Source organism: Acipenser ruthenus, chromosome 6, assembly GCF_902713425.1.
Source record: "Acipenser ruthenus chromosome 6, fAciRut3.2 maternal haplotype, whole genome shotgun sequence".
Lineage (NCBI taxonomy): Eukaryota > Metazoa > Chordata > Actinopteri > Acipenseriformes > Acipenseridae > Acipenser > Acipenser ruthenus.
The window spans coordinates 60,150,254-60,213,599 of record NC_081194.1 but is presented as its reverse complement, the minus strand read 5'-3'; the positions used below and the strand labels follow the sequence as shown (position 1 = coordinate 60,213,599).

General features: G+C 36.2%; 3 protein-coding genes across 13 annotated transcripts; 1 reads left to right on the top strand and 2 right to left on the bottom strand.

Annotated features, from left to right (window-relative positions):
• The first annotated feature begins 3,850 nt into the window (after positions 1–3,850).
• Positions 3,851–45,801, top strand: LOC117411034 (importin subunit alpha-6). Of its 11 annotated transcripts, none has more exons than XR_004545762.3 (16): positions 4,025–4,242; positions 4,538–4,680; positions 9,928–10,029; positions 10,151–10,250; positions 10,558–10,652; positions 11,005–11,136; positions 13,064–13,152; positions 15,796–15,895; positions 16,748–16,911; positions 17,499–17,577; positions 22,262–22,387; positions 22,666–22,793; positions 24,219–24,397; positions 27,664–27,883; positions 38,830–38,880; positions 45,141–45,159. XR_004545762.3 is itself a non-coding variant. In XM_059025609.1 (15 exons), exons 1-14 carry the CDS (start codon positions 4,131–4,133, stop codon positions 38,838–38,840), a joined length of 1,560 nt encoding a protein of 519 aa, XP_058881592.1. In that variant the 5' UTR covers positions 4,023–4,130; the 3' UTR covers positions 38,841–38,880; positions 45,141–45,801. The 11 variants fall into 11 exon arrangements, 9 of the variants coding, with proteins under 9 accessions (XP_033873944.1, XP_033873943.1, XP_033873945.1 ...); XR_004545761.3 differs by lacking the exon at positions 45,141–45,159 and adding an exon at positions 39,443–39,844; XM_059025609.1 differs by lacking the exon at positions 27,664–27,883 and having other exon boundaries at positions 4,023–4,242; positions 45,141–45,801.
• Positions 32,317–41,063, bottom strand: LOC117411035 (protein FAM162B-like). Its single transcript, XM_034018057.3, has 4 exons — positions 40,482–41,063; positions 38,868–38,976; positions 34,126–34,234; positions 32,317–33,882 (listed from the first exon to the last, which is right to left on the bottom strand). Exons 1-4 carry the CDS (start codon positions 40,630–40,632, stop codon positions 33,766–33,768), a joined length of 486 nt encoding a protein of 161 aa, XP_033873948.1. The 5' UTR covers positions 40,633–41,063; the 3' UTR covers positions 32,317–33,765.
• A 3,675-nt stretch (positions 45,802–49,476) lies between the features above and the next one.
• Positions 49,477–54,351, bottom strand: gprc6a (G protein-coupled receptor, class C, group 6, member A). The gene is made up of 2 exons (XM_059025611.1): positions 53,763–54,351; positions 49,477–53,255 (listed from the first exon to the last, which is right to left on the bottom strand). Exons 1-2 carry the CDS (start codon positions 53,764–53,766, stop codon positions 52,144–52,146), a joined length of 1,116 nt encoding a protein of 371 aa, XP_058881594.1. The 5' UTR covers positions 53,767–54,351; the 3' UTR covers positions 49,477–52,143.
• Positions 54,352–63,346: the final 8,995 nt, after the last annotated feature.

The following is a 63,346-nucleotide window of genomic DNA, read 5'->3' as shown; positions in this document are numbered from 1 at the left end:
AGGCATTAATACCAATAATCATTTTTAATGAAGTACAACTACCATGAAAGGTTCTATATCTGTGATTACTACGGTAGTAATGTAGCGTTTTTCCTAAAAGTAAGGTTATATTACATTACAATAATAATATTAATTTATTTATTTGACTGACGCTTGTATCGAAACAGACGTAGAGTTACAGACTTAGAATTAATTATTTTTACATTCAAATTCTGGTACCTATTTATATAGTTGTTTTTTTTTTACTGGAGCAATCTGTGTAAAGTATCTTTCTCAAGGGTATAGCAGCAGTATCCCACGTGGGATATAACAGTCTCAACATTTGTGTAACTTTACAATGGAAATGATGGGGCTAAATATTCTAAGAGCTGTGTCTTAAAAAAAAAAAAAAAACTAGGATTTTTATAAGAAAATTTAAGCTACAGAAAAGTATGGTATGAAAATAGTGTTATTTTGCATAAACTAACAATTCAACATTAAGGATTTTTTTCTGTAACTTTTCCTTGACGTTTAAGCCCCCTTACTTTTTTTTCTGTTGAAAGAACATACCATTAAAATCTACAAGTCGAGTGTGTTTGTCCTGATGTAAAATTGCACAAGTTAATAGGGAGTAACTTTACATAAGATATATGACAAACCTTTACAGATTAGTACATATACATTATAATTTTAATAAGATTTGGAAAGATGGGAACAATTTAGTGTCTTAACTCTATAGGGAGGAAATACACTAGTCATCCCATTGGTCATCTTTAAAATCCTCCTCCTCCTCATCATCATCTTACGCTGTGTTTGACCTACACTTCACCCTGGGGGACCTTGTCTGCACAGCTTGAAAATAAGTAACATAACTTTGAAATGTTCCCATCTGTTACAAATAGAGATTTATGTCAGGGAATTGAGAAATTTTAAATTATAGTAGATTTAAATAGAAATGTACTAGTAAGATACATAGGAAATGGAACATATATTTATTTATTTGGCAGATGCCTTTATCCAAGGTGACTTAGTGTTTTTCAAACACAAAAATACAATATACTATATATACACACACAACATTACACAGTGTAACAACAAATTCAGTCACATTATGAAGTCTACTTTTCTGCATGTGGAGTCGATTCCCTTCACCTGTGTAGTCATGTTCACCAGGTGGCTGAAGTAGTTCATGTACAAGGGGACACAGAACATATATGGTCCTTATTCAAAATAAACGTATAGCTGTAATTTCGAAATGTAAACATACACTACGTACACCACAACCACCACTTTAGGTAGAAAACAAATTTAGTTTTTACTTTTAAAATCCAACTTCTATCTCAATCTCTATCTCTAGCTTACTGGTATATCTCAATTTCGACAAAGACTTTTCTTTTTATTTGTCAATTACCACATTATAATCAGTGTTTTTGCCTATAAACATAAAATATTCCAAATAATGTCTCAAAATCATACACATGGAAAGTCAGAGTGGCCAACAACTACACTGAGTGAACTGTAGGCAAATTATAGAATATTATAGATGACCTTTTTGAGTTCCGTTTGCAAGCTTTGCCAAATTGACAGCTGAGAATAATGCGATTGTTGACAGTGGCACATTGTTAGAGAAATCTTCAACTTGCCAAAGGAGTCGCTGCTTTTCAGACGTCTTCTTGTCATCAGACCTAACATGAAGCAAGTTAATCGATGTAACGTGTATGAGAGGGTATACCACAAGTCCTTTATAAAATTAAATAACGGTCATTAAGGGCTGGTGTTTGGGCCCAGGGTAGAAGAATATTCCTTCAGTCATGGACATGCGTGATTGGTTATTTTACAACAAGACCTGAGGCTTGATTTCTCACAATTACGTTTGTTACATTTTGATTGTCCCAGTGTATTTCACTTGATTAGAATATAGTCTAAATTGCTGACTTGGTAAAGGGGTGAAAACATACAGACAATGTAAACTTTCTTGAAAAAAAAAAAAACTTTCATACAAATGTTTACTTTCTAAAGGTTAGTCAAGCTTTGTTACATGTATCGTTTTAGAAAAAAAAAATACTTTCCAAGGCATTTTTACATGTTATGAAAATACAATTGCCAAAAAAAAAAAAAAAAAAAAAAAAAAAAAAAGTAGTCTGTACACATTCCTGGGATAATTTATGTGCTATATGAAATGAATAATGAATCCACATGGGAGTAATGGTATACTTGCTGCTTGATATGATATGTACTTCTTAAATAACACGTGTTATTTAATCTGTAGTATTTTGTATTTAATTATATCCTGATGTAACTATCTGACACTGTTATCTGCTCCGTTATTGAATCATATTTTGTCATATACTTGTACTTTCTAGAACCGAAGTGATTGTATTTTATCTTGCTCTTAATTACTTGTACTGTGATTCTTGAAATGTATTTTTGTTTACGACTGTAAGTCGCCGGATAAGGGCATCTGCTAAGAAATAAATACATAAATAAATACATAAATAAATAAATAAATAAATAAATAAATAAATAAATAAATAATAATAATAATAATAATAATAATAATAATAATAATAATAATAATAATAATAATAATAACTTATTTTACCAAACAGTGAGACATTCAAGCACATTGTTTAGTTCTTTTGAAAAAACAAATCTAGAAACATGTGTACTGCTACATTAATAAGATTAAAACAGCTTGGCAAACAGTCCTTAGAGGTGAATCGGAAAAAAAATGGGCGTGCTCTATATTGAGGCACAGGAAGGCACAGGAAATAGAACAAATGAAAATCATTACAGAGTATGATTTTAAATTCATCCGTCAGGATCCAGGTCTGCCCAAAGAACCTTTCAAAGACATTATAGTCTGACACAAATATATTTGATAAAGCAGGAATAAATAGTCAAACATATGACTGGGCTATATAGGAATGCTTAATAATAACCTCAAATAATTCACCTGTAGTCATATGCTTTGACTGCATACTGAGGGGATGGAATCAGTCACAGTGATGAATTAAAAAAAAAAAAAAAAAAAAGGATTACTTATACATAAGCTTGAGAAAACCGAGTGCACAAATGTTTCTACCTGGGTACAGGTGTACAGCCTATCCTTTATGACATGAAATACCGGGCATTTAGAACTCGTGTTTGGGTCCAGGGTAGAGGAATACAGACTAAGTCACCTGTAGACATATGTTTTGACTGCATACTTGTAACAGTGTAAACATTTTTTGCAAACAAGTTTAATATCTAGTTTTATACATTAGTAACAGTACTGCTGTAACCGAACAATTGTTGTTTATGAATTTCATAGAAAAAAACGCAAACAAATCGCAGATACACCTCAAACTTGATTAACTGCTTTGTTACATAAAATATGTTTTAAAAATATCTGCCTGACATCAAATCCCTTCTGTTCTGTTCAGAGCGCAGATCCAGTGAGGTTTTTTTTTTTTTTTTTTTTTTTTTTTTTTCCGGGACATCTCCAAAAATTGTGTTCATCACAACTTGCAAATAAAAAAAAAAGACGACTTCAGATTCGAAACAGGGGGCAATTAGCCGTTTGGGCTCGAGTCCTCGATAAACCCGTAATGACATGATGCGGACCAACTTTTCTATTCAATTCAGTCCCGAGCAGTAATTATGGTCATGCATCTTCACCCTTGTTTTTATTACATTTACAGTTAATCGGACTTTTTTGTAGGTCTCACCATGCATAGTCTGTAATTTTCACTGAGGCAACATGAGTCTTGATATTTACTAGTTTGCATCCCATATGGAAATATAGGCTGTAATGTAATGTAATCGTCCATCGGCTTGTGCAGACGCAGCCGTGACGAAATAAGAATCCTGACGACAGGCACAAACGGGCTTCTGGGAATGTTAGTTAACAGCGATTGACAGAGGGGCGCCATATTGCGGTCAGCTGTGTTGTTGGGAGGTGCAGGCAGGGTTTGTGGTCAGAAATAAAAGCTGCGCAGTCACCTAACACAACTACTACAGTGAATGGGTAAACCTTGACGGTATATAATCGGACGTTTTCTTTCTTTTTTTGTTAATTATGTATTTGTCTCACAGCGTGTGTCAGTCGTCTAGCGAATCGAAGGAGAGTGTTTGTTGTTCTTTAATGACAGGCATTAAAAACACAGCTAATGTGTAGCAATGCTTATAGACTAGCCGGCCTGCACGCTGGAGTGAATTTATTTCAACTAAGAGAACGGGTTTGGCATTATTTCAGATCAAAGGCATGTTGTACGGGGCTATGTAAGTAATAATAATTAAATTATATTGTACCCCTAACATGCCAAAGCGCCATATCAAACGTAATGTATTGGTGTAACTTCTGTTTTTGCTTGGTTGCTTAGATTTTTTCCATTTTTTTTTATTAAATACATTAGCTAAATATTTACAGTACAATAGTGACAGCAATCCAGTTTACCTTTACTGACAATGGTGATGTAAAAAAAAAAAATACAACGTTAACAAGTAGTTTTAGTTTAGTTAAGAATGCTGGTGACAGACCACAGACTTCTGTTTTCTAAAAACATATTTGTTGCAGTTGCAGGCGCAACCATGGCAAGCCCAATAAAAGATAACTATAGAATGAAGAGCTACAAAAACAACGCGCTGAATCCTCAGGAAATGCGCAGACGAAGAGAAGAAGAAGGGATTCAGCTTCGGAAACAAAAGCGAGAAGAGCAGGTAAGTGATCTTGGTTTAGTGTGCTGCGGCTTCCTTACTGCTCGAGTCACTGATGTGACTTATTGCTACCAACTACTGGTCATAAAACCAAACACAGATATTTTTTTATTTCTAAATTGAGTTGTATGTCCCTGTTTTTGTGATATTTGCTTTGTGGTAATATGTTTTAAAAAGTCTAAATAAACAAGACTTGTCAAGCCTTCCTGCCTCAATTTCCCCATCATTCCTGGAATATATTTTGTACAATTACAAAAATAATGTTCAATGGATTCTGTTGTTTTGCTCTGGTCACAATCTCCACTGTTTTGTTTGCCTATTATATAAATGGCACAATGTCCTATTCTAATTCTACTCAAAATTATTTCCTCACTTCCTATTTTTACACCTACTGTGTACCTTCTTGTCAACCACTGGACAAATGCTAAAACAATGTCTGCCTTTTTCATCACTATTCCACTGTTCTTGCCAATTTATTAACCTTCCTCTTAGCAATACTGTGTACCTCTGTCCTACCCAATGACATGTTCATGTTTATTGTATCCTGTTGTGTTGAATTTTTTGCCATAAAATCTGCTCTTTCATTTCCCCTTATTCCAATATGTGCAGGAATCCAAATAAAACTCACACCAATTCCTTTATAAAATAACTCGTACAGATTTCTGATTTCCCATACTAAATCCTGTCTAGCTTTAGATACCCCTGATTCAAGTGTCATAATAGAAGTCAGGAGTCTGTCTGGTCTGACATCATTCTCAGACTCTCGGGGTCTGAGAATATTATTACTCTGTCTGGTCTGACATCATTTATCCATTCCATAGCTAATAGTATGGCAGTAATTTCTGCAGTAAACACCGATAACACTATGTAACACAATTTTTGTTCCTGGGTAGTAAGTGTTATTTCCTAATTGCTTATGCCTCAAAAGTATAGAAAATGGCTGTTATTCCCCACAAACTTTGCTTTTGTGACCAGGACTGTGATATTTTGAAATTTACCTATTTCCAATGAGAAAACGGGCAAATTTGTGTCTTTTCGTTCACGTAAAGTCAGAAAAAAACAACATATGAATCCAAATTAACATGTATTTATACTAAAGTAATACAAAAATGACTACAAAAGATTTAGAAGTGAGTAGTTTTTCGAGATTTACAATTATACTGTAAATCACTTTCACGAATCAGCCCCCAAATGTAGTCTCCCATCATGTTCTCGTTATACTGTCCTTGGTAGCGGCGTTCAAAGTCCAGTATATCCTGGTGGAAGCACTCGCCTTGCTCCTCCGAGTACGCTCCCATGTTCTCCTTGAATTTAGCAAGGTGAGCATCAAGGATATGGACTTTGAGGGACATCCTACAGCCCATTGTGCCGTAGTTCTTCACCAGAGTCTCAACCAGTTCCACATAGTTTTCGGCCTTGTGAATGCCCAGGAAGCCCTGAACCACTGCGACAAAGCTGTTCCAAGCCGCTTTCTCCTTACGAGTGAGCTTCTTGGGGAATTCATTGCACTCCAGGATCTTCTTTATCTGTGGTCCGACGAAGACACCGGCTTTGACCTTTGCCTCAGACAGCTTAGGGAAGAAGTCTTGAAGGTACTTGAAGGCTGCCGACTCCTTATCTAGAGCTCTGACAAATTGTTTCATAAGGCCCAATTTGATGTGCAGTGGTGGCATCAGCACCTTCCGGGGGTCCACCAGTGGCTCCCACTTGACGTTGTTCCTCCCCACAGAGAACTCGGTCCGCTGTGGCCAGTCCCGCCTGTGGTAGTGCGCCTTGGTGTCCCTGCTGTCCCAAAGGCAAAGATAGCAGGGAAACTTGGTAAAACCGCCTTGGAGACCCATCAGGAATGCCACCATTTTGAAGTCTCCTATGACCTTGATGCCATCTCAGAAAAATGCAGATATGTATCCACTTAGGCAGCTGGAACTAAACTGAACTGGTGGGCTTAAGGCCCCTGTATTTATACTACTATTTATATTACTGGAAAGTTCTAGAAAGTTCTAGAAGTTACTCCAAGTTTACACAGCACTGAATCTATCTGGAATGTACTGGAAAATAGGTAAATTTCAAAATATCACTGTCCTGGTCACAAAAGCAAAGTTTGTGGGGAATAATAGCCATTTTCTATACTTTTGAGCCATAAGCAATTAGGAAATAACACTTACTACCCAGGAACCAAAAAAAAAAAAAAAATTGTTACACGGTGTAATTGATCAGACAACCTTCCTGATTTTCCCACATCAAATGTTGTCCCATGAAAAGCTGATGACACCCTTCCACTATCAATATTCTTTGATATATATATATATATATATATATATATATATATATATCCCTTGTTTTTTTGATATACCCTTCTACTATCCTCTTCGCTGTTTTATCTTCCACCCCTTGTAATGTTTCTCTTAAAATTAATTCTATCTTCAGCTCTAACTGCCTTGGTGGTATAATTGACATACATTTATCATTCATTATTTTAATTTAATTTATTTTAAACTGCTGTACTATTTCTGTAATCCTTCTACCATATGTATTGAATTGCTTATCCCGAGTATAACATTCCCAACACTCATTCAGTACTTGCTTAGTTGGCTTGTTAACCTGCATTCTTAGATATATCCAATAATTTATTTCCAATCTCAGTCTCCTCTGATTTAATGGCCACTCACCAGTTTCCACTTGTAATGCATTAATTGGAGATGTTTTAAAAGCACCTGTACATATCCTCAATGCCTGATATTGAATCCAATCAATTTTCTTTACCAAGGATTGTTTCGCCTTTCCATATGCTTGACACCCATAAACAATTACTGACCGTATTAATGTTATATAAAAATGTACCTTCATCTGCCCCCCAATGTTGTCCAGAAATACATGTCATTAAATTCAGCCGTACTTTACACTTCTTTTATCATATTATCTATATGCTGTTTCCATGTCAGCCTACTATCAAACCATATTCCTAAAAGTTTAAACTCGGATACCCTTTTGATAGGTTCGTTATATAAACATTTTTTTCCTCATCTGAAATATTTTTTAAAGACAAAAAAAGGTTTCTGTTTTGGATACTGAAATTTTAAAACCCTCTCTCTTTGCCCACATCTCTGCCTCATCCATTGCCATTTGCATCTTTCCTATGATATATTTTATGTTCCTACCAGATTTCCATAATGCCCCATCATCAGCAAATAATGACACGTTAACATTACATTTTTTTGGCAAATCATTTATTATTATATTAAATAAAACTGGACTAACAACACTCCCCTGTGGAGTACCATTTACCACCTTATACACCCTTGAATATTCAGTACCCACTCTGACTTGCATAGTCCTTAACGATAAAAAATCTCATACCCACCAAAACATCTTTCCTTGTATCCCCCTATTATGCATTTTAAATAACAAAACTTTCCACAACATAGCATACGCTTTTTCCAAATCAATAAAGACCGCTATTAAAGTCTCTTTATTACTAAAAGCTTTCTTAATATCTGACTCCAATCTTATTACTTGATCTATAGTACTTCTGTTTTTCCTAAAACCACTCTGTACTTCAGATAATATATTTTTTTCTAAAAAGAAGTTTAACCTTCTGTTTATCACTCTCCATTATTTTACACATGTTGGATGTCAAAGCAGTCGGTCTATATGGTAGTGGTGAAGAAAGGGTGCTGCAGCTTTAGGAAGAATTGACGTTTGTGTCCCAAGTGTGCTCCATGCGGCACACCCGTTTTCAAAGATGCTCATTGTGGAGTAGGTAGCAGTTGGCTGGTTTCACAGAACCCTGTTAGCACTAATCTTGGACTACCATACCTAAAGTAAAATTAGGTCAGCAGTGCACAACTGTGGCCCTTAATATTCTCTGCAGTCCAGGTATTTTTTTTTATTCCAAGCAGGTCCTAAATTAGTTTATTGACCCAGCTAAGGATCAGTTAACTCAAGTAGAACCCGATTGGTAGATTGATATAGTCGTGCACCGCTGTATTAGGTTGTCCAAGATTTGTATTAACTGTTAATGCAGACGTTTAATTCCTTAAATGAAGGGGGTCCCGAGTGGCACATCCAGTTAAGGCGCTCCACGTGGAGTGCAGGATGGGCCCTGTAGTCCAGGGTGTCCTCGGCTCACCGCGCACCAGTGACCCCTGTAGTCTGGCTGTGTTGTCCTCCAACGCTTTAGCTCTGGGTGGCTGCATGGTGAGTCTGCAGTATGTAAAAAAGCGGTCGGCTGACAGCACACACTTCGGAGGACAGCGTGTGCTCGTCTTTGCCGCTCCCGAGTCAGCGCAGGGGTGGTAGCGGTGGGCTGAGCCTAAAAAGTGCAAGTGCAGTTTAAGGTATTGAATCGTATTTTGTCATATACTTGTACTTGCTAGAACCGAAGTGATTGTATTTTATCTTGCTCTTAATTGTATTAATACTTGTACTGTGATTCTTGAAATGTATTTTTGTTTACGACTGTAAGTCGCCCTGGATAAGGGCGACTGCTAAGAAATAAATAATAATAATAATAATGATGTTGCCAGAATGCTGCAACAGTCTCTTTTTTTTTTAAAGCAAGGGTTCCATTAGGGCAATACAGTTGTTCCAAGGTCAGCATTGGTGGCTGTCGGATGGATTAACAGCTTTTATACCAATCTGACCATGTGTGTGTTGGTGGTGCCATCTATGGAATGTCACCTTGCATGTTGCCCTTCTACGTAGTTCAGCAAGTTATGCATTCATGTGATCAGTACACTGATTTATATTGAGTGTGTCATGCTACAGTGGCTTGCATTACCTTTTTTTCTTTTCTTCCAATTGTCTTGGGACATTGATTTGTAAACTCTGTTCAGCTAAGAAGATTTTGAATGAGACTCTTGTACTATGTCTCGTACTATTTCAAAATATCAAATTCTACCCTGTACCTGCTGCATTCATTTTGCTTGTTGTACATATTTTTCTTAAAGGTAGATTGGGTACAGTACCTTTTTGTGTCATCTTCATCTAAAATGATTTTCTGCTGCCCATGTTTTTTTTTTTTTTTTGGTCTTTCCGAACCAAGGACTTGGATAAAAAATCAGAATCCAAGAAGCATAAATGAAGGATATCAAAAGTCAATTGTTAAATAGCTGTATTTTCAGTGCTGTAATTAAATGTAAAATGCTTTAGTTGATTTAACTAAACAGTAATAAAGAATGAAATGGCAATATACCAAAGTTGTTAGATTTGCCTGCCTTTCTAAGTACTTTTCTTCCCTCTTGTTTTCAGTTGTTTAAGAGGAGAAATGTCTCGCTGCCTACTAATGAAGAATCCATGTTAGAATGCCCAATACAGGATCCTGACATAAGCTCCACAGTGCCACATGCAGCAGTAAGCTTTTAATATATAAATGTTTGTAAAATGTATAGGGCACTACACTACCATGCATTTTAATTGTATCAGTGTTTACATATTTTAAATCTTCAAGTAATGGTGATTTAACACATTTCAGGAAGGAGTAATAACTCCCGATATGGTTCAGATGATTTTCTCTGATGATCCTGATCAGCAGCTTGTGGCAACACAAAAGTTTAGAAAATTACTCTCCAAAGGTAAGGCATATTTGATCACTAATATTGAACTTCTGTGTTGCTGTTGGCTTTCCTCTGCTGTATTATAATCAAGCACTGTGTCTGACTGGGTTAGCATATGAAAACAAAACTACATTTTCGCTGGAAAATAAAAAATATTTTCAAGTATAAATCCATGTGACTATTTGCTCGATTTTATGTGGTGCAGATAAAATTGTTGAATCAATGTTGCAGGCCTTTCATCTTCATCTTGCAGTCATCTGTAAACATACAGTACGTCAAATGTATTGGGTGTGGCTAAATATTATTTTGCATTTTATTTACACAGAACCTTATCCACCTATAGATGAAGTAATACTTACACAAGGAGTTGTAAACAGATTTGTAGAGTTTCTCAAAAGAAGTGAGAATTGCACACTGCAGGTATGGTGTCTTGGTAGTACTACTATTGTTTGGATGTAATAGATATTATTTGGCCTAGCGCTGTTAAAGCCAAAAATGGGTTTGTCAGGTGTAATTTCAGTTGTAACAAAAATACTAAGATCTGACAATATTTTAAGAATATTTGCAGGCTATAACTAAACAACTAAAGCTAATAATGTAGCTATTGTATAGCTAGTCATTATTGAAAAAAAAAAAAAAAACTACATTAGATGTGCTTTAGATGCATTCAAAGCATGGTGAAACAGTATTTGACAGGGACAGCCTCATTAGTAAAATAACAAATACAGTTCTGTTGATAATGTGTTGTCTCTGTCTCATTTTACATCCGCAGTTTGAAGCAGCATGGGCTTTAACGAATATAGCGTCTGGAACTTTCCTACATACTAAAGTTGTTATCGAAACTGGTGCAGTACCAATATTTATAGAGTTGCTCAATTCAGAATATGAAGATGTACAGGAACAGGTAATTCTAAAAAAAATGTAAAAAGCCTGAAACAGATTTTCTTCCCTGGCTTAAAGACCTCAACAAACTGGTGAAGGACTTTGCAGATTGCCACCCACCACTTAAGGAACCCTTTTCACTGTTTATTACTGTAGATCACTTTCATCATGGCTGCCCATTGTGGTCCCAGTTTACAGTGTCTAGCAGAGCATTCCATTGTCCGTACCTGTTGTAGTTGTAGTCAGAAGTTTACATGCCCCAATGGAAATTTATAATTTCTAGAAATTACTCAAAAACAAATAATTTATAGGAAAAATCTTTTGTAGCAAAAGTTTTTGCTTTTGTGGATGAGGAAAAAAAGTTACAAGAAATATATGTCTACAATTATTTCAGTATTTTTTTTGCAAAACTAATACCCTGCCAAGGAAAATTAAATTAATAGCTAGTTGAGGCACCTTTAGCAATAATAACCTCTTTTAAATGATTAGGATATTTGTCAATGAGCGTTTGGCATGATTCTTTAGTGATTTTTTTGACCATTCTTCAATGCAAAATTGTTCCATCATTCAAATTCCGAGGACTTCTCTTGTGCACAGCCTTCTTCAACTCATACCAAAGATTCTCAATCAGATTTAGATCGGGACTTTGACTACTTTGACTACATTCCAAAACCTTGATTTTATTCTTTTTAACCATTCTGAAGAAGATTTTAATATGTGCATTGGATCGTTGTCGTGTTGGAACGTCCAGTTGCGCTTTAAGCCAAGTTTTCTAGACAGTAGTTCCCAGTTTCAGATGATTTGCCAAAGTCTTTTGGTATGCTATGGAATCCATTTTGCCATGCATTGGAACTACATTTCCTGTGCCAGACAAAAAACAGCCCCATAGAAAGATATTACCATCTCCATGCTTGACAGTAGGTATGGTGTTCTTTTCTTGGTACGCCTCACCAGACATGTTTCATCACTCCACAAAACCTTTTACCAAAACTCCTATCCATCATTCAGTTGCTGTTTTGCAAACTTTAAGCGATTGTCCTTGTGACGTTTTCCTAAGAGTTTTTTTCCATGGCCTGCGGCCATTGAGATCTTCACCATGCAATACTCGACCTATGACTGAAATGGAAACCTCAGTCCCATTTGCAGCCAATTCACTTTCAATATCTTTGGCAGTCAATCTCGGATTGTTATTAACCGTCCTCACAATTCTACTTGTTCTTGGTGAAATAATCTTCTTTCTTCCAGACCGAGGGAGCGTTGTAACAGTACTATGAGTCTTGTACTTCTTGATAATAGAAACAATAGTTGAAATTGGGATACTCCAAATGCTTGGAAATCTTGTATCCTTCTTTAACTTTGATAATAAGTAATTTTCGGATCGCTCTTTACTTTTTCCCATGTTGACTTATTGCTAATGACAGCAATCATTCTAATGTCTAAACCTTTTATACTCTCCAAGAATGTTCACCTACAATCCAGCATTTTCTAGATTTTCTGCATTATCATATTGAAATTTCTAGCACCTTGTAGACAATACTATCATAGCATTAAAAGGTATGAATACTTTTGAATTAGCATTTTTGGAGTTTTGCAAAGAAATTGCTGAAATAAATCATTGTAGACATCTATTTCTTGTAACCTTTTTTCATCATCCACAGAAGCAAAACTTTTGCTACGAAAGATTTTTCCTAAAATACTTTGTTTTCGAGAAATTTCTAGAAATTATAAATTTCCATTGGGGTATGTAAACTTTTGACTACAACTGTATTTTTTGTTTTTTGTGGTGGACCCTTAAATGTATATGTCGTGGTGTACCTGTCCCCCTAAAATGTTGAATTAATTTTGACCCCTGTAAGGCATTCTTTTCTGTAAATTGTGTTGCCTCATACTATTTCAAATTACTCCTGTGTTTTGATTTTGTAAATACATGGTCATTTATGTTTTTATAGGCAGTCTGGGCACTGGGAAATATAGCTGGAGACAATGCAGAGTGCAGAGACTATGTGTTAAACTGTGTAATACTTCCTTCACTCTTACAGTAAGTAATATTTATTCATAAACTTAGTTTATTTTAGCCAGTGACAGTTTGTGTTTCTATATATATGACAATATTTCTTCTAGTATATACAATGGGAGATACAGAATAAATAACTTACTGTTTTTTCTTAAGGTGAATAGTTACTGTAAAAATCGTTTTATAGGTCGCACTTTCATAAAAGATGTTCAATTTTAGGAAAACACCTTTTTTGTGTTTTTAAAATTACTTTTTTTGCAATTGATTTTTTTCCTACATGCTTAACACTGATAAATAGATACACAGGTTTAGGTTCCAAATAACCCTGGTTTGCAACATTTTATTCCATCAATAATTTTACAGTGTTTTTAATTTTAAGCTGTCAGCTAGAAACTGTTCTTTTTTTCAAAAATTCTAAAATGTAAAAAGTAATAATTAACAGTGTAAAATCAAGTTATACATCCCACATCACATCTGTATTAATCTATTTTTATTTTAAAAACATATCATCTTTGCTTTACTGAACATTTCTTTCCAAAACCAAACTTGGACAATAGTTCAGCTGCGTTGGCTTTTATAAATTAGTTGTATTAATTCAAATTTAAAAGATTTGTTTTAAACAGTGCTGCTTGCATCAATTGAAGAAAAAATAAAAATAAATAAACTAAACATTTTAGTGTTACATATGATTCAGTACAATTGCATTCAATTTCCAGCTGTACAAATACATAAATTTCATTTTGTTAATCAGAACCATAACCATAACCATACACATACTTAACAAGTGTACCACTGCGTTGCACTGACATTTGGAACAAAAATGTTTTCTACATCGGGCCATAAACACTTTCCTCCTCTCAGCTTTTTTTTCTTTCACCATTTTAAGTTTGCCTTTATTTTGTCTCCAGTCACAGACTGTTTTTCAGCGTTGCAATTAACATGTATTTCGGCAAATTAAACTACACGCAATTTCAAACCTGTTGTGCAGCATTTTGTTGTTTTGTCTGACTGTCCTACTTTATCCAGACTCAGTCACCTGCATTAATATAGCATTGCAGTTGTAACGAAGGGAAGACTTTCTGTGTGCTACAGATCCCAGGGGTGGGGTTCAGTCTGAATGTTGACAAATCAATGGCTGGACAGGGTGGGGATAAGGAAATTCATAGAGACTGACAGCTATTGTGTTAACAGTGAAGCAGAATAACTGACGTTTGAGAGGTGGTCAGTCAAGTGTCTGCATTTAACATTCAAAATGATTAAGGGTATTGAGAGTAACAAATTCAAACTTTTAATTAGAACAGTGGTATTGTGTTTCTACTTGGCAACATGACCTGAATGCCGTAGATCCTGAAAAAATAAGTCGGTTGTTGACAGTTAAGTTTGTGTGAGGCATAACCATGGCTGTAGTAATCCCATTGTGGCACTGGTACCAGGGATTCAAACCAGATTTTTTTCCGCTGGTTTGGCACTGGAATTTTCAACTCCTGTTCCAAAAGTTCCAAATTTCTGATTTCGTTCCAGTTTGAACGAAATGAAATACCGGTTCAAATTTTTTTTTCTAGCCAAGTAGGCTATTGTATTGGTGTTCATAGGTCTTTATTTTCTCAAATTAAACAAAAAAGCATGAAATACAGTTAACTCAAAGGAAAAACGGTGTGACAAGTTAGCCGTCTGTATCAATAAATGCACTTACTTCCTGTCTGTAGAAAAAACAATGCCTATGTTGCAGCCTTAAAAGAAAATGACAGTCCGCTGATTTTTTGCTGCAACTTTCTTTTGCCTCCAGTTTGAGTTTACAATTTTAATTATTTTTTTTTTTTTTAATAAACAATTCAAATCAGCGACATTTCCCAACAATCTCAGTGGGTTAGCGCTCTTACATTCAACGTGTAAGGGATAACACACGACAGGGCGTGGGTTGTGTTGCATTAACATACGGCTGTGGCTGGGTTGGAGGCACGAACTGAAGCCCATTTTTTTATTGTATATTCCGCTTTGGAGAAAAAAGTCCATTAGACACGGTTAAACTGGAGGTTTTCAACATTTCCAACAATAAATACAATTGTAGAATACTATTGTATCCCAAAATGTATTCGTTGTAGCCCTGTCCAGCTACTTCCCTCAAATGCCGGAAGCTTGTTACACGTGGGAAGGGCGAAATTTAGTTGCAGGCTTTGCAATGCGCTAGGCCGTGACGGAGGATAAATAGCCAAAACAGCTAAAATAACATTAAAACACAGCTAAAAACTTAGCTACTGTGTATGTGTATGTGTGTGTGTGTATGTATGTGTGTATGTATGTGTGTGTGTGTATATATATATATATATATATATATATATAATTAGCTTTCAACTTTTGTGGTGTTTTTAACTTAATAAAAAAATAAATTCAGGTCTCTACACATCTGCTGTATATTTGAAAGGTAATACCAAAAAATATTTTTGTGACAAACATCTTTTCAAAGCATTATATATTTACCATACCCTACATATTTCTTCTTGCATACCTGCTCTGTGAGGTGTAAGACCATGGGAAGAGCACTTTTTTCACATTATTGTGTGTTTGAAAACAATAGAAAGAGAACAGGCTGAAAGGGAACGAAAAGAAAAAACATTATTAAACGATAAACAAAATCTTGAATATCGTTTTCGATATTTTATTTTTCAGATTACTAACAAAATCAAGTCGACTTACAACAACAAGAAATGCAGTATGGGCTCTGTCTAACTTATGCAGAGGGAAGAATCCTCCACCAGATTTTAGTAAGGTATGTTCAGATGTGAAAATTGCCAGTGTATTTCTGTGACTCCTATATACTGTACTGATTGAGATATGTCAAATAAGTTAAGTTTTGCAGCAATTTAAGTATGTTTGCAAGGATTTTGAGTAATCCTGTGCTTTTTTTGTGATTTGGATCCTCTTGTTATCATAGGTCACTTTTTTTTTTTTTAAAGAAAATAGTAATAGCAATCCTCCTGAATAGGCTGTGAATTTGAAGGTAATATGGCCTAATTTTTACAAAAGCAGTTTTGTTCTAGACAAAATTGTATAAAAGCCCAGCAGAACACTTGTTATATCAAGGCATTTTTATTTATTTTTTTAAAATAAGTTTAGTAGTCGCCAATTTGTTTTTGTTTTTTATCATTTTCTCCCAGTTTAGAATAGCCGATTATTTTTAGGCTCAGCTGACTGTTACCACCCCCGCGCTGACTTAGGAGGGTGAAGACGAACACACGCTGTTCTCCGAAGCATGTGCCATCAGTCGACCACTTTTTATTTTCACACTGCAGACCCACCATGCAGCCACCTCTGAGCTACAGTGTCGGAGGACAACGCAGCTCTGGGCAGCTTACAGGCAAGCCCCCAGGCGCCTGGCCAGACTACAGGGGTCGCTGGTGCACGGTGATCTGAGGACACCCTGGCTGACCTAAGCCCGACGCTCGGCCAATTGTGCGCTGCCCCCTAGGAGCTCCCGTCCACGTAGGGCGCATTCTGCACTCCACGCGGAGCACCTTTACCCGATGCGCCACTCGGAAGCTCCCATATTAAGGCATTTTTAAGAGCAATTGATTATTAAACTGTCGCTGACCTCCTGATTTTGTCTCCATTCATTATTTAGGTATCTCCGTGTTTGAATGTATTGTCAAGGCTTCTCTTCAGCAGTGATCCAGATGTGTTGGCAGATGCTTGCTGGGCCCTTTCATATCTCTCAGATGGACCCAATGACAAAATTCAAGCAGTAATTGACTCTGGCGTTTGTAGAAGACTAGTGGAGCTTTTGATGTAAGCAAAGTATCAAAATCATTTTTGTTAATTCTAAATGTTGTTAAACCAAAGATAACCAAAAGCATCCACATTCAAGTCACTGGCCACAGAGCTGCAGTTTGTTGTTGGTAGCATGAGGCATTTTAATAATAATAATAATAATAATAATAATAATAATAATTACATAAAAGGTCCTGGTCTTACTCTGGCAATTACTATATTCCATTTACAGACCACCCATTGCTGCTTTCCCATACTTCCCATTTGTGTTTAATTATGCATTATTTTAACACTATTAGTAATTAGGTGGTAACTACAGGGAGTATCGAGAGTATGAGGAGATAAGCATTCAGCAGGATAACAAGATTTGAAATTACAATGAAAATGAATTGCAGAGAGATTCCAAATAGTAATTTTATGACAAGTAGAATGTCGGACATTCAGTTTATTTGACACATTATAGTTTTAATAAGTTTTGCAAAGGCTCACATTTAATTCACAGTACAGTACAGCATGGCACAGCCTGTTGCTGAAAGACTGATTCATTTGGTTTCAGAAGCAGTGCATAAATATATATATATATATATTTTATTTTATTTAAATAGGAACGGTGACTACAAGGTTGTTTCCCCTGCGTTGAGAGCAGTTGGAAACATAGTAACAGGTGATGACGTTCAAACTCAGGTAAGTTACTTTCATTTTTCCGTGATGTGGAATTCTTTTTTTTTTTCTGTATTTTCTTTCACAACATTCGTTGTGTTGATAGAAAAACACTCGGGGTAGATTTCTAGAGCCAGGTAAGTCTACCTAAGAAGACTAGCACATACACACAAATATCAAAAAATATGTACCTCTTAACCTCAAACCAAAACTATATACTCACATATAAATCTCCCCTTAATTCCCAAACCCTCAGTCACACACACAAATTGCTTTTCTCTACAGTAGGAGCCCAGTTTGACAGCCAGCTCTCTAACCCATATAACATAATACAAATTACAAAAAGCTTTTAAGCTGTTTTATTTTATATATAAAATATATAATCATCATTAATGCTCACTTCTGATTTATCCATTTTGCACTGTTAAAAAAAATAATAAAATAAAAAATAATAATCTTAAAGCTGGCAACAGACAAATATAAGCAAAAAAGTTTAGGTGGTTTTATCAGTCAGATACTTTGTTGAAATAAGTTACATATTTACTAATTGTCATTTTACTAAATTAAACACTCTGCGACCGAGTAATTAGCGTACCTTTGTGCAAAATAACGCATTTACCGTAGACATGAGAAACATAGATTTAAAATGTATCGAAATTATGCAAAGAATTGTCGTCGGTGCCCAATTGATACAAGATGTGCCCTGCTCCAGCAAAGCATTTTATTTATTTTATTTTATTTAATTAGTCATTTAGCAGAAGCTTTTATCCAAAGCTACTTGCAGAGACTAGGGGGTGGACTATGCATCAACAACTGCTACTGCAGAGTCACTTACAAACAGAACCTCGGTTTTATGTCTCATCTGAAGGATGGAGCACAAACTTGCTCAGTGTCACACACAGTGGCTGGGTTTACATGCACGTGAAAATAGACGCTACAGTCATGACTGTGTGACGTTGTCACGTGAATACATCGTGAAACAGCAAAAGGACGTCCTTTTGGCAGCGTGATTTTAAGGGCAGGGTCACTCGCTTTCTCACGATAAAAATAGCTGTAAAAACCCATGTAAACCGGAGCAGGAATCGTGCTTGTGGCTCACGAGATTTCAGCAGTCAAGATCCAGTTCTTCTGACTTAATCTCACGTAATCTCCATCAGAAAGGCCGTACAAAACAAAAACATACGCACACACACAAAATGTACATTTATGGACTACTTTTAACACTAAACCTGCCACGGTTATATGCATGCCTACAAATGCCGACGGCAGTCATTATCACTGTACATTTTAAACATCATCAATATTAAAATGAAAGACAGACTATCGGCTACAACTCAAAAGTTTTATTCAGGCACATCATATCGAACATCTGCACAGCCGAAATGCTGTATTTAAATGAACAATTAAACATAAGGGGTTGTTTTCTAACTTACCACATATAAAGCACTACTCCAGAAAATGAAAAACGAATAAAATAAACATTTCAAAAGAAACTAGTGTGTAAACAGGTTTATGTACATTCAAAACTGTAAAAACAAAAGTAGCTTTTAATCTAAAATGAAAGTAACACATGATTTCTCGTGTGTGTCACTTGCAGCACAGAATCCAGGTTGAGCTGCTGCAGCTATCCTATTGATATTTTCCCCGGTGCAATTCTTGTACAAAATGAAGGATTTGATGACTGCTAGGTCCAGTAGAGATAACAACAGGCATTATATATATATACATACACAGTGTCTTGCAAAAGTATTCAGACCCCTGACCAATTCTCTCATATTACTGAATTACAAATGGTACATTGAAATTTCGTTCGGTTTGATATTTTATTTTAAAACACTGAAACTCAAAATCAATTATTGTAAGGTGACATTGGTTTTATGTTGGGAAATATTTTTAAGAAAAATAAAAAACTGAAATATCTTGCTTGCATAAGTATTCACCCCCTGTGCTGTGGAAGCTCCCAGTTTACACCGATGAAAGAAATTGCCCCAACGAGGACACAATTACCTTAACATTGGCCTCCACCTATGAACCATTAAAGTTGCTGTCACATTTTCTTGATAAAAACCACACTGTTGAAGGATCATTTGTCAGGCTGTGAATCTGAAGGAAAATGAAGACCAAAGAGCATTCTACAGAAGTTAGAGAGAAAGTAATACAAATGCGTAGATTAGGGAAAGGGTACAAAATAATATCAAAGTGTTTGGATATCCCAGTGAGCACTGTTGGATCAATAATCAGGAAGTGGAAGCTGCATCACACCACCCAGGCACTGCCAAGAAAAGGCTGTCCCTCAAAACTCAGCGCTCAAACAAGAAGGAGACTTGTGAGAGAAGTCACAGAGAGGCCAACAATCACTTTGAAGGAGCTACAGAGTTCAGTGGCTGGGAGTGGAGTAATGGTGGACCAGTCAACCATATCAAGAGCTCTGCATAACACTGGCCTGTATGGGAGGGGGCAAGAAAGAAGCCGTTTCTCAAAAAGTACCATCTGAAAGCAGGTCTGGAGTTTGCCAGAAAGCATGAGAGTGACCCAGCTGTGATGTGGGAAAAGGTTTTGTGGTCAGATGAGACCAAGATAGAGCTTTTTGGCCAAAACTCAAAGCGCTATGTGTAGCGCAAACCTAACACTACCCATGCCTCAAGAAACACCATCCCTACAGTGAAGTATGGTGGTGGCAGCATCATGCTGTCGGGATGCTTCTCATCAGCAGGGACTGGGCATCTTGTTAAAATTGAAGGAAGAATGGATGGAGCAAAATACAGGGAAATACTGCAAGAGAACCTGCTTCAGTCCGCTAAAAAACTGAAGCTTGGCAGGAAATTCACCTTTCAGCAGGACAATGATCCCAAGCACAAGGCCAAAGCAACATTGGACTGGCTCAAGAACAAAAAGGTGAATGTCCAATAGTGGCCCAGTCAAAGTCCTGATCTCAATCCCATTGAGACTCTGTGGCACTATTTGAAAATTGCGGTCCACAAGCGTTGTCCAACCAACCTGAACAACCTGGAGCAAATCTGCCAAGAAGAATGGGCCAAAATCACTCCGACACTGTGTGCAAAGCTGGTACATACTTACCCCAAAAGACTTAAAGCTGTTATTGCAGCGAAAGGTGGCTCTACCAAATATTAATGTGTGGGGGTTGAATACTTATGCAAGCAAGATATTTCAGTTTTTTATTTTTCTTAAAAATATTTCCCAACATAAAACCAATGTCACCTTACAATAATTGATTTTGAGTGTAGGTGTTTTAAAATAAAATATCAAACGGAACGAAATTTCAATGTACCATTTGTAATTCAGTAATATGAGAGAATTGGTCAGGGGTCTGAATACTTTTGCAAGGCACTAATATATATATATATATATAAAACAAAAATTGAATATTGTAGGTTATATTCAAAATAAAAACATATTTTGTAAAATGCGGTTCTAGTGTTAATGAAATTTAACTTTTAGATGTACCACAAACACACCACACAAATATAAATTCTAAGTAGCAAAACTTGTACTTAGTAGAAATTATATTTGATATAATTGTGTGTGTGTGTGTTGGAAAGGTAACCAGACAAACAAATAGCTAATGTGTGACGTAATTCAGAATGTGCGCGTCAACACGTGCATTTGTTTCTCTTGTTAAATGTTTTTATCTTCATGGCAACGCATGAAGCTCTCCTCAAGATATTCGGAGTCGTTCTTTTCCTACTAAGTAAGCAGATGCAGACATTTAAATATCCCCTCCCCTAAATGACTGTGAATTGAGTAATCTGCGTTGGTACGGCCGACTTTTTTTTTTCCTAAATCAGAACTGCATAGCAAAGCATTTCCTGAAAAGTACAGCAAACACATTGTGAGGAAAACTGTCATGACTTGTGCATGTAAACATTGCTAGTGAATCAGTGGCTTATCATGGATTTGAATTGGGAACATCCTGGTAGCAAGCCCTTTTCTTTAACCACTGGACCATCAAGCCTACCTACTTTAACCCTGTAAAAACTCAGACTGCCAGTAATGTGAATGGTTCATATTCCCATGTGTCTTTATAAGGCTGTGTGGAAAAGGCAACTGCGTTATTTTTTTTTTCTGTGCAAGGTAAAAGTTTGCTGTATAATAACAGATCACATTTAAATAAATCATTAGGAAATAACTGGTCTTTTCAACTTTGGGTTCAGGAAAAAAAGCCAATGAAAAAGAGCAGTGTAAACCTAGTGCCAGTGATACTGCTGCCATTGACACTTTCTATCTTAAATTTCATGAAGTAAAATCGGTTATTAATCACAAATTGATTTAATTGCGTTCGTTGTTAAGTAACAGCAAAATCCTACAAGTTATAATATTCTTTTCAGTGTGTGTTTTGTGCGATGTAGAGGGGGCAAGTGGATTTTTCTAGCATTTTGTCCGTTGGACAAGAAGTTTTTTGTCAAATTCCACACCCTTTAGTTCTATGTTATATCCCTACCAAAAATTATGAGTTCAGACTTTTGTTGGCTGAACTGTTGATTTAGTAGGAATGTTTGGTATTTTTGTGACCCATATTAAAAAACAAAACTTGGATGCGTTAAGTCCCAGACCGAAATTGAAATGTGAAATAAAAATATACAAGCTACTGTCCAATTTTGATTTTGATAATACATGGCAGTATATTATTAGCTTTTTGTAACTAGCATCTTTCACTGCTTCCGTTATTACTTGATTTGTTTTCTCTTAGGTAATACTTAACTGTTCAGCATTGCCCTGTCTTCTGCATCTACTGAGTAGTCCTAAAGAATCTATAAGAAAGGAAACCTGCTGGACTGTTTCTAATATCACTGCAGGAAACAGAACTCAGATCCAGGTAATGCATTTGATTAAGATCTGACTAGATACAAAATATAATTTCAGTTCAGAGTTTAGTTGATAATTTGTTTTTATTTCAGCAGTAGAAAATTTGCACTTATTTAATTTTTTTATATGAAGAAATGAAAGACCGCAACACTAGTGTGTGTGTGTGTGTGTGTGTGTGTGTGTGTCTCTATATAAATAGATAGATATAGATATATATAAATAAAAAATAAATAAATAAACAAATAAACATTTTTTTTAATGATGTACAACATTTCATTTTATTTGCAGGCCGTAATAGAAGCAAACATATTCCCTGTGCTAATTGAGATTCTTCAGAAGGCTGAGTTTCGCACAAGAAAGGAAGCCGCATGGGCTATTACTAATGCAACATCAGGAGGAACACCTGAACAGATCAGGTACTAAACAAGCTACGTTACAAAATGATGATGAGTTTTATGTTGTATTCATTTAGACTAGGGATGCAGCGGTTATAATTTTCCCAAAACCAAAACCGGCAATTGCATAACATTTTAAACCAAGCAATACCTACAAGAGAGAAAACCGAACCCAAAGTTTGTGTGCAATGAAAAAGCATTGTCGGTTTCAGCACTACACCGGCGTGCATTTTTGGGAGCTCATTGCACACTGCTGCATCTAAACCAGGGGTGGGCAATTCTGGTCCTGGAGGGCCGGTGTCCATCCTGACTTTTGTTCCAGCTGTGCTCTAAATTACTTTAATTAGACCAATAATTGGTAATTGGTTTATATATATATATATATATATATATATATATATATATATATATATATATATATATAAATAATGTGTATGTATGTGTATATATATATATTACACAGTGCCTTGCATAAGTATTCACTCCCTTTGGACTTTTCCACATTTTGTATATATATATAATTACACACACAAATAATAATAATAATGATGATGCTAAACTGACTACAGCAGCCAAATGCAAAAGTATAGAAAGAAAATGCATGTATTGAAATTCGTTGTCTCATTACATTCTATCGGCATATTGATTGAAATCAAGTGTAAGGGCCTTCCTTGCCCATAGTCACATGTATATATCGCATGAGCTGCCACTCTACTCAGATGTGATTTGTCACTTGCAACTGATCGTGGCAACAATGGAGGTACCAGGAAAATGTGTCTAATTGGTTTGATAGCCAAAGTAACACTGAATTTCTTCTTTAAACAAACCTACTTGTTAGATAGCACTTCATTGCTAGCTGTAGCAAAAGTACACATGCAGTTATTATACATGTCGTTTTTTCAACTGTGACAAATAAGCTCAATACAGTGTTATTGAATCACTAATAACAATATAATGTTTGTTTAAATTTTGAAAATAAATTTTTGTATTAAACAGTCCAGTCTGTGTCAAGTCGTCTTGCACTCTGGTTTCTTGGCTGCACAATGGCAGTTTGGTTTTAAACTTTCATTTTGGTTTTACTGAAAATCGATAAGATTTCAAAAACAGCAGAAAGAGTTGATAAAAACTGAACAGATCATAACCGACTTGCATCCCTCATTTTAGACATCCCATCATTGCCTGTGTGACTGAACAGCACTTCCTATTTACTTCTGAATTCCTAAAAATGCTGTTTAAACATAAAAAAAAAAGTTTTTTTTTTTTTTTCTGGAAGAGAACTAAGTTATCTCCCTTGCTGCCTCAATTGGCTATAGCCGGCTGCGCTGAAGTCCCGGCAATTGTATTCTTGTACTGAAACTGCTCATTTATATGCGGGCAGGTAATCTCCCCAAGTTGTTAGTGATGACTATCCCATTGACAAATGAAACATTTTATTTTATTTTTTAGGTACTTGGTGTCCTTGAATTCCATCAAGCCTCTTTGTGACTTGCTGACAGTGATGGACTCTAAAATAGTTCAAGTTGCTTTGAACGGGCTGGAAAATATTTTAAGATTGGGAGAGCAAGAAGCAAAACAGAATGGCACAGGCATCAACCCTTACTGTTCCTTTATAGAAGAAGCATATGGTAGGATTTCCATGTATTATACTATTGTACTGTTGTAACAATCATGGGGTTTCCATGCAGGGTAATTTCCACGTGAAATGGCGATGTGCGTTTGGGAGAATTACTTGTGTAAGTCAGGTTTGTGGCCGAAAGAAATGGCCAAAGAGAGGGATAAGGTAAATCTCGTTTACTCGTGTAAATGACGAAACACATGGGAAAATCCATGGCCAGTTTCACATGTAAATGTTAATGAGCGTGTTTATCCTTAACTATAAATATTGCAAGGGAGCAGGTCAGTTGTTAGTTTGGAATCCAAAACGGCAGAAAGTAGTGGCTGATGGGTGATTTTATGGTTAGCAGTGTTGTAGTTGACCTTAATGATAATGCGTGCTGCCTTTTTTTTTCTTGTTTTTTGCCATCTTGTGGGTTTACAGTTCTGTATTGCGTTATGCCCTTGTTATAGTATTAAAGCAGCTGTTTGAGAATACCCTTGCTGTAAAAACTACGCTAAAGTTAAACACGATGAGCAAGTAAGCTGCTTAAATGTCTAACTGAATTAATTCCCGTCCTTTTTTTGATCCCAGCTATCTCCGAAGACAAAGCGTGTCCGCCCTCCACGTTAACATTAGAAGCCCCACGGCAGTCATTTTGGAGGTTTTTGGTTTTAAATGTAATTCTCCAGTCGTGTAACATATATGGGGCTGTGCGTTTGTGTACCTTTCTGTCCATATGTATTAAATATTCTCACCGAGCATGAAATGTGGGAGTGCAGAAAAAAAGGAGATAGATATATTACATTATACCTAAAGGCCCCGGAAGCAGTCACAGTGACGGCTACACAGAAAACAATTGTATTTTTGATTATACAGAACATTATTCTCCTCGTTATTATTTTTATTTACCAGTCCGCAATGTGTTTAGCTGTAATCAGATTAGTCTCTACTCTCTGTCTGTCTGACTGAATGACTGACAGTCTATTGTTTTCAATCAGCCTTTTGAAGGCTGGCGCCTGCTGCCAGCTGCGCTGCTTTGGTCAGTCAGTTAGCATCGGGACTAGTGAGAATAAACACCAGAGACCATGGAGTTTTACAACGCAAGAAAATACGGAGTTGATGTTTTGGATCAGATGGCACGGAAGTATTCCGTGAAAGCTGGCTCCTGACAGTGGTCTGTTCAGGTGTTTTACAATGTATTGGACCTAGCAGCCAACAACTCCTGGGTACTTTACAAAGAATGCACGGAGAAGAATTTACCAAGGATAGAATATATTTTACAGTTAGCACAGCAACTTCACAAGAAGCATTTGGAACAGAGGGAGACTGCCAAGCGTGTACCCACAGGTGATGCTGGCAACCCCACTGAGAGCCGCAAGAGACGCCAATGCCAGGTTGGCAAGTGCAATAAAAATAAAACTTCAGACAGCTGTGCCCTGTGCAGAAAGTCGGCGTGGAGAAGCGCATTATCTGTGTTGATTGTGAACAGCCTTAGACTCAAGGTAAAGGAATACCCTTTTGTCAAAAAAGAAAAATAAATTACTTTTTTTTTTGTGCTGTGCGCTTTTGTAAAATTGTTTTTTTCTAACTTTATTATCTACGTTGTTCAGTTGCTTTTGCTCATCTGATAATAAACCGATTGCTGTTGAAAAGTTAATGTATTGCTATCGTTTCAATTTTATAAATAAATGTTGTAAACCGAAAAATGTAAATAAACGTCTGTTCAGATGTTTATTTACATTTTCTTGTTTTGATTTGTAAAATAAATGTTCAGACACACATATATATGCATGCATGCTTCGGTTGGTCAGATGTTTGACATACTCAATTAAAAAAAAAAAAAAAAAAAAAACTACATCCAACTATTTCTCCTTTCGTTATACTATTTACAGTGTTTTGAATACAGCCATCAGAAAGACGGCTGCGGAGCTTCTAGGTATGAGTATATCTCTGGTCCTTTTAGTGTTAACCCTTTCCATTTATTCAGCGTGTCTCAGGCGCGTCAGGTCCAATTTATTTTACACACGCAGTTTATTTTAGACGTGCTGTTTTAAAAGTATTTTTTTCACAGTAAAACAGGTTTAAAAGGCACTGCATATCAACAGGACACTCAGTACTGCATCTCCAGCCCTGCCCCACCCCTTGTTCGCTATATTTTTCACATACGTCTTAATAATAGTACATACCGATAAATCCTTTCCTGATCACTCCTCAATAATGCGATCCAAGTCATTATTTTATTACTTTAACATCTAAAAAAAGCTCTGCAAATGTCTGATATTCTCTGAGCGCTGGATGCAGAAGCAGCTATCTTGTTTGTTTGTCTGTGTTATCTATGTGGTGTCGGGGCTATCTGTATTCATGAGAAGCCTATTGTTTTTTTTTTGTTTTTTTTTCCCCTGTCTTCTCTTGGCTATTGAATGGTTTTCTCTGGTTTTTCTGGAGAAAAAAAAAAAGACTATATACCTGTTTTTTACATCTTTTTGATGATGTCGGACAGGGTCCGACATTGGACCGGAAAGGGAAAATTGTAATATCAGATCAGGTCCGACATAGGACCGCAAAGGGTTAATAAATATAGTTGGTGAACTGGATGTCATGAGCCAGCTTGATCGCCCAAAACAGCGCAACAAAATCCAACAAGTTGTTGATGTCCTCTCGGAACTGACCAAATAAAATTGCAAATTAACGTATTGATTGTGTTTTATTTGTTTGCATCATTAATATTTAACAGCAGTAAATCCAACACAACTTAAAAGAAAGGAGAGAATCTCCGATAGCTCGAGCCTCCTCAGATTGCTGCTGTCCAATTGAAACTGGCGGCTGAGGTAACCTTCACAGTTGCCAAGTCCACTTATTATAAGTGCGATTGGGCTTGTTTTTTGAGTCGCGGGTTGGAATTTGGATAATCACCCATACTCTAACATGGGTTGTGCTTGTTTTGAAAGGCAGTGCTGCTTTTTTTTTTTTTTTTTTTTTCTCTCGAGACTTGGCAACACTGATAACCTTCCCTGTCTGTCTCGCAGACATCCACTGATTACTGAACACCTCATTTTGTTGACAAGAGTTTGTGCAGGATACAGCAGGCAGTGGCCATTTTGGTTTTCAGCCATGGTGATCTGCAATACCTGTTGGTCAGTTTCATTTTATACCTCAGAGTTCATTTTTAATTAATGAGTTGTAAGATAAATTAGTTGAAACAGTATTCACTACTAACGACATGACACCCCACTAATGATATTTGAAAAAAAAAAAAATGTTATTCACGTTCTTATAACCTTGTTCCTTTTATAGGTCTGGATAAAATTGAATTTCTCCAAAGTCATGAGAACCAAGAGATCTATCAGAAGGCATTTGATTTAATAGAACGCTATTTTGGTGTGGAAGAAGAAGATTCCAGCATTGCCCCGCAGGTTGATGAGACCCAGCAACAGTTCATCTTTCAGCAACAAGAGGCACCAATGGAGGGGTTTCAGCTGTAACTACAAACCCAAATAACCTGAACAGCCTCCAGGCAAGAGTGCTCCAAGTTTGTTTTGTTATCCTTAACAATATTATTTAAATGTTCTTCTTCACATAGCCAAAGCCTGAAACTGTCCTAATTAGAGGGTTAATGTGAGGCTTTTTTTTTTTTTTTTTTAGGGTCCTTTTAAATGTTTGTGTAAACTTTTTTCTCCCTCAGTGTAATTTGTGAATCTTGCTTCAGCAGCTTGGAAACAAAGAAACAAATTAAGAAAGTTAGAAAGTAAAGGAATGCTTAACACAGGTCAAATGGGCTACATTAATTGCGACACTCCAAAATTGAGTTAAGCTACCTCTTAGAACAACATTTAAAAATAAATAAATATTAAAAATAAGGATGTAGAAATGTACATTATAAATGCTTTTAAGATGGCTATAAATGTTTGCTTAAAAGCAAGTTAAAACTTGTCAAGACCACAGCGCATAAAAGAGAATACATACTATTTTTTTTTATTTATACAATTGTATGGTTGACTTGTCTTCATGCTATGGTTGCAATTAGGTGTGTTCAGACAACTGTCTAAAAAATAATTATTCTAATCAAGCTCTGTTAACCTAACAAGGTTATCTGCTAAGCCTAAATACACAGGCACAGGTTTCAGTCTTTAAACCTGAAGAAAGCTGCACTTGATTTGTATATTTAATTTAAATGGAAATAACTAACTAAATATGTGCATGGTTTGTATAGTATTTTAGACCATGTACTACTTTAATGTCTATTTACCTTATTTATTCTGTTTAAAGAATCTATTAGAAAAAAAAATTGTTATATATGGGTTACTTTATACTGTTACACAACAGTTCATGTGAAAGCATTTTGTTGGCTGCAAAGCATTTGTCAGTGAATTTGATTGCAGCACTGCTGGTCGTTACTTTATATTAAGGTAAAGGGCAGAACAGAAGAGTACTGTTCTCCCAAGTAATTTTCTGATTTTAAAGATGTAAATTATCAGATTATTACATTACTGTTATGAAGCTCATACATATATTTTTTTGTCAAATCAGTGAAGCTGCATCACATTTAATAGATTTCAGTCTTCTTTTTTTATTATCTTTATAAATTAGATAAGTGATTAAACATGGCTTCTTTGGGTACTTTACTACTTTATCAAGTAAATTAGGGCCAAATGTAGATCATATGACTGTTACAAAACTTCTCTGCTGTGAATGAATTAATTCTTTGTATATTATATATACATCAAACCTTTGTAAAAGCTTGGTAAATCTAAAATGATATTGCAATTGTCATTCACAAGATTTTGATTACTTTTAATATATTTTGTCTTTTTAATTTTGGTTATGTTAAAGCAATGATCAGATTACTAAAGCATATTATATGCAGTCATTTTTTGTATACCATACTGTGAATGTTTGTTTGTTTGTTTGTTTGTTTGTTTTAAGAATTGTTTATTTTGTTTCACAATTGTTGTCAATTGCAATCAAATCAACTGGAATATAATGTGAGATCTTTTGTAATGGGAAGGATGGGGCAGTTTTTGTTCACTGCTTTATGTTTACTAAACTTTAGTATCTACTGTGCTGGCATACCTCACTTTTTTAAGCAATTAATTTTCTCTACATAATGTCTTAACTTTACCACAAAGCAATGAAGTGTTACATTACACTTTTACATTGTTCTAGAATTCCCTCATCAGTGATTCATTAAACCTGTATGAACATGATACAATTACGTGTATGGAATATGTAATCCACTGTTTGAGGATTTTTACTCAATACTATCTAAAAAAGAAAAAAAATGATCAATGTGGCCTAATAAACAGTATCAGAAAAGCACCTGAAATCGCCATAATGTGTTTGTAATATTTAAATTGTGGCAACTGACCATTCTCTTCTAATTTTAATGTGTTTAGCCAACTGAAGTAAAAACTAATTTAAAAAAAAATGCTGATTTATTAATGGCTATACACCACCTTTTTAGAATTGTTACTTTTCTAATTATTAACCCCCAATTGTATTGACCTAGTGGGTACAGTTAAGTGAGTTTCCATGAATTTAATAGTTAAAAATAAAAACATCCTCGCAAGTTAGTTTTATGAATGGGGTCCTAAGTTTTTCATATCTGTTTTTCATAAAACCACAAACTACTGAAATTGTTTTGTACAAAATACATGTACAGTATGTCACAGGCCAGAGAAAGTTAAATGTTATGTGATAGATTAATTGTTGTTTAATTCCTTCAAATGGTGCTGTTGGACACATTTTAATCATGTCTGGATTTTCTAATATTTTTCATGTTTCTACTTTTTTTTTTTCATTGAAAATTGTGTGCTGTGTGTAAATTTTGTATTTTTCCTTTGAGCACTGCTGCTGGTAGCAGCCACAAAATGACAGATCTGCAAGAACTTTGATTGCTTTACCTACAAATTTGTATTGGTTCAGAACATTTAGATTAAGAGGGCTGCCTCATACTGGACTGTAAAGAGGCTGTTAATTTCTGCTACCTTGTATTTGTAATAAAGCAATCAAAACCCCATAATCGGTACATATTACTAAGGAATTTGAAAGTACTATAGAACAATTAATAATAAAATGCTCTTTCACAAACCTGTTGCTAGTTTTGGAGACATTGTTTCATAATCCTGTGTAATAAATGATGCATCTCATATGCTTCCCATACCTCAGAGTACATCGTCTGAGATTCCAGGCCAAATTATGATCATGGCACAAGGCAAATGGCAAATGATATACAGTTGCACGCAAAAATATTGGTACCCTATGCTTATTATACCATAATTCAAGGTAACAGATTAGTGACAAGCATTTAGTAAACTTTAACCACTTTTTAAAAAGAAAAGTAAAATACAGTTTTAAACTAAAACTCGAGAGAAACGATAACAATCCGATAGAGCACAAATGCCTGGCAGTCCAGAGGTGCTATGTTAACACCAGCAGAATATGGTAACCGTAGTTTCATGCAGCAGTTGTGAAAAATAAATAAATAAATAAATAAATAAATGCTTAATGAAACGTTGCATTCAAGAAATTTAGAAACCAAAAATAAAAATACACATGGTTTGTGTGTTACACACATTCCATTAATATAATATAAAATAAAGTAATTATAATGAGGGGCTGAAACGCATCAAAAGGTCAATAATTTCAATCAAAAAAAAAAAAAAAAAGTATAAAGGTTAGCGTTGTGTTAATGTTGTATACCATGTACTGCGCTTGCCCAGGCATGCACAAATTATTTTGTCTCAGAAAACAAGGAAACGACCATCTGAAAGGGATATGATGTACTGAGTTTGGCCCTTAGTTATTTTTAAGAGAGAGAGAGAGAGATTCACAATTAAGCAAATGTATGTGACTTTAACTGATGAGACAAATTGGTTTATTGAAAACTGTAAACGGTGATTTGTGCTGTAGTGAACCACAGCAATGACAACGTACCATTTTCTGGCATTAAACAGGTACGAGTCCCACATTCTGGCCCTACACCGCATCAAGCTGAAAAAAATGTTTCTTTGTGAACTCCAATAAACCAATGTTGTCTTTCACCTCTCAAATCATAGTGTGCCTAAACTTTTCAGTTAACAAGAACATATTTCTATATATTGTTTGTTGCATCTTCTTTAGCAACCATATATATCCCAGATATATTCGGTTTACCTTCAGGAGTGTGAGGATGGTTTAATTTTGCAGTAACTTAACTAGTTGCATAACAAGTTCATAGTATCTCTTTACTTTAGCCAAAGAAGCAGGCATGGTAATTTAGACATTACAATAACGAAGAACAGTAAATGTAGCTTGGGTTTTTGTACTAAAGCAGGGTTGGTTGCTGCAGGGAAAACATTTATTTTATTTCTCAAACTGACTATTTTAAGAACGGTGACAACAGAACGCATATAAATACTTGCGACTGTAATTAGGAAGTGTACTGAGAAAAAAAAAAAATGAAACATTAAGTGAATTAAAAATGAAATGTACAGCAGCTTACTTTGATTGCAGTAGAAAAAATGCTATTCACTATAACTTGGCTTTTAGATTGTGGTAATGAAAAAGAATAGTTTGGAAATATATAAAATATATGATTTTGTTTACTGTATTTTATATCATAAATAACAGAATGATCTCACTGAAACTTAAACCTGTTTGTTTTTTCCCTGAAACAATAAATGGTTACATGCACAGTAAAAAATAAAAAAATAAACAACTTAAGAGCTGGCTGTGTTACATGCTCAGACCAGGACTCCACTAACAAACATTGAGCAAAGGAAGCTGCAGCATGCTATTTCTCATACTACAACTGTACACAATTAGAGGTGCCATCACCAATTCCATACACAACACTCGCAAAATGTCACAAATATAAAATGCTGAGTTCATTGCAATGATCAGCTGCATAGTTTACCTATTCAACAGAATGAAGCAACAAACAAGTGAGCACTAAAATAAGTTTATGTTTTAGTATCATTTTAGTGTCTTTAAGTTGCAGTTTAATCAGTTTCTCATAAAGTGGCACCCAACAATTTAATTTGGCCACATTTTTTTTTAGCCTAGGAGCCACAGACTCCAAAGGCAAACATTTTGTCTGGAGTCCTGTTTAGGCTGCTGGTTGATTTAAAAAAAAAAAAACAACCAAAAAACATAATTTTTTGAATGAATAAATAGCTATTAAGTTAATCGTTTTCTTTCTGTGGCCAATAATTGGCTTTATATATGAATTACACAAAATTCTACACTTTGGCCTTGACTTCAGTTTAGTGGTCTTGGTGCCCTTTACAAATGTATTGAACTAAAGGCTGTTTTGGCCTTGCCCTTTTTGTTGCTAATTTAGAACCCTGCTAATGTGCCAGATGCTTCTACATTTTTTTTAAATTCTTCAGCTGTTGATCTTGGATTTTTTTTTTTTTTTTTTAAGCTGCTCGGACGATTCTCTAAACTGCTGTACCCATAATTTTCTTTGGAAGTCCACTTTTTTTCAAGCTTTTCAGTTGAATTTGTTCAATCATACTTTTTGATTATTGTTCTGGATGTGGATTTTGGTATTCCATATTTCTTTGATGGTGCTCTGTAGCCATTTCCTTTGTTGTAGTTTGCTATGAGTGCTGTTCTCAAACGTGAATCCAACTCCTTTGTCTTGACCATTAAAAAGTTATTCAACAAATGCTGAAAATAATTACCGCTTTTACTGGCTATTGACTTTATAATGCAGCTTAGTTACTGTGTAGTGGTTTTCATTCAATTAGTATAATTTTAAATTAGTTCTGTAACATTTTTACAGACTTTTAATGTAAACGTGCCAATACCTTTGTCAAATATTTGAAATTGCTTAAGTTTATTTATTTATTTATTTATTTTTTATAAAGATTGTTTGTTAAATTACCAGAGATTGTGTATTTTGGTGTATGTCATATTACTTTGTGGCTAATGTTCTAAATTCTTGTATTTACCATGTTTTCTTGAATTATATCACTTTGTGTTTGTGTATCTAAAACAGCATCTGGTTGACAGTGCTTGGATACTTTGAGTGACTTTGCTATGGCTACAGTACATTAGACCATTTTTCAACTTAACAACTTGACGATTTGGTCAATCACAAGCAGCCATGTCCTTCATGGTTCTGATGTATAGGGTAATTGTGTTTGCACTTCACCTTGTACTGTGATCAAAATGTGACCATTATTTCTTGTGGTAACTCAACATCAACGTCATATCCTTGAATTCTAATACAAAAATTGAGGTATCAAAAAGGTTTTGCAGCAGCCTTTTAGCATGTATTTCTACCTTATCTTTTATTTATCCATAGTAATTATAGCCTAGGATATCCCCCAATACAATAACATACACTGTAAATGTGAACAATTTAAGGAAATGGTTCTCCTTGACATTCAGTGACAAACACACACTGTTTTAAGGTCTCTTGGAAGCAGCTGCCAATGCGATCTGCTGCTCGCGCAGAGCTTCTTCTCTCCATTTTGCTTTCTTTGCTAGATTACAGCTCGTGAGGGTTTCATGACGTCCGGCAGCCTGCAAGGTCAAGATTTATAAAATCACCATTTGAAGCTCTCCGAGTACAGTACATGAATTTAACAAATTGGTTCAATGATATATAGACTGGCCCACACACAAAAGTATGCAAGTTACAAAATAATTGTGTCCCTTTTGAGATCTAGATGCAGTCTTCTGCAGAAGATTTCTGTACCGTTGTGATGATGTGATCACTGTGTGTGAAACGTTCATTAAAAGGGATTAATGTTTCTTGTTTCATACCTGTTTACCGGATAAAATCATAGCGAAACAGGCAATCACCGTCATTCCTATCATTATGTAGCAGGTTTTTACTCGAGCCTTGTTTCTTGCAGCATCCAACATTTCAAACCTGTGAAAATAAAATTGTTGATTTACCGGAGCTGAATAAATATAGCTTTTTTCTATCAAAACACAAGCTTACTTTTTGAAACCTGGTAGGTTCCTTCTACAATAACTGCAGCAATAGTGCCTGCAAAGCCCTTAACTGAAGTACAAAATTCAGCCAACCTTCAAGATCTGAACTCGGGATTGAGTGGTAGTTCTACATCTAGGGATAACTTTTCTTTTGTTGTCCTACATATTTAGACTGCAGTGAAACATGCAATTAAGGTCATACGCTTACAGTACCAACTCCATTGACTTCAATGTTAATGGACCTTCAATAGTAAGTCCACCCCACTATTAGGGCCACATTTTGTTGGGCCCTTGAGAGGTTCCAGTGATTATAATGGTCTTCACATGGAACTGGTTACAAGGTGTAATAAACGTCTGTATAATGCATAGTCTACCCCTCTTTAAAGAGTAAGTAGCAGGGTTACGAGAAATATAGCGTTATATATCCCCACGTGTTGCTACAACTGTTTAAATAACGTACCTGTAATTTTTATTTTCATTGTTAACATCCTAACAACTTTTTACTTATAACTTTAAACTCTGTTTCAAAGCTCTTTTCAAAATAGCCACTCTAGTGCACTAGGGTTTGAGTTCTGTCACTGCAGTAAGAGCAATTAAAAAAAAAAAAAAGTGCTGTGACTTTTCTGTTCCGTACCACATCATGGTTAGTTATTGCTGTGTTACCTGTTTGACAATGTGGGCAGTAATCCTAACACTATCGGTGCACTAGAGCAGACATTTTGAAAAGAGCTTTGAGACAGTGTTTAAGGTAAAGTGTAAAAAGTTGTTAGGATGTTAACAACAAAAGAAAAAAATACAGGTATGTTATTTAAAAAGTTGTAGCAACACGTGGGGATGTATTTCGCTATATTTTTCGGAACCCACTACTTACTCTTTTAAGAATTCATATTTGATAATATACTCATTTGCATATCTCCACCCAGGTAGAAAACAAAGCTGGGTTGTGGGCAGTCGATGAGAAGGAGAGTTAGGGAGCGGTCCATAGTCTGTCATACTGTGGAGTACGGATTGCTTTCTTTATTTGTATTCTCTGACCGTCCTATTTGCAGTTGTATTGAGAAAGTATTTTGTATCTCTCCGACTTTGTCATATTTGCGAAGGTGCATTGAGATCCTACAAATAAAAGGTACTTGCAAGAGCCTTGTGGATTTACTTTCCACAGTGAAGATTGCGCCCTACATACAATTCTTCACAAAGGATAGGGTAATATGAAACTAAAACTTCTGCAAGAGGTCAGTCTAAGGAAGGTACAGCAAATAATGTCCCCTCTGAGAGCCGTCTGTTGCAAGAGTGTATTTTGTGCAGCTGTGCGGTGCATTTCCAGACTGGATTAGCCTATACAGCCTGAAGATAAGCAGAAAGTTGAGGTCAATCAGATTAGCCATGTTTTCTCATGTATTATGTTTATCATGTAACCTAACATCATTATAGCTGTTTTTATTGGATTATGATAAACAGACCTTCCTTTAGCTGTTATGCAGAAGCTATAAATGAAAGATACCAGATTGCTTCTTATCTCACTGATCAACTCTGGTTTGTTTGCACAGATTTGTAACCAGTCTCTTGGAAGCAGCAGAGTATGTAAGTGTTGTAACAATGAACCCAATTGCATGTCATAGAACTAGAAGTTTCCTGTATATAAAAGTATCAAACCCCAAAAAGTAGTCTATATTACAATCACAGAAATGGCAAACACCTTTTTCTTGGTTTTCATAAAGTGGGACCAATTGAATACTTGCACTAATTCTAACAGGGCAGCAGTGTGGAGTAGTGGTTAGGGCTCTGGACTCCTGACCGGAGGGTTGTGGGTTCAATCCCAGGTGGGCGACACTGCTGCTGTACCCTTGAGCAAGGTACTTTACCTAGATTGCTCCATTAAAAACCCAACTGTATAAATGGGTAATTGTATGTAAAAATAATGTGATATCTGTATAATGTGATATCTTGTAACAATTGTAAGTCGCCCTGGATAAGGGTGTCTGCTAAGAAATAAATAATAATAATAATAATAATTCCTGCAATTTTTGACCTACATTAAGTTAATTCATTAAGAACCCATACCAATAACATTAAACTAATCCATTCTCGTTTAAAAATGATCTGGGAAACAATCGCCTGAAGTAATTGAAAACTTAACCTATGGCTGATTTCACAGAACCTTATTAGCACTAATCCTGGATCCTGACAACCTAATGTGTCTACCAGGGTCTGTGATACCAGCTGTACGTTTTGATACATCAGTGATTAAAAAGTGATGTATTTGCGCTAAAAGAATGTATGATGGGGTCTTTTAAATTGATCGTGGCCAATGTAAATATTGACACTGTTTAAATAATAAAAGAGGAACAAAGACAGAAATAGATTTAAGAGACTCATACACTGTTAGAAATGTTAGTCTTTGGTAAAACAATGACATTATTTAGAATTTAAAATGACTTTATTTACTTGGCAGCATTTAGATCAAAACCAAAAAAAAAAGCACCAGACCTTAAAATCAGTAGCATAAGAACAATATTATGATTGTAATGGTTTTGGAAAGAAGAATTTCTCAAATGTTTTATTCGTATTATTATATGAGAATTAAAACAAATCTCTTATTCCCAGCCAGTTACAGTCGCCAATATACAACAGCTGCTGTTTGAAACAAGAAAGATGTAAACATACAAAATACATTAGCTGTGGCTGGGAAACAACATCTGCTGTGATCTTTTTTTATTTATTTATTAATTTATGTGTTTATTTATTTGTTTTTGTAATGTTCCCTTGTCATATTATATAGAATAATATCAATAACCGCTTGACAATCTTCCCCACGGCTACATCGTTTACTTGCTTTGGAAAGTTATGACATTTTCCACTGTTGTCTTTACAAATATTTATTGCATGTCCCAGGGAAATGTGACCTTACCAGGGGAGCACAGTCACTAATTTTTGGTGGATTGAATATCAGCTGTCTGTGTTACGTTAATTCCCACAGTCTTTAACCAATAAGATTGGGTTTACATGAGCTATGTCTATTGAGTGTGATTGTACAGTATGCAATTCTGGGTTCTCAACATTGCTGCACAGTACCTTTTTAACGGAGGAAGAAACAGCTCTTTATATATTATGAAGGGAATGTGCTGTAATGAAACACCTTCATTGATTGGCATGTATTTTTTAAGCAATAACACCTGACACAGGTGTTTTAATAGTCAATCTGTAATCTGTTAATTCCTGGAAGGGTAAGGGATTTCAGACTTTCTTGACATTTACAGTAATTAATATTTTATTTATGAAGAATATTGGAACAGTATTGGGAGGTTTTCTCAATGTTTTGGAGGGTTCACTGCATATAAACTGCTACTTTATTAAGACCTGTACCTAATTTGGGTTTGGGACCACTTTTGCCTTAATCACAGCCTTGACACAATGTGGCATAAACTCCACAATGTGCTGAAAGGTGGCTTGAGGTATCTTAATGTATTCAGTCATTAATATTTCACGCAATTGGTGGAGACAGGTAGCCAGAGGATTGTAATGATGAATACAGCATTGTACTTCATCCCAAAAAGAATCATTGCAATTGAGATCCGGGGAATGGGGCGGCCATGCAAGATGGCTTCTAGGTGGACCTGATCCACATAGATGCATAAGTAAACTGTATCATTTATTCAGCCTTCCAAAGTAATCAAGGGACTTAGGGTGCAGCTCAGGGCGACCAGATTTTCAAAGCTCAAAACCGGGACACATTGTTAAATAATTGATAAGACTAATTAAACCATTTAAATATAGGCTATTTTAATGGTTATTTAAATAGCCATCCTCTCACTCTTAGTATTATTATTTCTTTTTTTTAAGCAGCTAGCTAATTTAAGTAGTCCTATTGTGTTATATGTATTGCTTACTTTTATATAGAGTTCAATAATAATAATAATAATAATAATAATAATAATAATTAATTAATAATACATGAAATCATTAAATACATTTACATTTTTGCATTTTTCGCTGCATCAGGCTCTATGATTTGATGTTGTTGATGTGGTTTAACCTGCTGGATTTGGATGCTTGCAACCGCTCGCTGCACTGTCTGACCTGAACAGCTACAAAACTACAGTATTACACACAATTGTAGATTCATTTTCAATATAAACTAAATGAAAATGCATGGCGCACTGAGGAATGGGCTCGTATGCCTGGTTAATCACTTTATAAAAAATAATGTTCTTTATTACCCTAGTACCTTGTTTTTTTATTGTATTTTATTTTTACGTTATTTTGACAAAATGTATTTAGAGTGTGTCATGCTACATGAAGTGGCTATAAACCAAGACTTTTTAAAGATTTGAAGCAAAATGTGAGGACCTGTCATGGAAAACTGGGACGTCACCCTAGTATAGCATGTCCGAATAAAGTGCCCAGGCAGTGTATATACCTTTCAAAAAATATCTAATTTAACTAAAAACAAGGGGTTAAAGTGAAATAGCTATCGGGCATAATATTTTGTCATCCCTCCCTCACTGAAACCTGTCCCTTATTAATCACTAGGTAACAGCTGACCATAGAAGAGAAAGTGGATGACTCACGACACAATGGCAGGTATGTTGTCTTCTGTCTTGAAGCGGCCTGACCACAGGAAGATTTTTTTGTCAAATCTGGAAGGTTTGTAGCCTGGAACTCTCTGTGTCCTGTGAACTTAGACCAAGAGACAAGGCTCATGGTTAATAATTTTAAATTAATAAATATAACATTGTTATTATTGAGAAAGTTAGTACATTGTGTGTACTTGGGTGGTTCTGTCTGCTTAAAACTGCAAAATGATTCTGGTTTTAATAAGAGATGTAAAAAAGGAAGATTGTACTCTGGACCTACTATTAAACATAAAAAAGTATATATTTTTTAACTTTATTGGAATGTTAACAAATCCTTAACAGTGATAGGTTGATTTCGGATATGTTGTTATTATTATTATTATTATTATTATTATTATTATTATTATTACAAACCCCACTGCCAGTGTTTTATAGTGGCTAGAATTTTTAGACATTCGACCGTTGCATGGGTTCATCAGGTTCTGGGGCTTTACAAGGGAATTCTCACATAAGTTACAGAACCATTATCCACTTCCAGTCTGTCTGAACTGTGACCTCTTACTTTCCAGCCTAACTAACCAGCTCCTGTGACAAAAAACAAACACACCAAATGCATAGAATAAAGCAGCTGCTACTGTTGCCTCCCATTTCAAACCTGTACTGCACTGCATGGTTTAGCATGTACAGCTACAGGCATATCACACAAGTGAGTATGGGCTATTAACTCACATGTTTGGTAAAGGTACTGTTTTATCACATACAGAACCATGCACTGTTTTTATACAACGTGTTTGAGAAAAAATACAGACTGAAATCAAAGGAAGCTATTTTTCAGGATGTTGATTATAGCATCGCAGTAATAGCCAATGGCAATTAATCACATATTTTGATATTTTTAGTTTTATTTGGGCTACTAAACCTACTTGTGGAGCTTGAGGAACTGTGTATTGTAGTTTGGTCTGGTATGGTCCGCTTTCAAGGGTGAGCTTGAGAAAGTGTAAATACTACAGAATTGTGTTTTAAAACCATTTAAAATATATATTAATAATAATAAATACTTATTTTGTCACACATTTTGTGTATTTGTGTTTATGCCCATTTACATTTAAAATTGTGTTTAGTCAGTTGTGTTGAGTTTCTAGTCTCTGCATGTTAAACCAACCAACCAACCAAAAAGAAAAAAACAATTTTTTGTATTGTCTTTGTCATTTCCCCAAAACATATTTTTGGGGTAAAATGTAGAGCAAATATCCCACCCAGTCACTCTGCATGGTAGTAAATGCATAAGCTTGAGCTCACTGAAATAATTAGCATCTATTTTAAAAGGAGACTATTGATGGAGTTATTTTATAAGCAAGCGGTGTGAGTGGCACAAATCAGGCAATAAACATCCCATACCAAAACACCAGTACTGCTCAGTTCATTTTTATAACTTTTTTTTTATTATTATTATTTTTTATATCTGGTACTATAATGGAAAGGCTTTGTTCATAAAGTTCAAATTGAAAAACTTAACTTTAAGCAAATTTACCCTAAACAAAATACTGTGCATGCAAACTGCCTTAAGTAAAGTAAAAAAAATAAATAAATAAATAAAAAAAAACCTACCTGGATGTGGCATTACAGTTTTGTTTGTCAGACGGGTGTAGGGCTTCGATGCATTTCCAGTACACAGATGTTTCTGACACTCATGTTTCTTAGCCCTGGTGAACAGCTTGAACAAGTTCAAGTCGCATCTGCTTTGAGTTGCACAGAACATGACTGCAGCCCTTTCTCCCAACAGGACAGAGATGTGAGCTTTGCATATATAGCCCCGGTCATTGACACATTACATCATTACAGACCTCAATTCAATTACAATGGGGACCCGTCCCTTTGACAAGAAGACAGAGTAACTCATTACAGTCCATCCATTGACTGAAACGGCAGCAGATCTAAACACAGCCACTGTTATGATCAATAAAATAGGGTACCAAATGTACAAAGGATATGAAAAGCTAACATCTCTTACAATGCGTCAGTGTTTACAATTCTAAAACTAATAAACAACTACTAACAAGCCCCTCAGTTGAATGTCTGAGTTGTTCTAGTGTGGTGTGATCTGGAGTAAAATGTTTGTCGAGTCAAGCCCATTGTCTTTATATTTCACATCGCCTGTATGTGTTGCTGGGTTTTCTATTAGCAGTTAAGAAAAGCAGCTTTCCCGTGTCCTAAAGAGATTGTACATGCTGCGTTAACCGCTGTGGCGCCTGTCTTTTCATCTGTCTGTCTGTTTTGAAAATGGTTACAGGTTGCTTTTAATGGCCATTACTGTGCAACCAGATGCTAACGTAAATGGATTCCGAGTCCTCTGTCAATTCATGAAAAAGAAAATGCACCGCTTTGTAATTGCACTGGAGTTTAAAAAAAAAAACTGAAAAACCGGCAGTGTAGAACACATTTATAGCTCTTACTGTTCTTGCCTTAACTCCCTGTTGAAAGTATGTTTGTCACAACGTGCAAGACGGCAGCGCTGAAATATTTCGATACAGGGCTTACAATAAATAAAATACAACATGAAATATAACAATATGCATTATTACTTTATATCAAATGATGGGTGTGTCATACATAAAACATTTTGTTTATTTTGATTTTAAGATCTTTTCTTAACAAGTATGTTATCATTGTTGCATTTGTTACACCACAATAACTGGTTTAGCAGCATTGGTATTTGTAAATATGGCATAAATCTAGCAGGAAGCAGCAGTGGGTCATAGTAAACTAGCCAGAAATTGCTGCACATTCACTAGCAACCGAAACCCTAAAAATACATCATACTATTTTTCATAACCTGCGTACACCAAATGAGTGCTATCCAGTTAAACTTGTGAACTTGTGTACCCTTATAATGCACAGAATTACTCTGGTGGTATGTATGGCATGTCTCCCCTGTCTATTTAATCCGCCTGACACACAGTAACAAAAAAACCAGAAATATATATATATGGTTAAGTTTGACTGCATACTGCGTATTAAGAAACATAAAGAAAATACCCTATATCGTGGAAACAGTTACTAGGCTAGGACTGTGGAGGATAAGGATATGTTATTTCTATAGTTGTGTGGAAGCTGGTGGGGCACGACCAGCGTAGTTTGATGTATCTAGCTCGTAACCTCATCTCACCAGCAGGGGTCAGAATCCACTTACTTAGTACCTATGACTCGGTATGACATTTTCTCTTCATTTTACCATCAAAAATAGGTTTCTGGCTAAGGACTGCCATGAGCAACATTGCACTGAACATTGAGGAGATGATTATCTATTCAGGGAAACCAAGATATTTAGCAAGTCATTTGAGTGAGATTACCCGGCAGCAAACTCCCCAACTCTAGTTGTATTGTTTTCTTAGAAATATTTTGTTAGATGTCTTGCTTATTAAAATATTTAGCATATTTTTACAGTGAAGACGATTATCTATTCAGGGATACCAAAATATTTAGTAAGTAAAGAGTCTCAGTGAGGAAAAATGGGCAATACAATTATTTGCTGTTTCCATAATTTGTGTTGGTACACTATCTATCTATGTATCTCTAACTATATACAGACATGCTCAAATTTGTTGGTACCCCTCCACAAAAAACGAAGAATGCACAATTTTCTCTGAAATAACTTGAAACTGACAAAAGTAATTGGCATCCACCATTGTTTATTCCATATTTAATATAAATCAGACTTTGCTTTTGATTTTTTATTCAACATAATATTGTAAATAATAAAACAAATGAAAATGGCATGGACAAAAATGATGGGACCGCTAACCTAATATTTTGTTGCACAACCTTTAGAGGCAATCACTGCAATCAAATGTTTTCTGTAGCTCTCAGTGAGACTTCTGCACCTGTTAACAGGTAGTTTGGCCCACTCTTCTTGAGCAAACTGCTCCAGCTGTCTCAGGTTTGATGGGTGCCTTCTCCAGACTGCAAGTTTCAGCTCTTTCCATAGGTGTTCGATAGGATTCAGATCAGGACTCATAGAAGGCCACTTCAGAATAGTCCAATGTTTTGTTCTTATCCATTCTTGGGTGCTTTTAGCTGTGTGTTTTGGGTCATTATCCTGTTGGAGGACCCATGACCTGCGACTGAGACAGAGCTTTCTGACACTGGGCAGTACGTTTCGCTCCAGAATGCCTTGATAGTCTTGAGATTTCATTGTGCCCTGCACAGATTCAAGGCACCCTGTGCCAGGCGCAGCAAAGCAGCCACAAAACATAACCGAGCCTCCTCCATGTTTCACTGTAGGTATGGTGTTCTTTTCTTTGAAAGCTTCATTTTTTCGCCTGTGAACATAGAGCTGATGTGACTTGCCAAAAAGCTCCAGTTTTGACTCATCTGTCCAAAGGACATTCTCTCAGAAGGATTGTGGCTTGTCAATATGCATTTTAGCAAATTCCAGTCTGGCTTTTTTTTATGTTTTTCTTTCAAAAGTGGAGTCCTCCTGGGTCTTCTTCCATGGAGCCCACTTTCGCTCAAAAAGCGACGGATGGTGCGATCAGAAACTGACGTACATTCACCTTGGAGTTCAGCTTGTATCTCTTTGGCAGTTATCCTTGGTTCTTTTTCTACCATTCGCACTATCCTTCTGTTCAATCTGGGGTCGATTTTCCTCTTGCGGCCGCGCCCAGGGAGGTTGGCTACAGTTCCATGGACCTTAAACTTCTTAATAATATTTGCAACTGTTGTCACAGGAACATCAAGCTGCTTGGAGATGGTCTTGTAGCCTTTACCTTTACCATGCTTGTCTATTATTTTCTTTCTGATCTCCTCAGACAACTCTCTCCTTTGCTTTCTCTGGTCCATGTTCAGTGTGGTGCACACAATGATACCAAACAGCACAGTGACTACTTTTCTCCATTTAAATAGGCTGAATGACTGATTACAAGATTGGAGACATGTGTGATACTAATTAAAGAAACTAATTAGTTTGAAATATCACTATAATCCAATTATTTATTATCTTTTCTAAGGGGTACCAACAAATGTGTCCAGGCCATTTTAGAATATCTTTGTAGAATAAGCAATAATTCATCTCTTTTCACAGCTTCTTTACTTTATTCTATGACATACCAAAGGCATGCAAGTATACATGATAAAATAGCTTTTAATTTCATCACTTTTCAGGAGGAATGAAGCATTATTTCAATGAGCTGTAAGGGTACCAACAAATTTGAGCACGTCTGTATATATATACACACACACACACTTGAAGGAGGCTATAGTATCCTGCTGTATTAGCTGCAATATATTCCGTGGTGCTAGTTATAGTATCTGCAGTATTTTCCTAGGTGGTTAAAGAATTCTGAAGTAGGTTTTTAGGCGGGTTTCAGACCATTCTTTGATTTAATCAATTAATTTCAGACACAAGGTGAGTAAGTTTGTTGTGTTAACACTGCAAGGGTTGATATATATTTGCTCAAAGCATTATGTTCTACAGCGTGCTTAGGAGGCTTAGCAAGGTCATTTGGTTTTAAAAGACTAGTATATTATTTTCAGATAAATAAATACACCATTCTGATAATTTCTTGTACAACAAAATGGAAACCATGGAACATCTTGATTTGAACACCTGTTTAAACTGTAAACACATGATTGATGACAAATATTGATACAGAACAGTGTTGTTGTTCTTCAATATGTACATACTGTATGTACCACTGTACTGTTGATATGTTTATACTGTACAAGGGAAAGCTATACTGTATAAATTAATTAGGTCTATGTTTTTGCTAATAGCAAAGATGTTCGAGGTTATTAAAAATAAATCCTGTAATGATTAAAACTGGCAAGCAGTGTCTTAGAACGCCAGTCGTTCTAAGCACCAGCCAGTCTAAGGCCACACATCGAAGGGCAGTCTGAGCTGTGGCAGTCAGCGCAAGGACCTTTTACAAATCCCTCCCAATGGCTATGAGAGGCCTCACTCCTACTTTGACACCTAACATCTAGATCCCCTGGAAAAGCGTGCAGATACCTTTACTAACTCCTTCTCCCCCTACTCTGCCACTCGCACCCAAGGACACACCCTGGATTTACTCATCACCAGGGGTCTTGACAACTCAAATCTCTCCATCTTAGATATCTCTCTCTCTCTCTGACCATTTTTGACCATCACTGCTAATATTAATCTTCCTGCTCCTTCCTCTGCTACTGATACTGTAATTTCCTTCCGTCCCAAGAATCTGCTGAATCCTCTGAACCTCTCCGAATGTGTCTCTTCATCCCCTCTGACAGGTACTCTCCCGTCTTCGGTCGATGATGCGGTGACCCTCTACAACGCCACCCTTACTCAGATCATCGACACTGTTGCCCCGCTTACAAACAGAACGGTCAAGAAAGATCGAAGCTGCCCATGGTACACCCTCGAACTTCGAGTGCTTAAGTCTGCCTGCTGCAAGCTTGAGCGCAAGTGGAGGTCGTCTGGACTAACGGTTCACAGAGAGATCTGGACTAACCATCTCGGTACCTACAGGTCAAATCCTGCATCCAGCCACTGATAGATCCATCTCCCATTCATCCTCTCTTACCTGTTATGATTTCTCCTCTTTCTTTCAGAACAAAATTGACAACATCTTTTCTATGCTCTCCCACCACTAACCCAGTTTACTACTTGACCACCTGATTTTCCTCCGGTTGCCCCTCCTGCTTTCTCCTCTTTCTCTCCTCTCTCCATTGCTGATGTGATGTCTCCGGCCTGCTGTTGGAATCAACTACTGCCACGTGCCCCCTGGACCCCTGGCCGACTAATCTTGTCCGTCTCTGTGCTGATCTTGCTCCCTCCATAATGCACACTCTCAACCTGTCCGTGGACTCGGTTCCTGCTGCCCTTAAGCTTGCCCAAGTTACCCGGTACTCAAAAAACTCTCCCTCAACCCAGCTGTCTTATCTTATTTCCATCCCATCTCCAATCTCCATTTTCTCTACAAAACTCTTGAAAGGGCTGTAGCTAGTAAGCTGATAAAACATCTCACAGACAACAATCTGCTTGAATCTCTGCAAATCTGGTTTCCGGCCGCATCACAGTACTGAAACTGCTCTGCTCCGGATTGTAAACGATCTTCTGCTTAATGCTGATGCTGCTGCTGCTGCTCCCTTTGTGCTTGTCCTCCTTGACTAATAGCCACTTTTGACATCATAGATCATAGCATTCTTCTTGATCGCCTTCAGAAGTATGCTGCGATCTCTGGAACCTGTCTCTCCTGGATGTCCTCTTACCTATCTGGACTCATGGAGTCTGTTTTCTATGCTGGATGTATTGGTGTTGCAAACCTAGTCACTTGCGGTGTCCCTCAAGAGTCTGTTCTTGGGCCTCTTCTCTTCAACATCTACATGAGTCCCTTGGGTCACCTCATCCACCAACACAGCCTCATGTTTCACTCCTATGCTGATGACACCCAGCTCTACTTAAAACTTGACCCTGGAAGCCTCTCTGCCATGGTCCGGCTCTCAGCTTGCATTCAAGACATTGAGGCCTGGATATCTGCCAATTTTCTTTAGCTCAACACTAGCTCAAATCTGAACTCCTTCTAGTAGAATCTAAAACTCAACTTAAGAATCTCAATATATCTGCCTTGAAACTCGGAACCTGTCTGCTGTTGCCTTCCCCCACTGTACGAAGCCTTGGTGTACTTTTTGACAGCAACCTCTCCTTTGATGCCCACATTTCCTCCGTGGTCAAATCTTCCTTCTACCAGAATTCTTATATCCTAGCCCTGTATTATGCATTGTTTTTCACTGTATTTCATGTATTATGCATTTTTCACTGTATTTTTTTTTTTTACACTGTATCTTGTAAAGCGCTTTGTGATAGTGGTCCACTATGAAAGGTGCGATATAAAATAAAAATTGATTGATTGATTGATAAAAAGTGAGGTTAAAATGATGTTATAAATATTATATATACACAATACTGAAGCTTCGACTGAAGTTTGTCCTGCATTGGTTCTTTTGAAAAGAAGGGCCGATGACATCTTTAAAGTAAAAGATCAATAAACAGCATGTCGACTCAAAGTAGCCATTACACAGCATACTAGCTCACCATGCAGTAATCAATCAAAAGTCATTATGGAACTAAATCAGCAGATTCGTCAGATGTGATCAATATCTTAGTAGAGTCAGTTTCAGTATTTATTCCAAAAGACCTAAATCTACAGGCCTGAACTTGATGTGGGAGCTATAGTTACAATAAAAAATCTCCCTTTCACACTGTTAATGTTATCACTGGTAAAATTCACAAAGCCTTTTACTCCAAAGTGTCATAGCTCCACATTGCATCAACCTCAAATGTAAGACCTAGGTGATGCATTGTATTTTATCTTGCACTTAATTGTATTAATACTTGTACTGTGATTCTTGAAATGTATTTTTTGTTTACGACTGTAAGTCGCCCTGGATAAGGGCATCTGCTAAGAAATAAATAATAATAATAATAATAATAATAATAATAATAATAATAATAATAATAATAATGTCTGGCAGAACAACTGCAGGTTTCCACTTCTCATCACACCTGATTCGTACTCGGTCAACCTTCTGAATGACTGGTAACCCCTGTGCGTGCCTATCATTGAAATGCTTCTGGGTGAGCAGACTTGTTTTCAGCTTATTTTTCACATGAATCTTGTGCTCAGGTTTTAACAGTTTTGTTGATGCTGGTAACTTGGATTCTAATTCCATCCAGAGGTGTGCTCCTATACTCTAGGGATCTCCACCACTTTCTTGGGCTTTGTTCAGTCCTTTCTGCTTGAGCGTTGGATGATGGGAATCCAGGACCGCATCTGGTATGCCATGTCTGGCAAACATTGACTTCATGGCTGTGATGATAGTCTTGCTTGTAGTCTCACTGAGTTTTGATATTTCTGAGAATTTAGAATAATAGTCAACACATAATCAGATCTGTCGAACTGGAAGAGGTCAACTCCTATTTTTGCCCAAGGTCTGTCAGGTCTGTCATGAGGTAGCAGAGGCTCTTTAGGATTGTTGTTGTTGTTTTTGTTTCTGTTGCAAACAGCACATTGTGAAACTATATCTTCAATCTGCTTGGACATCCCAGGCCAATACAGAATATCTTGTGCTCTCTGTTTACATTTTACTATGCCTAGGTGGGCTTCATGTATTTTCAGAAGCATCTGCTGCCTCATTTGTTGTGGGACTATTCATCTAATAGTTTCTCATTTTTTTGGTTATTTTTTCTTTGTCTGTATGCCATCCATTTAGCACAACTTCTTTGAGCTACTGTAAAGTCTTTGTCAGTGGCTGCCTGGAACTCTTGCAGTTTATCTGCTGAGATGGGTAGTTGAGTTACAATCAGGTTTACTTCCAGCTCTTCATCTACCAAATCCTCAGTCTTCTCTCTAAGATAAGCTCTGCTAAATGTATCTGCCATAAGCATCCTCTGCACTTGGAGGTGCTTGAACTAAAGGTTTCTTGAAAATTGCCTCTAATGGACGATGATCTGACTCAGCTTGCACTTGCTTCCCATATAAGTATTGATAGAATCTCCTTTTCAGCTCTTCTGGCAGTCAATAAAACCTCTGGAACTGTAAACTTCTTGTTTCTCTTCTTGTATTATTACTGCTCACAAGCCTTCAAAGCTGGCATCCACAGACAACGTTACCGGTTTAGTTACATTGTAGTATTTGAGAACAGGTGCATTGGTTACCAGAGTTTTAAGCTCTTCAATGCTTTTCTTTTGTTGCTCTTCCCAGTGCACAGGACTGTTCTCCAACAATCTTCTCAAGAGATGCACTTTCTTCTGAGAGATTGGGAATGAATTTTGCTAGGTACTGAACCATCCCCATGAACCTCTTTACAGCTGGTTTGTCTTCTGGCTTGGCATCTGTTGAATGGCTCCCACTTTCTCAGTCTGGTTTTAACCCTTTACTGCTCAGGACGTGGCCTATATAGCTGATTTCTGTCATTCTGGTTTTAATTTTTGTTTTTGTTCATCTTTAAATGTATACCTCTGGCTCTTTCTAGCAGTTGAATCAGTCTCCTGATTGTGTTGTTTCACCCCAAACCAGGATGTCATCAATTTATATTTTCAACTCTTTCTAGACCTTCTAGCGTCTGTGCTATGATTTTCTGGAACACTTCGGGTGCAGACGAAATGCCAAAGTTTCTTGAATCTGTATCTGTCAAACGGTGTGTTAAATGTACACTGGAGCTCTCCATCAAGTTGTATTTGCCAAAATCCTTGATTTGCATCTAACACTGAAACCACTTTGGCATCCGGCATTCCAGCGACTACTTCTTCCACTGTGCACATGGGGTAGTGCTCTCTTTTAATTGCACTGTTTAGGTATTTTGGACCAATGCAGATTCTAAGTTTGGTAGGCTTCACTACTGTTACCATACTGTTAATCCAGTCTGTAGGCTTGGTGTGCTTCTCAGTGACTTCTAGATTTTCCATTTTGTGGAGATCCACTTTGATTCTGTCCTTCGGTGCCATAGGCACTTTCCTGGATGGGTGCACTACAGGTTTGACAGAGGGGTCTATTTGAATATGGTGTAGGTCTGGCACACATCCCAGACCTGTGAATAAGTCTTCATAGTTATGCAGTATGTCACTTCCACTGCAGTCCACATCAAAGATCCTCTTCAGCATGCCTAACTGCAAGCATGTAGAGTGACCCAATATTGCTGGTGCATCCTGCTCAATTATTTGGAACTGAAAGTCATATTTCTTGCCTTTGTAGTCGCAAGTGAGCACTTTTTGTCCTTTTGGAGTAATCTGGTGTCTTGAGTAAGTCACTAGTTTGTACATGGATTTGCTCATTTTATCAACTTTTAGATTTTAGCATTTCAAAAATTCGAGTGGATATTACATTACATCCAGTGTCGACCTTGAATTGAACAGTTTTTACTTTTTATTTGAAGGGTTTCTGTCCAATCCTTTCTATTATCAGTGAGTTCCTTAACATTAACAGCTCTAATCTGCAGTTTGCTCTCATCTCTGCGGTTTTCAATTGTGCCAATAAACCTTTCATCTGTGGTGTCCTCTTCGTCTAACGCATGTATTTTCTTACGCTTCGTCTGGAATTGCGTTCTGCACATTCTTGCGAAGTGTTTTTTCTTGAGGCAGGTATTGCACATTTGTCCAAACAGGACATTTTCGTTTTTCGTGTGCATAACCACAGCTACCACATTTCCTTTAATCTTTTCATATTGTTTTTTGTATTCAACTGTTTTTCGTGAGCTGTTGCTTTTAAAATGACTTGTGTCTGGCGTAACTAACTTTTGGTTGTGAACTTGTATTTCTGTTTCATCATTGAGTGCTTTCAAATGACTGTGGCTGACTTCACTAGCGCGGCATATATCCACTGCTTTTTGTAGTGTGTCCGCTTCTCTGAGAAGTCTGCCTCTGAGCTGGTCATTCCTAATGCCACACACAATTCTGTCTCGTATAAGTGACTCGGTTAGCTGCACAAACTCACAGCTCTTAGCTTGGTTTTTTTTTTTAGATCAGTCACGTACGCATCTATCGTTTCAGACAGTCCTTGCACTCTCGTAAATAATATCTGTCTATTGCATGTTCTTTCTTGACTCAGAATACTGTTCACATTTTTTCTTTTAATACTGTTAACTTATCTGTCTTCTGCATCATGAAACTTGAATGTATTAAATACCGAGGCTTTGTTGCTTCTTACCGTCTCTGTCTTCTCCGGTATTCTGCTCGCCGTCACAAACAGTTTGAATTTCTGTATCCATGTTCTCCAGTTTTCTGCCAGATTACTGTCTAGACACAGACTATTTGGAGGATTAAGTTGCTCCATTTCTTTTTTTCCTTTTTTCTATAGAATTTTGTTCACTTCTGACCATGTAATGTATAACTGTAAGTGACTGCATAGCTTCAATAACTGAACTTTATTGACAAGTGGGTTAAGAGCACAAACAATGTATTTTACATTTGTGGCTTTTTTCAAAGCGCCACCTGCTAACAACTTCCTATGTTACAAGTACTACATGTTTAGTTACAAATAAGTAGATTTTTCTTTTTATTCAACATATTTCTTATTTTTTAATGTTACTTTATTATACAAAAAATGGTTATAAATCAACGTTAAAAATGTCAAAACAAGAGTGAATCAAATAAACAAATACATTTTGACATTCCAAGAAATCAGACACACATCTTCCCCCTCTCCCCTTTTTTGCTTTTCAAAACACTATACACTTTTTAACCCATCTTCAGCGCCACTGATTAAAAAGAAAACGAAAACCCTCCAATTGTAGTTATCCCTCCCTCCCCTTCCAATGAAATGTTTAAATTAAAAAGAGCCAGCTGTGAACTCTCCCAACCCATAAAACACAACAAACAGCAATTAAAAATCAAGTTAATATCCTAAATGACTCACTTTCAACTTCCAACTACATGTAAGCAAATATATGTATAACAAACCATAGCTGGCATTATGAAACATTTGCAGTACATAGTGTAAGTTACATACAGTATAATCTAAAAGCTCTATTCAAAATGCAATCATTAAAACACAGTTTGTGTTATAATTGTGTTACTGATCTTTTTTGCATTGGGGTATACTGTACGCTTACAACATGAAAAATGAAGGTCATACGCCTTCATATGGTTGGATTACTGACACTAACATTACCCAAGCCCTGAGTCTTTTAAAACTTATTTTAACATTTCAAGTCAAGGTGTTATCCTGGTTTACTATTCCTAATCCAGTTTGTGTCATTCAACGAATATTACCAAGTGACTGAACCCTAAAGGTAAATATGAGGGATCTACCAGGATATTTTCATATAACAACAAACAAACAAAAAAAAAACAATGAGAAATTCAACGTGAAAAAAGTATGCAATTTAAGAGTGAAACCACCTATAACAACATGTAATACAAATCAGTGCTATATAACACCTTCCCGAAACAATAATGTGCATAAATATGGGTTCTGATTTGGGGGTTTTAGTTTGGACTGTTATTGGGTTAAAAATCAAAGGTGTACACACGGAATAGGGTGCAGTCAGGTTAAATTGCATTTAAACATACTTTCAGAACTGGAATTTGGTGGGGTATCAGGCTTATCAGGGGTTCACTCTAAAATGAGTGTTAGGATATAGAGCTGAACTCTTTGTTCGTCACATCTTCTCATGTTGGTGTTCTTGGAAGCAAGTAATGCAGTCACTATAAGTGAAGCCTGACAAAATAAACCAAGTTTGACCTATGAATACCACCAGGAAGCAAACTATAAATAGTTCTTCAGAGCAACTGGATTCACACACTTGCAACTCTTTTCCTTGGGAATGTATTGTCCAGTATCCTTCTATAGCTTTCATGTTGGATATAATTTGCTCTCACTTGAAGAGAGGTTTCATCAGCTAAAAACCCTGGTTTGGTTTTGCAGAATGCTGAATCCTCTTCCTTAGCTGTAGGTTTTGAATCTGGAGGTAGACCATTTGGTAGCGCTATGTTGTTTGCAGTTTTTGCTGAATATTCATACACATTCTTTAAAAAGGCATCCTTTGTGTTGTGTTCCTTTTTAAAGAGAATCACATAACACTTTGGGAAGAACTGGCAGATCAGTATTCCATAACTTGAAATCAAAATAACCACCAGTTGGATGGCCTGGACGTATTTCCCTGTTGATGTGACATATATTGGAACAAAGATGACCCAAGATATAAAATAAACAAGCATACCAAAAGTGATAAATTTGGCTTCATTGTAGTTTTCAGGCAACTTTCTGATCTTGAACGCGCATACAAAACACACCACAGCGAGCAAAGCTATGTACCCAAGCATCACTCCAAACGCCATATACGACCCTTCATTACACTGGAGCAAAATGGTTCTTTCATATGGCACTCTTTCTTCATGTGGCTCGTTTAAAATTAACCAAAGTGTACAGATTAATACTTGAATTCCAGTGCTGCCTATGATGATAGCAACTGGATGATACAGTTTCCTCAAAACTGCCTGTACATAAGGGTTAAAGTTAAACGCTAGCAGTATTTTGAAAGATTTAACTAAAATACATGAGACACAACATGCGAAACTCAAGCCATAGAGGACCTGTCTGACTTGGCAAATTATATTACGTGGCTCCCCTACAAAAAAGACAGAACAGACAAAATTACAAAACAAGCAGAGCAGAATCACGTAACAGATGGCCCCACCTGATGCTTTGACAACTGGGGTTTTCCTATACCTAATGAAAATAACTACAATTACACATACAAGGGCGACTCCAATAGCTGCAAAACTAAGCAGTGCAATTGCAAAGAAGTCACTCAGCATAAAGTATTCCAGTTCTTTTTTGCTGCACTCTGCATCTCCAGGAAGGGACCACTCTGTATGGTGATCACAGGGTAGACACTGATACATATCTGCAACAAAATCAAATAACAACATCACTCTTAATGAAATATTTACAATGGAAGTAGTTTGCCCTTTAATGGAACTTCCTTAGGGTATGTTTACACCAATGGCATATCTATTGCCACAATCTCATTTTTTCCATTTGTAGCGAATCCTATGTAGACTTGTGCAATATTCTTAATTCTTCTTACTTTGCATCCATTTCCAAACACTGTCTTATTTGACTATCACATCTCATCATGCTAAACAGCATTCTGAAGAAAGAAGTTGTTTAAAAGTGCATCGGAAAATAATGAGAATTAACCAATAAACACTCTTAAAACAATTGCTAAAAGGTTTAATGAATGGCACACTTGATTTAATTATTAATAATGGGTTTTAAATCCCCCTAAATCTTTTACTGTCATTAAAGTTTTGTGAATGCTACAGTAAGGAGCTAAGATAGGCATATTTGGTGTTTTCCAGAAATTGCCTTATCAGCTCTTATGTCTTAAAACATGTTAAGCTCCACTTACCCATAGGATCAGAATAGTGATTTCCTGTGCAGTTTAAACATTCAAAACAACAGGTATGCTGTCCGCCTGCAGTTTTCCTAAATTGTCCTTTTGCGCAACTGTCTGAACAGTTTGAGATTACTTTCTAAAAACACAAGAGAGCAGGGTTAGGAGGGAACACGACAGAGTGGTACAGGGTGAAGTGAAAGATTCAGGGAGCAATTAAACTAATACAAGTGCCTAGTACATTTCATTGGTGCATAATTACCGGCAAGTTCCCATCAACCTGTAAGGTATATAACCCTACTTCGCAAACTCGGTCCTGCCGTTTTTCAAATTACCACCTCATCCCCAACCTGTATCCGATGCTCCTCTGCCTCATGTTTCTTGTTCAGCGTCGCATAGATGTATTAATTATTTTATTGTTTGTTTTTTTAGCAGGCAGCACCGGGTTGCTCGAAGGACAAGGCTGTACTCCAACTATTTTTACTCTACTTATTTTTCTTCAACCATTGCTTGGGTTCAATGTTTTTCTGTAAGATGTTGTATTATAATAAACATGGTTAATTATAGTGTTGTAAATCGAACCCTGACGTTGACATCGATTATCATGCACATTCTAACAATGATTATTGATCATTATTGCGTTAAAATACTTAAATAAAATAAATCCCTCACAGCAACAGTTTAAAGGAACAGTAAGTCCTAGAGCATGGTATAAAAAACTCATTCAAACAAATCCCAACGTTTTAGGACACGTTTGATAAATACATTGGCTTTCAAGCGAGTGAACAAAATGAATACAAAAAAATCTACAGTACAAATATATATATATATATATATATATATATATATATATATATATATATATATATATATATATATATATATATATATATGATTTACCGTCAGATCATACTTGGCAGAGATCAGTCAACTGCGACCAATAGAAACGATCCCTCACAAAGCAATGAAGACAGTGTGAAAGAAAATAACGATAACGACGCCGCCTCAATATATTTTCAAGCACAGCTTTCATGCATCTTGGCATGCTCTCCACCAGTCTTTCACATTGATGTTGGGTGACTTTATGCCACTCCTGGCGCAAAACTCCAAGCAGCTCGGCTTTGTTTGATGGCTTGTGACCATCCATCTTCCTCTGGATCACATTCCAAAGGTTTTCAATGGGGTTCAGGTCTGGAGATTGGGCTGGCCATGACAGGGTCTTGATCTGGTGGTCTTCCATCCACGCCTTGATTGACCTGGCTGTGTAGCATGGAGCATTGTCCTGCTGGAAAAACCAATCCTCAGAGTTGGGGAACATTGTCAGAGAAGAAGGAAGCAAGTTTTCTTCCACAAGCCATCAAACAAAGCCGAGCTGCTTGAAGTTTTGCGCCAGGAGTGGCATAAAGTCACCCAACATCAATGTGAAAGACTGGTGGAGAGCATGCCAAGATGCTTGAAAGCTGTGCTTGAAAATCAAGGTTATTCCACCAAATATTGATTTCTGAACTCTTCCTAAATTAAAACATTAGTATTGTGTTGTTTAAAAATGAATATGAACTTATTTTCTTTGCATTATTTGAGGTCTGACAACACTGCATCTTTTTTGTTATTTTGACCAGTTGTCATTTTCTGCAAATAAATGCTCTAAATGACAATATTTTTATTTGGACTTTGGGAGAAATGTTGTCAGTAGTTTATAGAATAAAACAAAAATGTTCATTTTACCCAAACATATACCTATAAATAGTAAAACCAGAGAAACTGATAATTTTGCAGTGGTCTCAATTTTTTCCAGAGCTGTATATAAATTTGGAGCAGTGTGGAGTAGTGGTTAGGGCTCTGGACTCTTGACCAGAGTGTCATGGGTTCAATCCCAGGTGGGGCACACTGCTGCTGTACCCTTGAGCAATGTACTTTACCTAGATTGCTCCAGTAAAAAGCCAAAACGAATTAAAAAAAAAAAAAGTTAATTCCATTTAAATCAGATAGCACCTGCAATCAGAAATATCAGCGATATCTGTCATCATAATAGGGATTACGGGATAGTGCGGTCGTCATAATAGGGATTACAGGATAGTGCGGTCGTCACAATAGGGATTACAGGATAGTACTGTCATCATAATAGGGATTACAGGAGAGTACTGTCGGCACAATAGGGATTACAGTATAGTACTGTCGTCAGTACCTGTAATCATATCATTAAGAACAGGGTTTTATAGGGAAATATCAGTTACACTGGTATTATACTAAGTTAATATATACAAGACACGTTTTTAATTTAATGGAATATTCGATTTCATTAAAATATTATCGATTTGTTATCGTGGGGTCCAAATCGATAAATAATTCGATTATTATCATTAACGCAAAATTGTCCTGGCTGAAATGTTTGTATTCAACCTTTTTTATTTTTACAATCTTATTATCTTACATTTTTTAAAATTTCACAATTAAGACCTAATGTCTCTTTTTTATTTCAATTTTATTAAATGTTGTATTAGACTGTTTTTCATTTAATGGTTTAATTTGGGTTTTTTTGGTGTGAAGGGCTTTGGGACCCTTGGGATAAAAGGTGCTATAGAAATGTGAATTTTATTGTATTGTATAATTGTATTACACACTGCTCATATTTAGCCTTCTTTTGTGTGTTTCTAAGTGCAGTGGCTATCTCTAATCATGTTCAGAGTGTATTTCCTAAACACTCTTTTTTGCGTCCAACCGAGGTCCTATTGTACGTGACGCGGCAGCAGTTGTTGATGCACAGTTTATACTCAAAGTGGCTTTGGATAAAAGCATCTGTTAAAGGACTAATTAATTAATAATCATAATAAAGTTGCTACTAACGGGTTCAATTGGGAACATAACTTATAATTAGGGCTTCTGATTTTTGGGTTTAACTGATGAAAAACGATAAAACACCCCCGATACAAAAAAAAAAAAAAAAAAAAATGAAATCGGTCTTAATTGTGAAATTTAAAAAAATGTAAGATAATAAGCTTGTAAAAATAAAAAAGGTTGAATACAAACATTTCAGCCAGGACAATTTTGCGTTAATGATAATAATCGAATTATTTATCGATTTGGACCCCACGATAACAAATCGATAATATTTTAATGAAATCGAATATTCCATTAAATTAAAAACGTGTCTTGTATATATTAACTTAGTATAATACCAGTGTAACTGATATTTCCCTATAAAACCCTGTTCTTAATGATATGATTACAGGTACTGACGACAGTACTATACTGTAATCCCTATTGTGCCGACAGTACTCTCCTGTAATCCCTATTATGACGACAGTACTATTGCTCTTATTGTATTACTTGTATTGTAACGCTTGAAATGTTTTTGCCTACGATTGTAAGTCGCCCTGGATAAGGGCGTCTGCTAAGAAATAAATAATAATAAATAATAATAATAATTACATATTTGTTGTTTTTTTTTACACAGTTACCCATTTATACAGTTGGGTTTTTACTGGAGCAATCTAGGTAAAGTACCTTGCTCAAGGGTACAGCAGCAGTGTCCCCCACCTAGGATTGAACTCACGACCCTCCAGACCAGTCAAGAGTCCAGAGCACTAATCACTACTCCACACTGCTGCCCCACATTTTCTGAAAAGTTGTAAGTGCAGTTGGAGGCTTGGTGGTCCAGTGGTTAAAGGGCTTGATACCTAGAGGTCACCGGTTCAAATCCTTGAAATCAAACCCTGAGCAAGTCATCTAACTTCCTTGTGCTCCGTCCTTCGGATGAGATGTAAAACCGAGGTCCTATTGTACGTGACGCGGCAGCAGTTGTTGATGCACAGTTTATACTCAAAGTGGCTTTGGATAAAAGCATCTGTTAAAGGACTAATTAATTAATAATCATAATAAAGTTGCTACTAACGGGTTCAATTGGGAACATAACTTATAATTAGGGCTTCTGATTTTTGGGTTTAACTGATGAAAAACGATAAAACACCCCCGATACAAAAAAAAAAAAAAAATGAAATCGGTGCATTGCCAAAAAACATCGGAAAAACACATAAAATGGGCACTCAATTAATTGATTTGATCCCTTTGCCCATGAATAAAATACAATAAAATACAGGAACCTACAAAAAAAGAAAAAAAAGAGGTGGGCAATATCCCCTGACTTGTATGTCGCATTGATTTGTTCTGAATACTCCATGCACACAGTGTCAGCACACTCCTACATTTCTACTGTGGACTGAATATAAAGAGTGTGTTGCAAATAAAACGGTCAGATAAAAATAAAAGCCATGCAGTGAACCTCCCCTTTAATGAAACTGTTGCCCCGCCTTACTTTTGAATTCCTGTGCTTGCGCGATCAATTTATTTCCCGGTCAACTTGTTTCCTACGAAACCGCTTTGCTTCCATTGACTTTAACGTAAATACACTTTAATAGCAAAGCCATTACATTATCATAAGTTACAGACATTATTTGCAATATCAAATAATCAAATCTCTGGTAAATACCTCACTAATCAACCAATATGAAATTATAATTACAACTTTATAGAAAAAAATAAAGAACTTAGGTGAAATTGTAATTTGTTCAGTAAAGCATCTAATCACATAATTAATAATAATAATAATAATAATAATAATAATAATAATAATAATAATAATAATAATAATAATAATAGTAGTAGAAATGTGTCAGAATAAATTATATGTACAGTACCCTCAGTAGTAAGACCACCCTCCTATTAAAGCTACATTTTGGTGGTCCTTTGACTGGCCTGTATAGACACATTGGCCCAATTCAAAAAACGATAATAAGGTTTAAGTCTGAAATATATCAAATTAAAATCTTATAAAATAATTATGTATTTAATTTTCACTTGTAATTGTTTCCATAAACCTTCAATAAATAACACTTTTTTGTAACTGAGTTTTCGTTTCACGCATTCTTATGCTTTATACCCCTGCTAGCCCTCCATAAATATAAGCACAAGATGAAAATTACCTGAAGATCAAGAATAGCTTGTTTTTTTGTAAAATCTGGAAAGACAAAATCATCTCTGTCTACGTCATACTGAGCCACTAGATTTTGAACCTCTGTTGTTCCATTGTCAGTTTTCCACATCACAATGTTGTAGCCAATGTTAGGGTCCCCATTGGGATCAAAGTGAACTTCTTTCCCTTCGTATGTGAACGCAACCTTCTTGACAGCATCTAGCAACTGAAGGTTTTAAGAGAAAAGGTATTTGAGATGCAACAGAATATTGTTAATACTAGATTTTGATATTATAATGAATAAGTAAGGTGAATAAGATCAGATCATTGGGGGTGCTATGTCATTTTATTTAAGATACATAACCTTGTTTTCTTTTAAAAAAATATGAAGCTTACACAAATGAATTGACACACTTCAATCCTTTCATTCAGCTACTGTATTTCATATCAGATGAAACTACTTTTAGAGCATGTAACCCAACTGGGTGTTCATCAGGGTTTGATTTCTGATTAAGAACAGTGCACAGGACGGTAAACAGTCACTAAGGAGTCATACGTTGTATGGTATTGTATTATTGCTTTTAAAGGTACCTCAATGTAAATGCATGCAATTTCAATTGTGCTAATAATAATAATAATAATAATAATAATAATAATAATAATAATAATAATAATAATAATTACCTCCCAGGGAGAAATAACCTTGGGATTGTGGCACTTCCCATCTTTGCATAGGTCGTGAATGCCTTGAGCAATAGCCTGAACAGCCAACTGTGTGTTGAAAACTATGGCTGGGTATGGCCTGATGTTTCTCAATAAGAACTCCTCTTTTGTGTCTTGAGTTTCCTGTTTTTTCTCCAGTAGACTGCACAAATCCAAGGTGTAATTTGAAACACAAGAGTCAAAGTCACCTGTGTGATGTGAACAGCCTGAGACCCGAGCTCCATATTCTTTTAAAAATATGTTCTCTACGTTGATCTTCACATTTTTCAAGTACTCATAAAATGATGCTGGATTTTCACTCTGAAATGTGAATCCAATGACTTTTCCAACATTGTTTAGGTTTGGCAAGGCAGAAACTTCACTAGATGTTGACCAGCTGTCGCTAGCGATCCAGATTTTATCCAGAATCTCTCCTTCAAAAGCCTGGAATAACTTTTTCATAAAGCTTGGACTTGCAAAGGCAACAATGACCTTAACCCTTTTTTCCTTGCGGATGATCTCTATGATGTTATTTATTATTGTGTCTGAGATAACAGGTGGGATGAATTCTTTGAAATCAACACAGATACCCATCGGTGTGGCTTGTGAAATAAAAAGTTCAATAGCAGATCGCCCATAAATATCATCGATTGCAATGGTCCCAATCCAGTTCCAGCCAGACATGTTTACCAGTTTGACCATTGCTTTAGTTTGATGTTTGTCACTCGGTATGGATCTGAGAAATGCAGGAAAGCGTCTTTTGTCACTTAGCATTTCTGCAGATGATGCATAACTAATCTAGAAAAATTCAGAAATTATTTGAATTACAGTACCAGAACCTGTAATAATAAAATGAATTAGCCAAACAGAAGAGAAAACATGAGATCATTTTCACATCATCTCTCTAACTCACTTTTTATGCTGTTTGGTCACACATCCAATAAATCCAGGAAAAATTGCATATAGGTGCTCAACCACGGCAAATAACATCCTTTAACTCTTTGATGCTGTCTTTGATCCTGTAGACACATGTCATAGGCAATCCACACAACAAGTGCTTCAGGCCATGGCTGTGTCTTGAACAGTGACTATCAACACACACTATTTATCTTGACATATGAAGTCCAGGGCCACTGTTCATGCGGTGATAGTATGGTATGAGGGACGTGCATGTCAAAGTGTTGCTTAAAGAACTGCTTGGAATAGGTTTGAATTATCAGAGCAATCGTAACCAATGAATTGTGTTGATTTTATTTGTATCAATTTTAGATTTCATTTCTGTCAATTCTGTATCAGTTTTAAAGGAACCCATCAGTGTCAGTTCTTTAGACATAACGTTTGAAACGCCAAAGTGACACTGTAGATCGACAGGTTTAAAACTCACCTGAGGAATTAGTTGTATATTCAGTACCCTTGCAACAGCAATTGAGATTTCAGAATATTCACATCCCACCACAGCTTTCACCTTCGGCACAAAGTCTGTGTTCTTGCAATGAGGCTCCACACAGCTTTCAGAAGAACTGGTAATAAGCTCCATGGTGGCTTGGACAGCAGTTGTAACATCTGAACAAGTATCATAGATGTCATATCCCAGTTTAATACCATTGAGGAGAGTAGAGTTATTAATTTCCTCTATAGCATGCATCATAGAAATCATTCGGATTAGGCCAACGGTGTTGAATCTAAAATACACAAAAAGGAACACCATGGATCATATTTATTTCAATGTGTTAATTTCATACGTGTTAAAAAATGTTGCCAAAAGTTCAAACTTGTCATTTATTAAAAAACAAAAAACTTCAATACCATTGTAATTCACCAGATGCCTGATGGCTTTTGCCTAACCTTTACAGTCAGTTTTACAGAACCCCTAAATAGACATATCTGCAAGTTAATATCTTGTGCTCAACAGTTACCACTGATTAAAAATGATAAAATATAAGTTCTGCGTAAACATAATATATAACATAATATGCAATTATGTATTTTTAATATAAACTTTTTAATATAATGATGTAATAAACTTTGTATTTGTAACCATTTTAACGCTTTATGATATAAAGTTAAGTCCTAATAAATCAATTGAATTATTTAATGTTGCCAATTATAATTGAGTGTTTAATGATGATGCATAAATAGGAACTGTTTTTTAATTTGTTCCCCACCTGACGAAGACTCGCGGAGTCGAAGCGCGTCATTGACATGGATATGTTTGTTGTAATACCGTTTATGTTTGTTCAGTAAAATGAAATGAAAACATAAACTGAACACATATGTTATCCATAGACTTTAACACCATGTAGCATGCATTAATAATGATATAGATAAAACTGTAAGAAAGTAACTGGTACAAATGTGTCTGCTTGACTTTTCATTTAGTCTAAATAACATATGATATGAGTATTAATTAAATCCAGTAATAGCTATATGCATTTGTCCCAGTGTGGCAAGGCGAACGCTCTGCCAAAGCATGTGTGTATGTGTGTGTGTGTGTATGTGTGTGTGTGTGTCGTGGGGCAGGCGGGGGGTGACAGGGAGGGGAGATAAAATCCTCCCTGCAAAAACATATGGTGAAATGGGTCACAGGTGTTAGAAAGGTTAGTGTGTTAGAGTTAATGTTGGTGATAAGGTACATGGTGTGTGTTTTCGTGTTCCATGCTGTCCCGTCTTGTTTATGTTTTTCGTTTGGTATAGCTTTTTATTTAGGCCCTTGTGCCTGTTTTGTTTGTTAATGTGTTTTTGTTCATGACTGCTTAGTGTTTTGTTTATTTATTTACTATTGTTAAACGTGCGCTTTAGCCCTTCACTGTACCTTCTCTGCCTGAGTCTCCCTTCTTGGTAAAAAATAACCATTGTTAGTGATGCTGTCCTGTCACGGCATTTTAACATAGGTGCTGGCCTAAACAGGAATACTGATCCAACAGAAACTGATGCACTGTACAGTTCTTTTTTCCCATTATAAATGTTTACCATAGTAAAAGTATAGCAAAGTGTAATAAAAACAAAGTGAATGTATGGTAAGAGCATAGGTAATAATTGAAAAGCATATTTAAAAGTATATTTTAAAATATTGCAAACTAGGGTAATTACATACAGTAGTAAAACACTGTGACAGTAAATATATGCCATTACTAACATAGTCATTTCTATACTACAACTGTAAAATGTATACATACCCCTCACAAACAAGCGCTTCAGGTCTCCTTGGAAGATGTGAATATTTCACATTCGTATGAATTGAAAATAGGCCACCGATGATGATATCCCCAGGTGATGATGCTTTCATAAGGTCTCCAGGATTTTGACATGATTCTGCTCTGCTGAGGAACAAAGCAAAGCAGATGCACAGTACCCAACAGGATCCCATCTGCTTCCCTTCAGTCCATGCACTTCAGTATGACAATACCACAACCTGTTTAAGTTCCCTTTAAAAGAGCACACTCTGTTTCCTGCTTCATTTGCATATGGATCTCTGGGATTCTTAAGATAGACAGACACTCCTTATTGAAGTCAGTGAGAGTAAAGGAGACAAGTTGTAATATCGCAAGTTGTTGTTTTCTCTGGCCACACACCAAACTTAAAATAACAATTCTGATCTGTTTCAAAGGGACTGAGTCACAATTAGCTCCCCAATAACCTCGCGAAATAAGCATTCAAAGACAGAGGTGTTCATACAATCAGGACACCTGCTTGTTAAGCCAGAAATGTAGTACCGGTACTACAATCTTTTTTTCAGTTCAGTTTACTGTACATGTACAGTCGTTTTTAATAAGAAAACATAAGCTGTAAATGCACACATTCCAGAGTTCTCTATGCTGTATTAAAACATGTCATACTTACATGTACACAACTTTCTAATGCTATAATTTTATTTCCAGAACTAAAATTAAGTGTTTGCTATTGTGACTTGCACACACATTAAAGATTT

Bases quoted from the DNA above. Each gene is read 5' to 3' on its own strand.
- LOC117411034 (XM_034018051.3), top strand. From the start codon at position 4,131: ATGTGTAGCAATGCTTATAGACTAGCCGGCCTGCACGCTGGAGTGAAT. The intron at 10,030-10,150 runs GTAAGCTTTTAA...AACACATTTCAG, and splicing joins CCACAGTGCCACATGCAGCA to GAAGGAGTAATAACTCCCGA. The intron at 10,251-10,557 runs GTAAGGCATATT...TTATTTACACAG, and splicing joins TAGAAAATTACTCTCCAAAG to AACCTTATCCACCTATAGAT.
- LOC117411035 (XM_034018057.3), bottom strand. From the start codon at position 40,632: ATGTTCTGTGCAACTCAAAGCAGATGCGACTTGAACTTGTTCAAGCTG. The intron at 38,977-40,481 runs GTAGGTTTTTTT...TCTTGGTCTAAG, and splicing joins AACTGTAATGCCACATCCAG to TTCACAGGACACAGAGAGTT. The intron at 33,883-34,125 runs GTATGAAACAAG...TTGACCTTGCAG, and splicing joins TGATTTTATCCGGTAAACAG to GCTGCCGGACGTCATGAAAC.